Here is a 69,101-nt window from a genome sequence, read left to right on the forward strand (position 1 = left end):
CATTTTGGCTATATAAAACCTGAAATAGGCCCTAAAAAGTATTATGTAGTAGAACTAACTACAATGTAAAGTAAACATTCTTGACATATGAGCATATTGTTACTCATAAAAAAAAGGAAAATATAAATATGCACAACAACTCTACACAGCAGATGCTATACCACTTTCATGCTCAAACTGATCTCAAACCTCCTCAGTTTTCCTAAGGTAAAAATATAGTATAAAACCCATACAGCCATACGTTGAAATAGTGTAATATGTAATGTAATTAATTGCTGATAAACCAGTGGTTTCATACGTTCAGACCATAGCTGGCCTCGCGCTAAATAACTAAAACCTTATCTACGTTTTCCAGAGTAAAGCTAAGGTGCTTGTCAGTCAGTATTGATCTATAAGCCGGAAAAAAAGTTCTTCCTCAACAGATGTGACAGGGGTGAGTTTTACTTTCGTCTCATGTTAGACATGAATACTGCAATCAAGGGACGAGGATTTTCCGTTACTTATGTATGCTGTTGTATAGTAATTCAGCCGTTTTCGCTCATGCTTTTCCTCCCACTTCACTCGGCGCTTCATTAACTTTCTTTTTCACTTCCTTCAGTAAGGATATGCTCTCGTTGGTCGGTCTCCCGAGCCTTCTAATTCGGAAATGGTCCTCGCTACAAATGTGTAGTGGGCTCTAATATATGCCATGTCCCGCTGGATTGAAGAATTTTGGAGCACGTGCTTTGCAAAAGTTACAGAGGCGACATCGTACATTAGATTTCCAGTTACCTTCTGCGGTCCTGGCAGGTGCTTATTGTAGCCCACTGCCGCTAACCACCTGCTCCAGCGATTAACATGTTTATGTGGCTGGGAAAGAAAATTCTTTACTATAGAGATAATTAATTTACGTTAGGGAATTCTAGCCATACTTGCTCTGCTATACGGTTGGTGCCATGTACATGCAGTATGAAAGGGTAGAAAATTTGAAGCAACTGAAACGCTACAATCATATATGCAGCGGCATCTGGAAGACAGAAGCACCTCGTTTCTATCCAGGCCTTTTGGATTCAGCACATTCAAAGTGTGCAATTGTTTGCTAGTTACTCTTTGGGAGCTGTTTTGAACAAATCAGCTAAGTCCTAGAAGTGGCATCTGGGTCCGACGTGCCAGCAATCAGATTTACAGTGTACCGGACAAGACTGTCAGTATTTTGATCAACATAAATCCATGTGCAAGATTCCGTAATATTCTCTCGGGTTCTACGCAGTGCGTCAGTGGAAACTGAATCCACGTAATTTTTACGCAACTTTGCCTTTGCCGGAACCGACTGATTGCAGTACTTTTCAAGAAAACCTTTGAAATTAGGATTTTTTAGATTTCGAAAAGGGATGTTTGATGCCACAATAGCATGACACAAGTCACCGCTGAAATGGTTCTTTCTGATGGATTCTTCAGATTTCTTTGTTAAAAGCGATTGCTTTGATTTTGATTTTCGTTCAACATTTACCTTATGTAATGCTCCACCTCTATGATGACACCAAGGGGATTTTTCACAACGCACGTTACCAAGGGGTGAGGGGGTGAGAGCGTACTTTGTGCCCTCCCGAAAAAAATCAAAAGAAACAAAAATTCGTTAATTGTTGTTGATTTATATAAACAACACACTTTTTAAAGAGTTGTTGATTTGTAAGAATGATCTAGAGACTCAAATCACGTTTTATCACGTTCTTTGCAATATCAACACACTTTCAATAATGTATACCACTGACTTCATGACCGCCAAAAAAAAAATTGGAAAAATGCAAACTTCGTTCATTGTTATTGACTTTTATTTTCAACATACTTTTTAAGAAATACTGGTGTGTAAATACGGCCCTGAACCACGAACCACTGAATAACACACTTAGCGGGGAAAGTGAAAACTGTTACAGAGACTTAAATTTGTGGGTAGTGTTTAACTGGAAATTTTTAAAGGTACATGAAGTCTGGCAGAAGAATTCATTAGAACCAACAAACATTTTTCAGAATTTTAAAATAAAAAATTAACTGACTAAATTACAGCTTTTTCGAAAGGCGGGCATGAAGTACTGCCTCCCCCCCTTGGTATTGCGAGGGGTAAGTGGGACTTTTTGTGACTCAGAGCCTACTACAAGAAAGAAACAGGAGAGTGTATACAGGTGCATATAAAAAGTATTTGGTGTTGTTAGAGTACACTGGTACTTATTTTTAGAAAAATAATAAAGGTCAAACAGGAAACATAGAATAAAGTTTGACAATTTTAGTTTTCCATCCATCCTGCCACTGAACAGAGTTTCGTTACAACTCAAAACTTTGAGCAAATTAATACCCGGTGCATGATTTTAAGAACATGAATGCTTTTACCTATAGGTTTGCCATTTTCACACTGCTTACTTTCCCTTTGTACAAAGACTGAGCTCAGTAACCAACGTGTTCTTGTGTCTCTTAGCATGATATTAAGCAATATTTACATAATAATATGCTTCAGGAATGCTCTGGTGGTGAAAGATGTAACGACTTTGAGTAGAGGGAAAACATGTGTTCTGAGACAATTTTTTAGTGCAGGTTGCAAACATTCAGGGAAAAACTTGATTGATTTATGACCCCTCCCCTTGCCCTTAACAAATTGCTCTGTTAATTTATGTATGACCACCTGGGGATAATACGTCCTTCTGATAAAGCCCCCTCAACCCTCCCCCCTCCCCTACCCCTGCCGCTCTGGGAAACACTTCGTTGATACAAGTACACTTTTGATATCAAATTAATTGACTAATTAATTAAATTGATATATTAATTACTCCCTTCCCCTACTGAGAAATCTCCAGCCCTCCCCTCTGACCCATCATCCCCCTATCCTCCGCCACCTCTCTGAAAACCTTCAACCTTCCCCCCTCCCCCTCGCCAATATAGGCACAGTTTCAGGCCCCCTCCCTCTCCATTAGTTTGAGTGACTAATTAATTAAATCAATAAATTAATTAACCTCTCCCCCTCTGGCAAATTCCCTCGGCCCCTCCCTTTCCACACCTGGCTATTGACGACTACATGCTGGGGAGGAAGGATCTCATAGCAAGAAATTCAATTACAAAGCAGAGGATATGCTGTTTATTTATAAAATTCAATTTGGAGGAGTTGTATTTCTGTTGCTCATTATTCTCTGCCATATTGGAAGATGCATGTCTTGTAAAATAAATAAAAAAGACGTAATTGAATAGATCGCTTTTTTTTCAATCACACAAAGGATATCATCAACATAACTCACCATAAGTAATTACACTGTTAAATGTCTTTCGCACTGACTGCAAAGCATTGTGCGCCTATATGCCAACCGATTCGCTGGACTGCACCATGCACTGATGTCCGAGAGATGGCACTATGCTCTCTCAGGCCCGTTCACCATGTGATCCTGGACACGAATTTTGAGCCTCGTTATAAAACTCTGACTGATGGCTTGGCTGTTCGCTTACGTGAAATTCCGAAAGAATGAGCCTGAATAGTGCGCCTTGGCGGCAGTTGATTCATTTTTATTCTATTACTCTAATGGCCCGCCCAATGGTGTAGATATTTCCTGACATCTTCGATGCAGTGTGTGTGTGTGTGTGTGTGTGTGTGTGTGTGTGTGTGTGTGTGTGTGTGTGTATGCTTACATCCCACCCTTAAATAGTGCAAGTTGCTGTCCTCTCCGGAGTTGACCTAAATTGGGCGTCTGTTTGGTTTAACCTTCCGTCTGTTAGCCACCTCTTTGAGTTGTTCTGGATGTCTGTAACGTCTCTCTTGCGATGTCGTTCAATGTGGCCACGTGGCGTTGCCGGCCTTGATTTCTGTATACTGCATTTTGCGCCCCTGTTAGCTCAGTGCTTCCATATTGACTCTGGTTTCAAAAAGGCTCTGTTCTATTTTGTACTGGACTTGTATTCCCTTCCCTTATGTATTTATTAAAACTCTTTCTGGACAAGTGGTATGGAACCGACCGTTAACACATGTCTTAGTGAGTGGTAGTTTGGCAGCGTGAGGGCCTCGCCTTGCGGAAGACGACGCGGGCCTGATGGGGTGGAAGGACGCTCGGAGCTGCGACAAGCGACGGACGACAGTTCTGCAAACGGCTCACTGAATCAACAGTTACGTAAAGCAGTTTATACGCATTTCCAAAGCGGCACATTTTGGGGGTGTGTCTCAAATAGTTGTCTTTTCTCCTAGAATGGTTGATGGCTTAAGAATTTTACGGAAAGTAATTGTAAGATTTTATTATGGTAACGCACAGAGACTTTAACATTTTCAAAGCAAAATACAGGAATTTGGGGAAGGTGGGTTGAAAGCTCATTTTGGGGGTGTGTCTTAATTTTTTTTAATGGTTAACACTTCTCTTAAGAATTGGACCATTGCAAATCTTCCTAAAGCACTCGAGTAGGTCTGTAGTTTGCGCTATGTGTATCTTTTATTTATTGATGACGTAATGAAGTAGGTCAGCAAATCGAGTTTTGTATCTTCTTCAAGTATGTGTAAATTCCTAAGAGACCAAACTGCTGAGCCCATCGGCCCCTAGACATACACACTACTTAGACTAACTTAGGCTAAGGACAACACACACACACGCACACACAGCCATGCCCGAGAGAGGACTCGAATCTCCGGCCGGCCGCGCAATCCGTGACATGGCGCGTCAAACGGAGCGGCCACTCAGGGGCATGCTTTTGTTTCTTGTTGTGAAAGTACTTTCTTTCAATGCTGCTCGTTGCGTCAATTTATATATGACTCCTGTGTGCATGTCGTATTCTTACAAGGACTTCAGTTCACTATTTGTCCTCTCTCTCCTTTTTTGCTCTGCGTTTAACATGGCTCCTGGATGTTCGACGGCACTGCCTATTTTTGTTATGAAGGAGCTTGCCATTGAAGGGGTCGAAGTCCTTGGTAATGATAGAGAAATAGAGTATACCTTTTTTCTGCGCCAGACCTTGATTCTATTTGTGCACCGTCCAGTTCCGGACGGCTTTGGAACGTTCCCGATTTTATGAAAAAGGATTGCGTTTTGTGTTGTGGAAAACTCCGCGGCATATTTCGCTACGTGCTGATTTTAACTATGTTGCGTCTTCTGGATCAGTTTCCCTGTCCTCAATTCTGTCGGAAATTGCAAGATTTAGTACATTCCTTGAAACTGCAAAACTATTAGATCTGTGAATATTTTACTCGTCAAATTTACTTATTTTACTGCTATTTCTAACTGTAGCCTTGACTGATTTTATTCATCTGATTGACTGCGTGATTAGTCGATGTTATCCCCACCAGTATGTTGTCGGTGCATAGGGACAGTGCAGCTAAATAAGGGACGATCACATAAAATATGGGACTTCTGGTCACCCTACCCCGGTCAGTCCGACGAAGAATCAGCAACGCTGGTGCCCTGTCCCTGGACTATAGTGAAGACTTCTGGATCCACCCATGTGCAACAGTGGCAGGTTGTGGTGTTACACTCAAAGACTGGTAATTACGGCGAGGTAGCCGTCTCAACCAATAACGGCTGCCGTTGCTCAGTAGCGTGTGCCAGGCGTCGCTTTACTGTAAACAGCAATCAATTGCGAAGGTCATGTACGTCATCGATCCGTCTGACCGCCTGCCTTACGAGCTACAATGCTGGGGTACGTATGGAGCGAAGTGGTGGCTCATGTTTACCTGACGACACACCGCATAGGTCTTGCTGTTACGGAGGTATCAGCGGATCTCGCTGTGCCGTGCTAGGTTAAAGAGATTTTTCTAGTGTGCGACGTGATCCTGTCCTGCGGCTTTGCCGCACTAAATTTCTCTGAGGTCCGCTGTCTGACCATCCAGAAGCGCTGGTGTTGTGTTTTCCCCCGACCCGCTCTCGGTGCAGAAATGTTATTCTTCGCTCCTGCCTCCTGTCGACTCCACCGTAATGCTAGCGAGATGGCTTCGCTCTGGGACTTTAAAAATCCTAACCGTTTACTGCCTTGTTGCTGTACAACAGCAGGTGAGGTTGACCAGCTATCTGGCCAGTGCTGTCCGAGTTAAATGCGCCGGTACAGCTGTTTGAATGTACGATTCCTACCGATGTGCGCGTAACGCACAGAATAAACTTTTTACTATTATGGTACTTGACTGTACTCGAGACTTGTTGGCTCCTGCTCCATGTGAAATAAAATCCAGTGAGATTCCAGTAAACGCGGAAGAATACATGGTGTAATCTTTACATCAGTTTCATTCTTGTGAATAACACAGTATACCATCTCCGACTGTGGCTCTTGCGGAAGAATGGATTGTCATTTCTTCCGAAATTCAGATACCAGAATGAAAGTGTCCCCAGCGGAGTTCAGTTCGTTATAAAGAGGGATACACACTATCCCAAATTAAAATCCAATAATAATTCTGGAGATATTCCTCATCAGAAAATATCGCAGGCGGTAGCTGGCATGGCGGCCTTGTACACGGGCGTGCGGGACTGCAGCGGCAACTAAAGCTGTAATATGTCACGATAAGCATTAAAGAGTAGTTCTAAGACTGTAGTTTGGCCCTGAGAGGTCTTTTTTATTCGTAAAAGTGAATGTAATCTTGCGTGCCGCGTGGCGAGTTTCGTAGGCGGAGCGTCAGGCCACGGTGGTGTCAGCGTGGAGTGCAGGGGGCTGTGGTGACGTCAGAAGCGGACGGTGCTCACAGCGTGGAGTGCAGTGGGCTGTGGTGACGTCGGACACAGACAGCACTGAAAGCGTGGAGTGCAGCAGGCTGTGGTGACGTCGGACATGGACGGTGCTGACAGCGTGGAGTGCTGCGGGCTGTGGTGACGTCGGACGCGGACGGTGAACACAGCGTGCAGAGCAGCGGGCTGTGGTGACGTCGGACACGCACGACGCTGACAGCGTGGAGTGCAATGGGCTGTGATGACATCGGACACAGACGGCACTGAAAGCGTGGAGTGCAGCAGGCTGTGATGACGTCGGACACGGACGGTGCTGCCAGCGTGGAGTGCAGCGGGCTGTGGTGACGTCGGACGCGGACGGTGCCGGCAGTGTGGAGTCCAGCGGGCTGTGGTGACGTCTAACGCAGACGGTGCTGACAGCGTGGGGTGCAGCGGGCTGTGGTGACGTCGGACACGGACGCTGCTGACAGCGTGGAGTCCAGGAGGCTGTGGTGACGTCGGACACGGATGGTGCTGACAGCGTGGAGTGCAGCGGGGTGTGGTGACATCGGACGCGGACGGTGCACACAGCGTGGATTGCAGCGGGCTGTGGTGACGTCGGACACGGACGGTGCTGACAGCGTGGAGTCCAGGCGGCTGTGGTGACGTCGGAAGCGGACGGTGATGACAGAGTGGAGTGCAGCGGGCTGTGTTGACGACGGACACGGACGGCGCTGACAGCGTGCAGTGCAGTGGCCTTTGGTGACGTCGGACGCGGACGGTGCTGACAGTATAAAGTCCAGTGGGCTGTGGTGACGTCGGACAAGAACGGTGCTGACAGCGTCGAGTCCAGCAGGCTGTCGTGACGTCGGACGCGGACGGTGCTGACAGCGTGGAGTCCAGCAGGCCGTGGTAATGTCAGACCCGGACGGTGCTGACTGCGTGGAGTGCAGCGGGCTGTGGTGATGTTGGACACGGATGGTGCTCACAGCATGGAGTCCAGCGGGCTGTGGTGATGTTGGACGCGGACGGTGCTCACAGCTTGGAGTGCAGCGGCATGTGCTGACGTCGGACGCGGACGGTGCTGACAGTGTGGAGTCCAGTGGGCTGTGGTGTGTCGGACGCAGACGGTGCTGACAGCGTGGTGTGCAGCGGGCTGCGGTGACGTCGGACGCGGATGGTGCTGACAGCGTTGTGTGCAGCGGGCTGCGGTGACGTCGGACGCGGATGGTGCTGACAGCGTTGTGTGCAGCGGGCTGTGGTGTCGTCGGACGCGGACGGTGCTCACAGCATGGAGTGCAGCGTGCTGTTGTGACGTCGGACGCGGACAGTGCTGACAGCGTGGAGTCTAACAGGCTGTGGTGACGACGGACGCGGGCGGTGCTCACAGCGTGTAGTGCAGCGGGCTGTGGTGACGTCGGACGCGGACAGTGCACACAGCATGGAGTGCAGCGGGCTGTGGTGACGTCGGTCACGGACGGCGCTGACAGCGCGAAGTGCAGCGGCCTGAGGTGACGTCGGACGCGGACGGTGCTGACAGTGTGGAGTCCAGTGGGCTGTGGGGACGTCGGACGCGGACGGTGCTGACAGCGTGGAGTGCAGCGGGCTGTGGTGACGTCGGACACAGACGCAATGACAGGGTGGAGTACAGCAAGCTGTGGAGACGTCGGACACGGTCGGTGCTGACAGCGTGGAGTCCAGTGGGCAGTGGTGACGTCGGACGCGGACGGTGCTCACAGCATGGAGTGCAGCGTGCTGTTGTGACGTCGGACGCGGACAGTGCTGACAGCGTGGAGTCCAACAGGCTGTGGTGACGACGGACACGGACGACGCTGACACTGTGGAGTGCAGCAGGCTGTGGTGACGTCGGACACGGACGGAGCTGACAGAGTGGAGTCCAGCGGGCTGTGGTGACGTCGGACGTTGACGGTGCACACAGCGTGGAGAGAAGCGCGCTGTGGTGACGTCGGTCACCGATGGCGATCACAGCGTGGAATGCAAGGGGCTGTGGTGACGTCGGACGAGTGCGGTGCTGACAGTGTGGAGTCCTGTGGGATGTGAAGACGTTGTACGCGGACGGTGCTGACAGCCTGGAGTGCAGCGGGCTACGGTGACGTCGGACACAGGCGGCACTGACAGGGTGGAGTCCAGCAAGCTGCGGTGACGTCGGACACTTACGGTGCTGACAGCATGGAGTCCAGCGGGCTGTGGTGACGTCGGACGCGGACGGTGCTGACAGCGTTGTGTGCAGCGGGTTGTGGTGTCGTCGGACGCGGACGGTGCACACAGCGTTGAGTGCAGCAGGCTGTGGTGACGTCAAAGAGGTACGGCGCTGACAGCGTGGAGTGCAGCGGGGTGTGATGACGTCGGACGCGGACGTTGCTGACAGTGTCGAGTCCAGCAGGCTGTGGTGCTGTCAGACGCGGACAGTGCTAACAGCGTGGAGTGCAGCGGGCTGTGGTGACGTCGGACGCGGACGGTGCACACAGTGTGGAGTGCAGTGGGCTGTGGTGACGTCGGTCACGGACGGTGCTCACAGCGTGGAGTGCTTCTTGCTGTGGTGACGTCGGACGCGGACGGTGCTGACGGCGTGGAGTGCAGCGGGCTGTGGTGACGTCAGACGCGGACGATGCTCACAGCGAGGATTGCAGCAGGCGGAGGTGACGCCGGACACAGCTGGCACTGGCAGCGTGGAGTGTAGCAGGCTGTGGTGACGTCGGACACGGATGGTGCTGACAGCGTGGAGTGCAGCGGGCTGTGGTGGCGTCGGACATGGACGGTGCTGACAGCGTGTAGTGCGGCGGGCTGTGGTGACGTCGGACGCGGGCGGTGCTCACAGCGTGGAGTGCAGCAGGCTGTGGTGAAGTTGGACGCGGACGGTGATGGCAGCATGGAGTGCAGCTGGCTGTGGTGACATCGGACGCGGACGGTGCTGACAGTGTGGAGTCCTGTGGGCTGTGAAGACATCGGACGCGGACGGTGCTGACAGCGTGGAATCCAGCGGGCTGTGGTGACGTCGGACGCGGACGGTGCTGACAGCGTGGAGTGCAGCGGGCTGTGGTGAAGTCAGACCCGGGCGGTGCTGACAGCGTAGAGTCCAGCGGGCTGTGGTGACGTCGGACGCAGACGGTGCTGACAGCGTGTAGTGCAGTGGGCTGTGGTGATGTGAGACCTGTACGGTGCTGACAGCGTGGAGTGTAGCGGGCTGTGGTGACATCGGACACAGATGGTGCTCACAGCATGGAGTCCAACGGGCTGTTGTGACGTTGGACGCGGACGGTGCTCACAGCGTGGAGTGCAGCGGGCTGTGGTGACGTCAAACGAGGACGGTGCTGACAGACTGGAGTCCAGCGGGCTGTGGTGACGTCGGATACGGACGGAGCTGACAGCGTGGGGTGCAGCGGGCTGTGGTGACGTTGGACACTGATGGTGCTCACAGCGTGGAGTGCTGCTGGCCGTGGTGACGTCGGACGCGGACGGTCCTGACAGCGTGGAGTGCAGCGGTCTGTATTGACGTCGGACGTGGACGGTGCTGACAGCGTGGAGTGCAACGGGCTGTGGTGAAATCGGACACGGACTGTGCTGACAGCGTGGATTGCAGCGGGCTGTGGTGACGTCGGACACGGACGGTGCTGACAGCGTGGAGTCCAGGCGGCTGTGGTGACGTCGGAAGCGGACGGTGATGACAGAGTGGAGTGCAGCGGGCTGTGGTGACGTCGGACACGGACGGTGCTCACAGCGTGGAGTGCTGCAGGCTGTGGTGATGTCGGACGGGGTCGGTGCTGACAGCATGGAGTGCAGCGGGGTGTGGTGTCGTCGGACATGAACGATTCTCACAGCGTTGACTGCTGCATTCAGTGGTGACGTCGGACACGGACGGTGCTGACAGCGTGGAATCGAGCCGGCTGTGGTGACGTCAGACACAGATGGTGCTGACAGCGTGGAGTGCACCAGGCTGTGGCGACGTCGGACGCGGGCGGTGCTCACAGCGTGGAGCGCAGTGGGCTGTGGTGATGTCGGACGCGGACGGTCCTGACAGCGTGGAGTGCAGCGGTCTGTGTTGACGTCGGACGTGGACGGTGCTGACAGCGTGGAGTGCAACGGGCTGTGGTGAAATCGGACACGGACTGTGCTGACAGCGTGGATTGCAGCGGGCTGTGGTGACGTCGGACGCGGACGGTGCTAACAGCGTGGAGTGCAACGGGCTGTGGTGACGTCGGACACAGACGCAATGACAAGGTGGAGTACAGCAAGCTGTGGAGACGTCGGACACGGTCGGTGCTGACAGCGTGGAGTCCAGCGGGCAGTGGTGACGTCGGACGCGGACGGTGCTCACAGCGTGGCGTGCAGCGTGCTGTTGTGACGTCGGACGCGGACAGTGCTGACAGCGTGGAGTCCAACAGTCTGTGGTGACGACGGACACGGACGACGCTGACACTGTGGAGTGCAGCAGGCTGTGGTGACGTCGGACACGGACGGAGCTGACAGAGTGGAGTCCAGCGGGCTGTGGTGACGTCGGACTTTGACGGTGCACACAGCGTGGAGAGAAGCGCGCTGTGGTGACGTCGGTCACCGATGGCGCTCACAGCGTGGAGTGCAGCGGGCTGTGGTGACGTCAGACACAGACGGTGCTGACAGCGTGGAGTGCACCAGGCTGTGGCGACGTCGGACGCGGGCGGTGCTCACAGCGTGGAGCGCAGTGGGCTGTGGTGGTGTCGGACGCGGACGGTCCTGACAGCGTGGAGTGCAGCGGTCTGTGTTGACGTCGGACGTGGACGGTGCTGACAGCGTTGTGTGCAGCGGGTTGTGGTGTCGTCGGACGCGGACGGTGCACGCAGTGTTGAGTGCAGCAGGCTGTGGTGACGTCAAAGTGGTACGGCGCTGACAGCGTGGAGTGCAGCGGGGTGTGGTGACGTCGGACGCGGACGGTGCTGACAGTGTCGAGTCCAGCAGGCTGTGGTGCTGCCGGACGCGGACAATGCTAACAGCGTGGAGTGCAGCGGGCTGTGGTGACGTCGGACGCGGACGCTGCACACAGTGTGGAGTGCAGTGGGCTGTGGTGACGTCGGTCACGGACGGTGCTCACAGCGTGGAGTGCTTCTTGCTGTGGTGACGTCGGACGCGGACGGTGCTGACAGCGTGGAGTGCAGCGGTCTGTGTTGACGTCGGACATGGACGATGCTCACAGTGTGGACTGCAGCAGGTAGTGGTGACGTCAGACGCGGACGGTGCAGACGGCGTGGAGTGCAGCGGGCTGTGGTGACGTCAGACGCGGACGATGCTCACAGCGAGGATTGCAGCAGGCGGGGCTGACGCCGGACACAGCCGGCACTGACAGCATGGAGTGTAGCAGGCTGTGATGACGTCGGACACGGATGGTGCTGACAGCTTGGAGTGCAGCGGGCTGTGGTGGCGTCGGACACGGACGGTGCTCACAGCGTGGAGTGCTTCTTGCTGTGGTGACGTCGGATGTGGACGGTGCTGACAGCGTGGAGTGAAACGGGCTGTGGTGACATCGGACTCGGATGGTGCTCACAGAATGGAGTCCAACGGGCTGTTGTGACGTTGGACACGTACGGTGCTCACAGCGTGTAGTGCGGCGGGATGTGGTGACGTCGGACGTGGACGGTGCTGACAGCGTGGAGTGCAACGGGCTGTGGTGACGCCGGACACGGACTGTGCTGACAGCGTGGATTGCAGCGGGCTGTGGTGACGTCGGACATGGACGGTGCTGACAGCGTGGAGTCCAGGCGGCTGTGGTGACGTCGGAAGCGGACGGTGATGACAGAGTGGAGTGCAGCGGGCTGTGGGAACCTCGGACACGGACGGTGCTCACAGCGTGGAGTGCTGCAGGCTGTGGTGATGTCGGACGGAGTCGGTGCTGACAGCATGGAGTGCAGCGGGGTGTGGTGACGTCGGACATGAACGATGCTCACAGCGTGGACTGCTGCATTCAGTGGTGACGTCGGACACGGACGGTGCTGACAGCGTGGAGTCGAGCCGGCTGTGGTGACGTCAGACACGGACGGTGCTGACAGCGTGGAGTGCACCAGGCTGTGGCGACGTTGTACGCGGGCAATGCTCACAGCGTGGAGTGCAGTGGGCTGTTGTGACGTCAGACGTGGACGGTGCTGACAGCGTGAAGTGCAGCGTGCTGTGGTGACGTCGGACATGGACGGTGCTGACAGCGTGGAGTCCAGCGGGATTTGGTGACGTCGGACGCGCACGGTGCTGACTGCGTGGAGTGCAGCGGGCTGTGGTGATGTCAGACCCGGAAGGTGCTGACAGCGAGGAGTCCAGCAGGCTGTGGTTACGTCGGACACGGACTGTGCTGACAGCGTGGAGTGCTGCGGGCTGTGGTGACGTTAGACGCGGACGGTGCACACAGCGAGGAGAGCAGCGGGCTGTGGTGACGTCGGACACGGACGGCGCTGACAGCGTGGAGTGCAGTGGGCTGTAGTGACGTCGGACACAGACGGCACTGAAAGCGTGGAGTGCAGCAGGCTGTGGTGACGTCGGACACGGACGCTGCTGACAGCGTGGAGTCCAGCAGGCTGTGGTGACTTCGGACACGGACGGTGCTGACAGCGTGGAATGCAGCGGGCTGTGGTGACGTCGGACGCGAACGGTGCACACATCGTAAACAGCAGCGGGCTGTGGTGACGTCGGACATAGACGGCACTGATAGAGTGGAGTACAGCAAGCTGTGGAGACGTCGGACACGGTCGGTGCTGACAGCTTGGAGTCCAGCGGGCAGTGGTGACGTCGGACGCGGACGGTGCTCACCGCGTGGAGCGCATCGTGCTGTTGTGACGTCGGTCACCGATGGCGCTCACAGCGTGGATTGCAGCGGGCTGTGGTGACGTCGGACATGGACGGTGCTGACAGCGTGGAGTCCAGGCGGCTGTGGTGACGTCGGAAGCGGACGGTGATGACAGAGTGGAGTGCAGCGGGCTGTGGGAACCTCGGACACGGACGGTGCTCACAGCGTGGAGTGCTGCAGGCTGTGGTGATGTCGGACGGAGTCAGTGCTGACAGCATGGAGTGCAGCGGGGTGTGGTGACGTCGGACATGAACGATGCTCACAGCGTGGACTGCTGCATTCAGTGGTGACGTCGGACACGGACGGTGCTGACAGCGTGGAATCGAGCCGGCTGTGGTGACGTCAGACACGGACGGTGCTGACAGCGTGGAGTGCACCAGGCTGTGGCGACGTTGTACGCGGGCAATGCTCACAGCGTGGAGTGCAGTGGGCTGTTGTGACGTCAGACGTGGACGGTGCTGACAGCGTGAAGTGCAGCGTGCTGTGGTGACGTCGGACATGGACGGTGCTGACAGCGTGGAGTCCAGCGGGATTTGGTGACGTCGGACGCGCACGGTGCTGACTGCGTGGAGTGCAGCGGGCTGTGGTGATGTCAGACCCGGAAGGTGCTGACAGCGAGGAGTCCAGCAGGCTGTGGTTACGTCGGACACGGACTGTGCTGACAGCGTGGAGTGCTGCGGGCTGTGGTGACGTTAGACGCGGACGGTGCACACAGCGAGGAGAGCAGCGGGCTGTGGTGACGTCGGACACGGACGGCGCTGACAGCGTGGAGTGCAGTGGGCTGTAGTGACGTCGGACACAGACGGCACTGAAAGCGTGGAGTGCAGCAGGCTGTGGTGACGTCGGACACGGACGCTGCTGACAGCGTGGAGTCCAGCAGGCTGTGGTGACTTCGGACACGGACGGTGCTGACAGCGTGGAATGCAGCGGGCTGTGGTGACGTCGGACGCGAACGGTGCACACATCGTAAACAGCAGCGGGCTGTGGTGACGTCGGACATAGACGGCACTGATAGAGTGGAGTACAGCAAGCTGTGGAGGCGTCGGACACGGTCGGTGCTGACAGCTTGGAGTCCAGCGGGCAGTGGTGACGTCGGACGCGGACGGTGCTCACCGCGTGGAGCGCATCGTGCTGTTGTGACGTCGGTCACCGATGGCGCTCACAGCGTGGAGTGCAGCGGGCTGTGGTAACGTCGGACGCGGACGGTGCTCACCGCGTGGAGCGCAGCGTGCTGTTGTGACGTCGGTCACCGATGGCGCTCACAGCTTGGAGTGCAGCGGGCTGTGGTAACGTCGGACGAGGGCGGTGCTGACAGTGTGGAGTCCTGTGGGCTGTGAAGACGTCGGACGCGGACAGTGCTGACAGCGTGGAGTGCAGCGGGCTGTGGTGACTTCAGACACAGGCGGCACTGACAGGGTGGAGTCCAGCAAGCTGCGGTGAAGTCGGACACGGACGGTGCTGACAGCATGGAGTCCAGCGGGCTGTGGTGAAATCGGACACGGACTGTGCTGAGAGCGTGGATTGCAGCGGGCTGTGGTGACGTCGGACATGGACGATGCTTACAGTGTGGACTGCTGCAGGCAGTGGTGACGTCATACGCGGACTGTGCTGACGGCGTGGAGTGCAGCGGGCTGTGGTGACGTCAGACGCGGACGGTGCTCACAGCGAGGATTGCAGCGGGCGGGGATGACGCCGGACACAGCCGGCACTGACAGCGTGGAGTGTAGCAGGCTGTGGTGACGTCGGTCACGGATGGTGCTGACAGCGTGGAGTGCAGCGTGCTGTGGTGGCGTCGGACACGGACGGTGCTGACAGCGTGTAGTGCGGCGGGCTGTGGTGACGTCGGACGCGGGCGGTGCTCACAGCGTGGAGTGCAGCGTGCTGTGGTGAAGTTGGACGCGGACGGTGATGGCAGCATGGAGTGCAGCTGGCTGTGGTGACGTCGGACGCGGATGGTGCTGACAGTGTGGAGTCCTGTGGGCTGTGAAGACATCGGACGCGGACGGTGCTGACAGCGTGGTGTCCAGCGGGCTGTGGTGACGTCGGACGCGGATGGTGCTGACAGCGTGGAGTGCAGCGGGCTGTGGTGAAGTCAGACCCGGGCGGTGCTGACAACGTAGATTCCAGCGGGCTGTGGTGACGTCGGATGCAGACGGTGCTGACAGCGTGTAGTGCAGCAGGCTGTGGTGATGTGAGACCTGTACGGTGCTGACAGCGTGGAGTGCAGCGGGTTGTGGTGACATCGGACACGGATGGTGCTCACAGCATGGAGTCCAACGGGCTGTTGTGTGTTGGACGCGGACGGTGCTCACAGCGTGGAGTGCTGCGGGCTGTGGTGACGTCAAACGAGGATGGTGCTGACAGCCTGGAGTCCAGCGGCCTGTGGTGACGTCGGATACGGACGGCGCTGACAGCGTGGAGTGCAGCGGTCTGTGGTGACAACGGACGTGGACGGTGCTGACAGCGTGGAGTACAGTGTGCTGTGTTGACGTCGGAAGCGGACGTTGGTGACAGATTGGAGTCCAGCGGGCTGTGGTGACGTCGAAAGCGAACGGTGCTGACAGCGTATGGTGCAGCGGGCTGTGGTGACGTCGGACACGGACGCTGCTGACAGCGTGGAGTCCAGCAGGCTGTGGTGACTTCGGACACGGACGGTGCTGACAGCGTGGAGTGCAGCGGGCTGTGGTGACGTCGGACACGGACGGCGCTGACAGCGTGGAGTGCAGTGGCCTTTGGTGACGGCGGACGCGGACGGTGCTGACAGTATAAAGTCCAGTGGGCTGTGGTGACGTCGGAAACGAACGGTGCTGACAGCGTCGAGTCCAGCAGGCTGTCGTGACGTCGGACGCGGACGGTGCTGACAGCGTGGAGTCCAGCGGGCTGTGGTGATGTCAGACCCGGACAGTGCTGACTGCGTGGAGCGCAGCGGGCTGTGGTGATGTTGGACTCGGATGGTGCTCACAGCTTGGAGTCCAACGGGCTGTGGTGATGTTGGACGCGGACGGTGCCCACAGAGTTGAGTGCAGCGGCATGTGCTGACGTCGGACGTGGACGGTGCTGACAGTGTGGAGTCCGGTGGGCTGTGGTGTGTTGGACGCGGACGGTGCTGGCAGCGTGGAGTGCAGCGAGCTGTGGTGACATCAGACACAGACGGCACTGACAGGGTGGAGTGCAGCCGGCTGTGATGACGTCGGACACGGACGGTGCTGACAGAAAGGAGTCCAGCGGGCTGTGGTGACGTCGGACTAGGACGGTGCTCACAACATGGAGTGCAGCGGCATGTGCTGACTTCGGACGCGGACGGTGCCGACAGTGTGGAGTCCAGTGGGCGGTGGTGTGTCGGACGCGGTCGGTGATGACAGCGTGGAGTGCAGCGGTCTGTGGTGACGTCGGACGCAGACGGCACTGACAGGGTGGAGTACAGAAAGCCGTGGAGACGTCGGACACGGTCGGTGCTGACAGCGTGGAATGCAGCGGGCTGCGGTGACGTCGGACGCGGATGGTGCTGACAGCGTTGTGTGCAGCGGGCTGTGGTGTGGTCGGACGCGGACGGAGCACTCAGCATGGAGTGCAGCGGGCTGTGGTGACGTTGGTCACGGACGGCACTGACAGCGCGGAGTGCAGCGGGCTGAGGTGACGTCGGACGCGGACGGTGCTGACAGTGTGGAGTCCAGTGGGCTGCGGTGACGTCAGACACAGGCGGCACTGACAGGGTGGAGTCCAGCAAGCTGTAGTGACGTCGGACACGGACGGGGCTGACAGCGTGGAGTCCAGCGGGCTGCGGTGACGTCAGACGCGGATGGTGCTGACAGCGTTGTGTGCAGCGGGCTGTGGTGTCGTCGGACGCGCACGGTGCACACAGCGTGGAGTGCAGCGGGCTGTGGTGGCGCCGGACGCAAACAGTGCACACAGCAAGGGGTGCAGCGGGCTGTGGTGACGTCGGACGCAGACGGCACTGACAGGGTGGAGTACAGAAAGCTGTGGAGACGTCGGACACGTTCGGTGCTGACAGCGTGGAGTGCAGCGGGCTGTGGTGACGTCTGACACAGGCGGCACTGACAGGGTGGAGTCCAGCAAGCTGCGGTGACGTCGGACACGGACGGTGCTGACAGCGTGGAGTCCAGCGGGCAGTGGTGACGTCGGACGCGGACGGTTCTCACAGCGTGGAGTGCAGCGTGCTGTGGTGACGACGGACGCGGACGGTGCAGACAGCGTGGAGTCAAACGGGCTGTGGTGACGACGGACACGGACGACGCTGCCACCGTGGAGTGCAGCAGGCTGTGGTGACGTCGGACACAGGCGGCACTGACAGGGTGGAGTCTAGCAAGCTGCGGTGACGTCGGACGCGGACGGTGCTGACAGTGTTGAGTCCTGTAGTCTGTGAAGACGTCGGACGCGGACGGTGCTCACAGCGTGGTGTGCGGCGGGCTGTGGTGACGTCGGACACCGACGGCGCTGACAGGGTGGAGTCCAGCAAGCTGCGGTGACGTCGGACACGGATGGTGCTGACGGCGTGGAGTCCAGCGGGCTGTGGTGACGTCGGACGCGGACGGTGCACAGAGTGTGGAGTGCAGTGGGCTGTGGTGACGTCGGTCACGGACGGTGCTCACAGCGTGGAGTGCTTCCTGCTGTGGTGACGTCGGACGCGGACGGTGCTGACAGCGTGGAGTACAGCGGTCTGTGTTGACGTCGGACATGACGATGCTCACACTGTGGACTGCAGGGGGCAGTGGTGACGTCAGACGCGGACGGTGCTGACGGCGTGAAGTGCAGCGGGCTGTGGTGACGTCAGACGCGGACGATGCTCACAGCGAGGATTGCAGCAGGCGGGGGTGACGCCGGACACAGCCGGCACTGACAGCGTGGAGTGTAGCAGGCTGTGGTGACGTCGGATACGGATGGTGCTGACAGCGTGGAATGCAGCGGGCTGTGGTGGCGTCGGACACAGACGGTGCTGACAACGTGTAGTGCGGCGGGCTGTGGTGACGTCGGACGCGGGCGGTGCTCACAGCGTGGAGTGCAGCGGGCTGTGGTGAAGTTGGACGCGGACGGTGATGGCAGCATGGAGTGCAGCTGGCTGTGGTGACATCGGACGCGGACGGTGCTGACAGTGTGGAGTCCTGTGGGCTGTGAAGACATCGGACGCGGACGGTGCTGACAGCGTGGAGTCCAGCGGGCTGTGGTGACGTCGGACGCGGACGGTGCTGACAGCGTGGAGTGCAGCGGGCTGTGGTGAAGTCAGACCCGGGCGGTGCTGACAGCGTTGAGTCCAGCGGGCTGTGGTGACGTCAGACGCAGACGGTGCTGACAGCGTGTAGTGCAGCGGGCTGTGGTGATGTGAGACCTGTACGGTGCTGACAGCGTGGAGTGCAGCGGGCTGTGGTGACATCGGACACGGATGGTGACACAGCATGGAGTCCAACGGGCTGTTGTGACGTTGGACTCGTACGGTGCTCACAGCGTGGAGTGCAGCGGGCTGTGGTGACGTCAAACGAGGACGGTGCTGACAGCCTGGAGTCCAGCGGGCTGTGGTGACGTCGGATACGGACGGCGCTGACAGCGTGGAGTGCAGCGGTCTGTGGTGACGTCGGACGTGGACGGTGCTGACAGCGTGGACTGCTGCATCAGTGGTGACGTCGGACACGGACGGTGCTGACAGCGTGGAATCGAGCCGGCTGTGGTGACGTCAGACACGGACGGTGCTGACAGCGTGGAGTGCACCAGGCTGTGGCGACGTCGGACGCGGGCGGTGCTCACAGCGTGGAGTGCAGTGGGCTGTGGTGACGACGGACGTGGACGGTGCTGACAGCGTGGAGTGCAGCGTGCTGTGGTGACGTCGGACATGGACGGTGCTGACAGCGTGGAGTCCAGCGGGATTTGGTGACGTCGGACGCGCACGGTGCTGACTGCGTGGAGTGCAGCGGGCTGTGGTGATGTCAGACCCGGATTGTGCTTACAGCGAGGAGTCCAGCAGGCTGCGGTTACGTCGGACACGGACTGTGCTGACAAAGTGGAGTGCTGCGGGCTGTGGTGACGTCGGACGCGGACGGTGCACACAGCGTGGAGAGCAGCGGGCTGTGGTGACGTCGGACACGGACGGCGCTGACAGCGTGGAGTGCAGTGGGCTGTAGTTACGTCGGACACAGACGGCACTGAAAGCGTGGAGTGCAGCAGGCTGTGGTGACGTTGGACGCATGCGGTGCCGACAGTGTGGAGTCCAGCGGGCTGTGGTGACGTCTATCGCAGACGGTGCTGACATCATGGGGTGCAGCGGGCTGTGGTGACGTCGGACACGGACGCTGCTGACAGCGTGGAGTCCAGCAGGCTGTGGTGACTTTGGACACAGACGGTGCTGACAGCGTGGAATGCAGCGGGCTGTGGTGATGTCAGACCCGGACGGTGCTGACTGCGTGGAGCACAGCGGGCTGTGGTGACGTCGGACACAGACGGCACTGATAGAGTGGAGTACAGCAAGCTGTGGAGACGTCGGACACGGTCGGTGCTGACAGTGTGGAGTCCAGCGGGCAGTGGTGACGTCGGACGAGGGCGGTGCTGACAATGTGGAGTCCTGTGGGCTGTGAAGACGTCGGACGCGGACAGTGCTGACAGTGTGGAGTGCAGCGGGCTGTGGTGACGTCGGACATGGACGATGCTACAAAGTGTGGACTGCTGCAGGCAGTGGTGACGTCATACGCGGACGGTGCTGACGGCGTGGAGTGCAGCGGGCTGTGGTGACGTCAGACGCGGACGGTGCTCACAGCGAGGATTGCAGCGGGCGGGGATGACGCCGGACACAGCCGGCACTGACAGCGTGGAGCGTAGCAGGCTGTGGTGACGTCGGACACGGATGGTGCTGACAGCGTGGAGTGCACCGTGCTGTGGTGGCGTCGGACACGGACGGTGCTGACAGCGTGTAGTGCGGCGGGCTGTGGTGACGTCGGACGCGGGCGATGCTCACAGCGTGGAGTGCAGCGTGCTGTGGTGAAGTTGGACGCGGACGGTGATGGCAGCATGGAGTGCAGCTGGCTGTGGTGACGTCGGACGCGGACGGTGCTGACAGTGTGGAGTCCTGTGGGCTGTGAAGACATCGGACGCCGACGGTGCTGACAGCGTGGTGTCCAGCGGGCTGTGGTGACGTCGGACGCGGACGGTGCTGACGGCGTGGAGTCCAGTGGGCTGTGGTGACGTCGGACACGGACGGTGCTGACAGCGTGGAGTCCAGCGGGCTGTGGTGACGTCGGATACGGACGGCGCTGACAGCGTGGAGTGCAGCGGTCTGTGGTGACGTCGGACGTGGACGGTGCTGACAGCGTGGAGTCCAGTGGGCTGTGTTGACGTCGGATGCGGACGTTGGTGACAGATTGGAGTCCAGCGGGCTGTGGTGACGTCGGACGCGGACGGTGCACACAGCGTAAAGAGCAGCGGGCTGTGGTGACGTCGGATACGGACGGCGCTGACAGCGTGGAGTGCAGCGGGCTGTGGTGACGTCGGACACGGACGCTGCTGACAGCGTGGAGTCCAGCAGGCTGTGGTGACTTCGGACATGGACGGTGCTGACAGCGTGGAGTGAAGCGGGCTGTGGTGACGTCGGACGCGGACGGTGCACACAGCGTAAAGAGCAGCGGGCTGTGGTGACGTCGGACACGGACGGCGCTGACAGCGTGGAGTGCAGTGGGCTTTGGTGACGGCGGACGCAGACGGTGCTGACAGTATAAAGTCCAGTGGGCTGTGGTGACGTCGGAAACGAACGGTGCTGACAGTGTCGAGTCCAGCAGGCTGTCGTGACGTCGGACGCGGACGGTGCTGACAGCGTGGAGTCCAGCGGGCTGTGGTGATGTCAGACCCGGACAGTGCTGACTGCGTGGAGCGCAGCGGGCTGTGGTGATGTTGGACACGGATGGTGCTCACAGCATGGAGTCCAGGGGGCTGTGGTGATGTTGGACGCGGACGGTGCTCACAGAGTTGAGTGCAGCGGCATGTGCTGACGTCGGACGCGGATGGTGCTGACAGTGTGGAGTCCGGTGGGCTGTGGTGTGTTGGACGCGGACGGTGCTGGCAGCGTGGAGTGCAGCGAGCTGTGGTGACGTCAGACACAGACGGCACTGACAGGGTGGAGTGCAGCCGGCTGTGGTGACGTCGGACACGGACGGTGCTGACAGAAAGGAGTCCAGCGGGCTGTGGTGACGTCGGACTAGGACGGTGCTCACAGCATGGAGTGCAGCGGCATGTGCTGACTTCGGACGCGGACGGTGCTGACAGTGTGGAGTCCAGTGGGCGGTGGTGTGTTGGACGCGGTCAGTGATGACAGCGTGGAGTGCAGCGGTCTGTGGTGACGTCGGACGCAGACGGCACTGACAGGGTGGAGTACAGAGAGCTGTGGAGATGTCGGACACGGTCGGTGCTGACAGCGTGGAGTGCAGCGGGCTGCGGTGACGTCGGACGCGGATGGTGCTGACAGCGTTGTGTGCAGCGGGCTGTGGTGTGGTCGGACGCGGACAGAGCACTCAGCATGGAGTGCAGCGGGCTGTGGTGACGTTGGTCACGGACGGCGCTGACAGCGCGGAGTGCAGCGGGCTGAGGTGACGTCGGACGCGGACGGTGCTGACAGTGTGGAGTCCAGTGGGCTGTGGTGACGTCGGACGCGGACGGTGCTGACAGCGTGGAATGCAGCGGTCTGTGGTAACGTCGGACGCAGACGGCACTGACAGGGTGGAGTACAGAAAGCTCTGGAGACGTCGGACACGGTCGGTGCTGACAGCGTGGAGTGCAGCGGGCTGTGGTGACGTCGGACACAGGCGGCACTGACTGGGTGGAGTCCAGCAAGCTGCGGTGACGTCGGACACGGACGGTGCTGACAGGGTGGAGTCCAGCAAGCTGCGGTGACGTCGGACGCGGACGGTGCTCACAGCGTGGAGTGCAGCGTTCTGTGGTGACGCCGGACGCGGACGGTGCAGACAGCGTGGAGTCCAACGGGCTGTGGTGACGACGGACACGGACGACGCTGCCACCGTGGAGTGCAGCAGGCTGTGGTGACGTCGGACACAGGCGGCACTGAGAGGGTGGAGTCTAGCAAGCTGCGGTGACGTCGGACACGGACGGAGCTGACAGAGTGGAGTCCAGCGGGCTGTGGTGACGTCGGACGTGGACGGTGCACACAGCGTGGAGAGCAGCGCGCTGAGGTGACGTCTGTCACCGACGGTGCTCACAGCGTGGAATGCAGCGGGCTGTGGTGATGTCGGACGCGGACGGTGATGGCAGCATGGAGTGCAGCTGGCTGTGGTGACGTCGGACGCGGACGGTGCTGACAGTGTGGAGTCCTGTGGTCTGTGAAGACGTCGGACGCGGACGGTGCTCACAGCGTGGAGTGCGGCGGGCTGTGGTGACGTCGGACACCGACGGCGCTGACAGGGTGGAGTCCAGCAAGCTGCGGTGACGTCGGACACGGACGGTGCTGACAGCGTGGAGTCCAGCGGGCTGTGGTGACGTCGGACGCGGGCGGTGCTCACTGTGTGGAGTGCAGCGGACTGTGGTGAAGTCAGACCCGGGCGTGCTGACAGCGTAGAGTCCAGCGGCGTGTGGTGACGTCGGACGCAGACGGTGCTGACAGCGTGTGGTGCAGCGGGCTGTGGTGGCATCGGACACGGATGTTGCTCACAGCATGGAGTCCAACGGGCTGTTGTGACGTTGGACGCGGACGGTGCTCACAGCGTGGAGTGCAGCGGTCTGTGGTGACGTCGGACGTGGACGGTGCTGACAGCGTGGAGTCCAGTGGGCTGTGTTGACGTCGGACGTGGACGGTACTGACAGCGTGGAGTGCAACGGGCTGTGGTGACATCGGACGCGGACCGTGCTGACAGCGTGGATTGCAGCGGGCTGTGGTGACATCGGACACGGACGGTCCTGACAGCGTGGAGTCCAGGCGGCTGTGGTGACGTCGGAAACGGATGGTGCTGACAGAGTGGAGTGCAGCGGGCTGTGGTGACGTCAGACACGGACGGTGCACACAGTGTGGAGTGCAGTGGGCTGTAGTGCAGTCAGACCCGGGCGTAGAGACCAGCGGGCTGTGGTGACGTCAAACGAGGACGGTGCTGACAGCCTGGAGTCCAGCGGGCTGTGGTGACGTCGGATACGGAAGGCGCTGACAACGTAGAGTGCAGCGGTCTGTGGTGACGTCGGACGTGGACGGTGCTGGCAGCGTGGAGTCCAGTGGGCTGTGTTGACGTCGGAAGCGGACGTTGGTGACAGATTGGAGTCCAGCGGGCTGTGGTGGCGTCGGAAGCGGACGGTGCTGACAGCATGGGGTGCAGCGGGCTGTGGTGACGTCGGACACAGTCGGCGCTGACAGGGTCGAGTCCGGCAAGCTGCGGTGACGCCGGACACGGACGGTGCTGACAGCGTGTAGTGCGCCGGGCTGTGGTCACGTCGAACGCGGGCGGTGCTCACAGCGTGGAGTGCAGCGGGCTGTAGTGCAGTCAGACCCGGGCGGTGCTGACAGCGTAGAGACCAGCGGGCTGTGGTGACGTCAAACGAGGACGGTGCTGACAGCCTGGAGTCCAGCGGGCTGTGGTGACGTCGGATACGGAAGGCGCTGACTACGTAGAGTGCAGCGGTCTGTGGTGACGTCGGACGTGGTCGGTGCTGGCAGCGTGGAGTCCAGTGGGCTGTGTTGACGTCGGTAGCGGACGTTGGTGACAGATTGGAGTCCAGCGGGCTGTGGTGGCGTCGGAAGCGGACGGTGCTGACAGCATGGGGTGCAGCGGGCTGTGGTGACGTTGGACACTGACAATGCTCACAGCGTGGAGTGCTGCTGGCTGTGGTGACGTCGGGCACGGACGGTGCTGACAGCATCGAGTGCAGCGGGCAGTGGTGCTGTCGGACACTAACGGTGCAAAAATTGTTTAGTCCAGCGGGCTGTGGTGAAGTCGTACACTGACGGTGCTCACAGCGTGGAGTGCTGCAGGCTATGGTGACGTCGGACGCGGACGGTGCTGACAGCGAGGAGTCCACCGGGCTGTGGTGACGTCGGACGCAGGCGGTGCTGACAGCGTGGTGTGCAGCGGGCTGTGGTGATGTGAGAACCGTACGGTGCTGACAGCGTGGAGTGCAGCGGGCTGTTATGATGTCGGACGCGGACGGTGCACACAGTGTGGAGTGCAGTGGGCTGTGGTGACGTCGGTCACGGACGGTGCTCACAGCGTGGAGTGCTGCTGGCTGTGGTGACGTCGGACGCGGACGGTGCTGACAGTGTGGAGTCCTGAGGGCTGTGAAGACGTCGGACGCGGACGGTGCTGACAGCGTGGAGTGCAGCGGGCTGTGGTGACGTCGGACACAAACGGCGCTGACGGAGTGGAGTCCAGCAAGCTGCGGTGACGTCGGACACGGACGGTGCTGACAGCGTGTAGTGCGGCGGGCTGTGGTGACGTCGGACGCGGGCGGTGCTCACAGCGTGGAGTGCAGCGGTCTGTGTTGACGTCGGACATGGACGGTGCTGACAGCGTGGAGAGCAACGGGCTGTGGTGACATCGGACGCGGACTGTGCTGACAGCGTGGATTGCAGCGGGCTGTGGTGACGTCGGACACGGACGGTGCTGACAGCGTGGAGTCCACGGGGCTGTGTTGACGTCGGAAGCGGACGGTGATGACAGAGTGGAGTGCAGCGGGCTGTGATGATGTCGGACACGACGGTGCTCACAGCGTGGAGTGCTGCAGGCTGTGGTGATGTCAACGGGGACGGTGCTGACACCGTGGAGTGCAGCGGGCTGTGGTGACGTCGGACATGGACGATGCTCACAGTGTGGACTGCTGCAGGCAGTGGTGACGTCAGACGCGGACGGTGCTGACGGCGTGGAGTGCAGCGGGCTGTGGTGAAGTCAGACCCGTGCGGTGCTGACAGCGTAGAGTCCAGCGGGCTGTGGTGACGTCGGACGCAGACGGTGCTGACAGCGTGGAGTCCAGCGGGCTGTGGTGACGTCGGAGGCGGACGGTGCTGACAGCGTGGAGTGCAGCCGGCTGTGGTGAAGTCAGACCCGTGCGGTGCTGACAGCGTAGAGTCCAGCGGGCTGTGGTGACGTCGGACGCAGACGGTGCTGACTGCGTGGAGTGCAGCGGGCTGTGGTGATGTCAGACCCGGAAGGTGCTGACAGCGAGGAGTCCAGCAGGCTGTGGTTACGTCGGACACGGACTGTGCTGACAGCGTGGAGTCCAGCAGGCTGTGGTGACTTCGGACACGGACGGTGCTGACAGCGTGGAATGCAGCGGGCTGTGGTGACGTCGGACGCGAACGGTGCACACATCGTAAACAGCAGCGGGCTGTGGTGACGTCGGACATGGACGGTGCTGACAGCGTGGAGTCCAGCGGGATTTGGTGACGTCGGACGCGCACGGTGCTGACTGCGTGGAGTGCAGCGGGCTGTGGTGATGTCAGACCCGGAAGGTGCTGACAGCGAGGAGTCCAGCAGGCTGTGGTTACGTCGGACACGGACTGTGCTGACAGCGTGGAGTGCTGCGGGCTGTGGTGACGTTAGACGCGGACGGTGCACACAGCGAGGAGAGCAGCGGGCTGTGGTGACGTCGGACACGGACGGCGCTGACAGCGTGGAGTGCAGTGGGCTGTAGTGACGTCGGACACAGACGGCACTGAAAGCGTGGAGTGCAGCAGGCTGTGGTGACGTCGGACACGGACGCTGCTGACAGCGTGGAGTCCAGCAGGCTGTGGTGACTTCGGACACGGACGGTGCCGACAGCGTGGAATGCAGCGGGCTGTGGTGACGTCGGACGCGAACGGTGCACACATCGTAAACAGCAGCGGGCTGTGGTGACGTCGGACATAGACGGCACTGATAGAGTGGAGTACAGCAAGCTGTGGAGACGTCGGACACGGTCGGTGCTGACAGCTTGGAGTCCAGCGGGCAGTGGTGACGTCGGACGCGGACGGTGCTCACCGCGTGGAGCGCATCGTGCTGTTGTGACGTCGGTCACCGATGGCGCTCACAGCGTGGATTGCAGCGGGCTGTGGTGACGTCGGACATGGACGGTGCTGACAGCGTGGAGTCCAGGCGGCTGTGGTGACGTCGGAAGCGGACGGTGATGACAGAGTGGAGTGCAGCGGGCTGTGGGAACCTCGGACACGGACGGTGCTCACAGCGTGGAGTGCTGCAGGCTGTGGTGATGTCGGACGGAGTCAGTGCTGACAGCATGGAGTGCAGCGGGGTGTGGTGACGTCGGACATGAACGATGCTCACAGCGTGGACTGCTGCATTCAGTGGTGACGTCGGACACGGACGGTGCTGACAGCGTGGAATCGAGCCGGCTGTGGTGACGTCAGACACGGACGGTGCTGACAGCGTGGAGTGCACCAGGCTGTGGCGACGTTGTACGCGGGCAATGCTCACAGCGTGGAGTGCAGTGGGCTGTTGTGACGTCAGACGTGGACGGTGCTGACAGCGTGAAGTGCAGCGTGCTGTGGTGACGTCGGACATGGACGGTGCTGACAGCGTGGAGTCCAGCGGGATTTGGTGACGTCGGACGCGCACGGTGCTGACTGCGTGGAGTGCAGCGGGCTGTGGTGATGTCAGACCCGGAAGGTGCTGACAGCGAGGAGTCCAGCAGGCTGTGGTTACGTCGGACACGGACTGTGCTGACAGCGTGGAGTGCTGCGGGCTGTGGTGACGTTAGACGCGGACGGTGCACACAGCGAGGAGAGCAGCGGGCTGTGGTGACGTCGGACACGGACGGCGCTGACAGCGTGGAGTGCAGTGGGCTGTAGTGACGTCGGACACAGACGGCACTGAAAGCGTGGAGTGCAGCAGGCTGTGGTGACGTCGGACACGGACGCTGCTGACAGCGTGGAGTCCAGCAGGCTGTGGTGACTTCGGACACGGACGGTGCTGACAGCGTGGAATGCAGCGGGCTGTGGTGACGTCGGACGCGAACGGTGCACACATCGTAAACAGCAGCGGGCTGTGGTGACGTCGGACATAGACGGCACTGATAGAGTGGAGTACAGCAAGCTGTGGAGGCGTCGGACACGGTCGGTGCTGACAGCTTGGAGTCCAGCGGGCAGTGGTGACGTCGGACGCGGACGGTGCTCACCGCGTGGAGCGCATCGTGCTGTTGTGACGTCGGTCACCGATGGCGCTCACAGCGTGGAGTGCAGCGGGCTGTGGTAACGTCGGACGCGGACGGTGCTCACCGCGTGGAGCGCAGCGTGCTGTTGTGACGTCGGTCACCGATGGCGCTCACAGCTTGGAGTGCAGCGGGCTGTGGTAACGTCGGACGAGGGCGGTGCTGACAGTGTGGAGTCCTGTGGGCTGTGAAGACGTCGGACGCGGACAGTGCTGACAGCGTGGAGTGCAGCGGGCTGTGGTGACTTCAGACACAGGCGGCACTGACAGGGTGGAGTCCAGCAAGCTGCGGTGAAGTCGGACACGGACGGTGCTGACAGCATGGAGTCCAGCGGGCTGTGGTGAAATCGGACACGGACTGTGCTGAGAGCGTGGATTGCAGCGGGCTGTGGTGACGTCGGACATGGACGATGCTTACAGTGTGGACTGCTGCAGGCAGTGGTGACGTCATACGCGGACTGTGCTGACGGCGTGGAGTGCAGCGGGCTGTGGTGACGTCAGACGCGGACGGTGCTCACAGCGAGGATTGCAGCGGGCGGGGATGACGCCGGACACAGCCGGCACTGACAGCGTGGAGTGTAGCAGGCTGTGGTGACGTCGGTCACGGATGGTGCTGACAGCGTGGAGTGCAGCGTGCTGTGGTGGCGTCGGACACGGACGGTGCTGACAGCGTGTAGTGCGGCGGGCTGTGGTGACGTCGGACGCGGGCGGTGCTCACAGCGTGGAGTGCAGCGTGCTGTGGTGAAGTTGGACGCGGACGGTGATGGCAGCATGGAGTGCAGCTGGCTGTGGTGACGTCGGACGCGGATGGTGCTGACAGTGTGGAGTCCTGTGGGCTGTGAAGACATCGGACGCGGACGGTGCTGACAGCGTGGTGTCCAGCGGGCTGTGGTGACGTCGGACGCGGATGGTGCTGACAGCGTGGAGTGCAGCGGGCTGTGGTGAAGTCAGACCCGGGCGGTGCTGACAACGTAGATTCCAGCGGGCTGTGGTGACGTCGGATGCAGACGGTGCTGACAGCGTGTAGTGCAGCAGGCTGTGGTGATGTGAGACCTGTACGGTGCTGACAGCGTGGAGTGCAGCGGGTTGTGGTGACATCGGACACGGATGGTGCTCACAGCATGGAGTCCAACGGGCTGTTGTGTGTTGGACGCGGACGGTGCTCACAGCGTGGAGTGCTGCGGGCTGTGGTGACGTCAAACGAGGATGGTGCTGACAGCCTGGAGTCCAGCGGCCTGTGGTGACGTCGGATACGGACGGCGCTGACAGCGTGGAGTGCAGCGGTCTGTGGTGACAACGGACGTGGACGGTGCTGACAGCGTGGAGTACAGTGTGCTGTGTTGACGTCGGAAGCGGACGTTGGTGACAGATTGGAGTCCAGCGGGCTGTGGTGACGTCGAAAGCGAACGGTGCTGACAGCGTATGGTGCAGCGGGCTGTGGTGACGTCGGACACGGACGCTGCTGACAGCGTGGAGTCCAGCAGGCTGTGGTGACTTCGGACACGGACGGTGCTGACAGCGTGGAGTGCAGCGGGCTGTGGTGACGTCGGACACGGACGGCGCTGACAGCGTGGAGTGCAGTGGCCTTTGGTGACGGCGGACGCGGACGGTGCTGACAGTATAAAGTCCAGTGGGCTGTGGTGACGTCGGAAACGAACGGTGCTGACAGCGTCGAGTCCAGCAGGCTGTCGTGACGTCGGACGCGGACGGTGCTGACAGCGTGGAGTCCAGCGGGCTGTGGTGATGTCAGACCCGGACAGTGCTGACTGCGTGGAGCGCAGCGGGCTGTGGTGATGTTGGACTCGGATGGTGCTCACAGCTTGGAGTCCAACGGGCTGTGGTGATGTTGGACGCGGACGGTGCCCACAGAGTTGAGTGCAGCGGCATGTGCTGACGTCGGACGTGGACGGTGCTGACAGTGTGGAGTCCGGTGGGCTGTGGTGTGTTGGACGCGGACGGTGCTGGCAGCGTGGAGTGCAGCGAGCTGTGGTGACATCAGACACAGACGGCACTGACAGGGTGGAGTGCAGCCGGCTGTGATGACGTCGGACACGGACGGTGCTGACAGAAAGGAGTCCAGCGGGCTGTGGTGACGTCGGACTAGGACGGTGCTCACAACATGGAGTGCAGCGGCATGTGCTGACTTCGGACGCGGACGGTGCCGACAGTGTGGAGTCCAGTGGGCGGTGGTGTGTCGGACGCGGTCGGTGATGACAGCGTGGAGTGCAGCGGTCTGTGGTGACGTCGGACGCAGACGGCACTGACAGGGTGGAGTACAGAAAGCCGTGGAGACGTCGGACACGGTCGGTGCTGACAGCGTGGAATGCAGCGGGCTGCGGTGACGTCGGACGCGGATGGTGCTGACAGCGTTGTGTGCAGCGGGCTGTGGTGTCGTCGGACGCGCACGGTGCACACAGCGTGGAGTGCAGCGGGCTGTGGTGGCGCCGGACGCAAACAGTGCACACAGCAAGGGGTGCAGCGGGCTGTGGTGACGTCGGACGCAGACGGCACTGACAGGGTGGAGTACAGAAAGCTGTGGAGACGTCGGACACGTTCGGTGCTGACAGCGTGGAGTGCAGCGGGCTGTGGTGACGTCAGACACAGGCGGCACTGACAGGGTGGAGTCCAGCAAGCTGCGGTGACGTCGGACACGGACGGTGCTGACAGCGTGGAGTCCAGCGGGCAGTGGTGACGTCGGACGCGGACGGTTCTCACAGCGTGGAGTGCAGCGTGCTGTGGTGACGACGGACGCGGACGGTGCAGACAGCGTGGAGTCAAACGGGCTGTGGTGACGACGGACACGGACGACGCTGCCACCGTGGAGTGCAGCAGGCTGTGGTGACGTCGGACACAGGCGGCACTGACAGGGTGGAGTCTAGCAAGCTGCGGTGACGTCGGACGCGGACGGTGCTGACAGTGTTGAGTCCTGTAGTCTGTGAAGACGTCGGACGCGGACGGTGCTCACAGCGTGGAGTGCGGCGGGCTGTGGTGACGTCGGACACCGACGGCGCTGACAGGGTGGAGTCCAGCAAGCTGCGGTGACGTCGGACACGGATGGTGCTGACGGCGTGGAGTCCAGCGGGCTGTGGTGACGTCGGACGCGGACGGTGCACAGAGTGTGGAGTGCAGTGGGCTGTGGTGACGTCGGTCACGGACGGTGCTCACAGCGTGGAGTGCTTCCTGCTGTGGTGACGTCGGACGCGGACGGTGCTGACAGCGTGGAGTACAGCGGTCTGTGTTGACGTCGGACATGACGATGCTCACACTGTGGACTGCAGGGGGCAGTGGTGACGTCAGACGCGGACGGTGCTGACGGCGTGAAGTGCAGCGGGCTGTGGTGACGTCAGACGCGGACGATGCTCACAGCGAGGATTGCAGCAGGCGGGGGTGACGCCGGACACAGCCGGCACTGACAGCGTGGAGTGTAGCAGGCTGTGGTGACGTCGGATACGGATGGTGCTGACAGCGTGGAATGCAGCGGGCTGTGGTGGCGTCGGACACAGACGGTGCTGACAACGTGTAGTGCGGCGGGCTGTGGTGACGTCGGACGCGGGCGGTGCTCACAGCGTGGAGTGCAGCGGGCTGTGGTGAAGTTGGACGCGGACGGTGATGGCAGCATGGAGTGCAGCTGGCTGTGGTGACATCGGACGCGGACGGTGCTGACAGTGTGGAGTCCTGTGGGCTGTGAAGACATCGGACGCGGACGGTGCTGACAGCGTGGAGTCCAGCGGGCTGTGGTGACGTCGGACGCGGACGGTGCTGACAGCGTGGAGTGCAGCGGGCTGTGGTGAAGTCAGACCCGGGCGGTGCTGACAGCGTTGAGTCCAGCGGGCTGTGGTGACGTCAGACGCAGACGGTGCTGACAGCGTGTAGTGCAGCGGGCTGTGGTGATGTGAGACCTGTACGGTGCTGACAGCGTGGAGTGCAGCGGGCTGTGGTGACATCGGACACGGATGGTGACACAGCATGGAGTCCAACGGGCTGTTGTGACGTTGGACTCGTACGGTGCTCACAGCGTGGAGTGCAGCGGGCTGTGGTGACGTCAAACGAGGACGGTGCTGACAGCCTGGAGTCCAGCGGGCTGTGGTGACGTCGGATACGGACGGCGCTGACAGCGTGGAGTGCAGCGGTCTGTGGTGACGTCGGACGTGGACGGTGCTGACAGCGTGGACTGCTGCATCAGTGGTGACGTCGGACACGGACGGTGCTGACAGCGTGGAATCGAGCCGGCTGTGGTGACGTCAGACACGGACGGTGCTGACAGCGTGGAGTGCACCAGGCTGTGGCGACGTCGGACGCGGGCGGTGCTCACAGCGTGGAGTGCAGTGGGCTGTGGTGACGACGGACGTGGACGGTGCTGACAGCGTGGAGTGCAGCGTGCTGTGGTGACGTCGGACATGGACGGTGCTGACAGCGTGGAGTCCAGCGGGATTTGGTGACGTCGGACGCGCACGGTGCTGACTGCGTGGAGTGCAGCGGGCTGTGGTGATGTCAGACCCGGATTGTGCTTACAGCGAGGAGTCCAGCAGGCTGCGGTTACGTCGGACACGGACTGTGCTGACAAAGTGGAGTGCTGCGGGCTGTGGTGACGTCGGACGCGGACGGTGCACACAGCGTGGAGAGCAGCGGGCTGTGGTGACGTCGGACACGGACGGCGCTGACAGCGTGGAGTGCAGTGGGCTGTAGTTACGTCGGACACAGACGGCACTGAAAGCGTGGAGTGCAGCAGGCTGTGGTGACGTTGGACGCATGCGGTGCCGACAGTGTGGAGTCCAGCGGGCTGTGGTGACGTCTATCGCAGACGGTGCTGACATCATGGGGTGCAGCGGGCTGTGGTGACGTCGGACACGGACGCTGCTGACAGCGTGGAGTCCAGCAGGCTGTGGTGACTTTGGACACAGACGGTGCTGACAGCGTGGAATGCAGCGGGCTGTGGTGATGTCAGACCCGGACGGTGCTGACTGCGTGGAGCACAGCGGGCTGTGGTGACGTCGGACACAGACGGCACTGATAGAGTGGAGTACAGCAAGCTGTGGAGACGTCGGACACGGTCGGTGCTGACAGTGTGGAGTCCAGCGGGCAGTGGTGACGTCGGACGAGGGCGGTGCTGACAATGTGGAGTCCTGTGGGCTGTGAAGACGTCGGACGCGGACAGTGCTGACAGTGTGGAGTGCAGCGGGCTGTGGTGACGTCGGACATGGACGATGCTACAAAGTGTGGACTGCTGCAGGCAGTGGTGACGTCATACGCGGACGGTGCTGACGGCGTGGAGTGCAGCGGGCTGTGGTGACGTCAGACGCGGACGGTGCTCACAGCGAGGATTGCAGCGGGCGGGGATGACGCCGGACACAGCCGGCACTGACAGCGTGGAGCGTAGCAGGCTGTGGTGACGTCGGACACGGATGGTGCTGACAGCGTGGAGTGCACCGTGCTGTGGTGGCGTCGGACACGGACGGTGCTGACAGCGTGTAGTGCGGCGGGCTGTGGTGACGTCGGACGCGGGCGATGCTCACAGCGTGGAGTGCAGCGTGCTGTGGTGAAGTTGGACGCGGACGGTGATGGCAGCATGGAGTGCAGCTGGCTGTGGTGACGTCGGACGCGGACGGTGCTGACAGTGTGGAGTCCTGTGGGCTGTGAAGACATCGGACGCCGACGGTGCTGACAGCGTGGTGTCCAGCGGGCTGTGGTGACGTCGGACGCGGACGGTGCTGACGGCGTGGAGTCCAGTGGGCTGTGGTGACGTCGGACACGGACGGTGCTGACAGCGTGGAGTCCAGCGGGCTGTGGTGACGTCGGATACGGACGGCGCTGACAGCGTGGAGTGCAGCGGTCTGTGGTGACGTCGGACGTGGACGGTGCTGACAGCGTGGAGTCCAGTGGGCTGTGTTGACGTCGGATGCGGACGTTGGTGACAGATTGGAGTCCAGCGGGCTGTGGTGACGTCGGACGCGGACGGTGCACACAGCGTAAAGAGCAGCGGGCTGTGGTGACGTCGGATACGGACGGCGCTGACAGCGTGGAGTGCAGCGGGCTGTGGTGACGTCGGACACGGACGCTGCTGACAGCGTGGAGTCCAGCAGGCTGTGGTGACTTCGGACATGGACGGTGCTGACAGCGTGGAGTGAAGCGGGCTGTGGTGACGTCGGACGCGGACGGTGCACACAGCGTAAAGAGCAGCGGGCTGTGGTGACGTCGGACACGGACGGCGCTGACAGCGTGGAGTGCAGTGGGCTTTGGTGACGGCGGACGCAGACGGTGCTGACAGTATAAAGTCCAGTGGGCTGTGGTGACGTCGGAAACGAACGGTGCTGACAGTGTCGAGTCCAGCAGGCTGTCGTGACGTCGGACGCGGACGGTGCTGACAGCGTGGAGTCCAGCGGGCTGTGGTGATGTCAGACCCGGACAGTGCTGACTGCGTGGAGCGCAGCGGGCTGTGGTGATGTTGGACACGGATGGTGCTCACAGCATGGAGTCCAGGGGGCTGTGGTGATGTTGGACGCGGACGGTGCTCACAGAGTTGAGTGCAGCGGCATGTGCTGACGTCGGACGCGGATGGTGCTGACAGTGTGGAGTCCGGTGGGCTGTGGTGTGTTGGACGCGGACGGTGCTGGCAGCGTGGAGTGCAGCGAGCTGTGGTGACGTCAGACACAGACGGCACTGACAGGGTGGAGTGCAGCCGGCTGTGGTGACGTCGGACACGGACGGTGCTGACAGAAAGGAGTCCAGCGGGCTGTGGTGACGTCGGACTAGGACGGTGCTCACAGCATGGAGTGCAGCGGCATGTGCTGACTTCGGACGCGGACGGTGCTGACAGTGTGGAGTCCAGTGGGCGGTGGTGTGTTGGACGCGGTCAGTGATGACAGCGTGGAGTGCAGCGGTCTGTGGTGACGTCGGACGCAGACGGCACTGACAGGGTGGAGTACAGAGAGCTGTGGAGATGTCGGACACGGTCGGTGCTGACAGCGTGGAGTGCAGCGGGCTGCGGTGACGTCGGACGCGGATGGTGCTGACAGCGTTGTGTGCAGCGGGCTGTGGTGTGGTCGGACGCGGACAGAGCACTCAGCATGGAGTGCAGCGGGCTGTGGTGACGTTGGTCACGGACGGCGCTGACAGCGCGGAGTGCAGCGGGCTGAGGTGACGTCGGACGCGGACGGTGCTGACAGTGTGGAGTCCAGTGGGCTGTGGTGACGTCGGACGCGGACGGTGCTGACAGCGTGGAATGCAGCGGTCTGTGGTAACGTCGGACGCAGACGGCACTGACAGGGTGGAGTACAGAAAGCTCTGGAGACGTCGGACACGGTCGGTGCTGACAGCGTGGAGTGCAGCGGGCTGTGGTGACGTCGGACACAGGCGGCACTGACTGGGTGGAGTCCAGCAAGCTGCGGTGACGTCGGACACGGACGGTGCTGACAGGGTGGAGTCCAGCAAGCTGCGGTGACGTCGGACGCGGACGGTGCTCACAGCGTGGAGTGCAGCGTTCTGTGGTGACGCCGGACGCGGACGGTGCAGACAGCGTGGAGTCCAACGGGCTGTGGTGACGACGGACACGGACGACGCTGCCACCGTGGAGTGCAGCAGGCTGTGGTGACGTCGGACACAGGCGGCACTGAGAGGGTGGAGTCTAGCAAGCTGCGGTGACGTCGGACACGGACGGAGCTGACAGAGTGGAGTCCAGCGGGCTGTGGTGACGTCGGACGTGGACGGTGCACACAGCGTGGAGAGCAGCGCGCTGAGGTGACGTCTGTCACCGACGGTGCTCACAGCGTGGAATGCAGCGGGCTGTGGTGATGTCGGACGCGGACGGTGATGGCAGCATGGAGTGCAGCTGGCTGTGGTGACGTCGGACGCGGACGGTGCTGACAGTGTGGAGTCCTGTGGTCTGTGAAGACGTCGGACGCGGACGGTGCTCACAGCGTGGAGTGCGGCGGGCTGTGGTGACGTCGGACACCGACGGCGCTGACAGGGTGGAGTCCAGCAAGCTGCGGTGACGTCGGACACGGACGGTGCTGACAGCGTGGAGTCCAGCGGGCTGTGGTGACGTCGGACGCGGGCGGTGCTCACTGTGTGGAGTGCAGCGGACTGTGGTGAAGTCAGACCCGGGCGTGCTGACAGCGTAGAGTCCAGCGGCGTGTGGTGACGTCGGACGCAGACGGTGCTGACAGCGTGTGGTGCAGCGGGCTGTGGTGGCATCGGACACGGATGTTGCTCACAGCATGGAGTCCAACGGGCTGTTGTGACGTTGGACGCGGACGGTGCTCACAGCGTGGAGTGCAGCGGTCTGTGGTGACGTCGGACGTGGACGGTGCTGACAGCGTGGAGTCCAGTGGGCTGTGTTGACGTCGGACGTGGACGGTACTGACAGCGTGGAGTGCAACGGGCTGTGGTGACATCGGACGCGGACCGTGCTGACAGCGTGGATTGCAGCGGGCTGTGGTGACATCGGACACGGACGGTCCTGACAGCGTGGAGTCCAGGCGGCTGTGGTGACGTCGGAAACGGATGGTGCTGACAGAGTGGAGTGCAGCGGGCTGTGGTGACGTCAGACACGGACGGTGCACACAGTGTGGAGTGCAGTGGGCTGTAGTGCAGTCAGACCCGGGCGTAGAGACCAGCGGGCTGTGGTGACGTCAAACGAGGACGGTGCTGACAGCCTGGAGTCCAGCGGGCTGTGGTGACGTCGGATACGGAAGGCGCTGACAACGTAGAGTGCAGCGGTCTGTGGTGACGTCGGACGTGGACGGTGCTGGCAGCGTGGAGTCCAGTGGGCTGTGTTGACGTCGGAAGCGGACGTTGGTGACAGATTGGAGTCCAGCGGGCTGTGGTGGCGTCGGAAGCGGACGGTGCTGACAGCATGGGGTGCAGCGGGCTGTGGTGACGTCGGACACAGTCGGCGCTGACAGGGTCGAGTCCGGCAAGCTGCGGTGACGCCGGACACGGACGGTGCTGACAGCGTGTAGTGCGCCGGGCTGTGGTCACGTCGAACGCGGGCGGTGCTCACAGCGTGGAGTGCAGCGGGCTGTAGTGCAGTCAGACCCGGGCGGTGCTGACAGCGTAGAGACCAGCGGGCTGTGGTGACGTCAAACGAGGACGGTGCTGACAGCCTGGAGTCCAGCGGGCTGTGGTGACGTCGGATACGGAAGGCGCTGACTACGTAGAGTGCAGCGGTCTGTGGTGACGTCGGACGTGGTCGGTGCTGGCAGCGTGGAGTCCAGTGGGCTGTGTTGACGTCGGTAGCGGACGTTGGTGACAGATTGGAGTCCAGCGGGCTGTGGTGGCGTCGGAAGCGGACGGTGCTGACAGCATGGGGTGCAGCGGGCTGTGGTGACGTTGGACACTGACAATGCTCACAGCGTGGAGTGCTGCTGGCTGTGGTGACGTCGGGCACGGACGGTGCTGACAGCATCGAGTGCAGCGGGCAGTGGTGCTGTCGGACACTAACGGTGCAAAAATTGTTTAGTCCAGCGGGCTGTGGTGAAGTCGTACACTGACGGTGCTCACAGCGTGGAGTGCTGCAGGCTATGGTGACGTCGGACGCGGACGGTGCTGACAGCGACGAGTCCACCGGGCTGTGGTGACGTCGGACGCAGGCGGTGCTGACAGCGTGGTGTGCAGCGGGCTGTGGTGATGTGAGAACCGTACGGTGCTGACAGCGTGGAGTGCAGCGGGCTGTTATGATGTCGGACGCGGACGGTGCACACAGTGTGGAGTGCAGTGGGCTGTGGTGACGTCGGTCACGGACGGTGCTCACAGCGTGGAGTGCTGCTGGCTGTGGTGACGTCGGACGCGGACGGTGCTGACAGTGTGGAGTCCTGAGGGCTGTGAAGACGTCGGACGCGGACGGTGCTGACAGCGTGGAGTGCAGCGGGCTGTGGTGACGTCGGACACAAACGGCGCTGACGGAGTGGAGTCCAGCAAGCTGCGGTGACGTCGGACACGGACGGTGCTGACAGCGTGTAGTGCGGCGGGCTGTGGTGACGTCGGACGCGGGCGGTGCTCACAGCGTGGAGTGCAGCGGTCTGTGTTGACGTCGGACATGGACGGTGCTGACAGCGTGGAGAGCAACGGGCTGTGGTGACATCGGACGCGGACTGTGCTGACAGCGTGGATTGCAGCGGGCTGTGGTGACGTCGGACACGGACGGTGCTGACAGCGTGGAGTCCACGGGGCTGTGTTGACGTCGGAAGCGGACGGTGATGACAGAGTGGAGTGCAGCGGGCTGTGATGATGTCGGACACGACGGTGCTCACAGCGTGGAGTGCTGCAGGCTGTGGTGATGTCAACGGGGACGGTGCTGACACCGTGGAGTGCAGCGGGCTGTGGTGACGTCGGACATGGACGATGCTCACAGTGTGGACTGCTGCAGGCAGTGGTGACGTCAGACGCGGACGGTGCTGACGGCGTGGAGTGCAGCGGGCTGTGGTGAAGTCAGACCCGTGCGGTGCTGACAGCGTAGAGTCCAGCGGGCTGTGGTGACGTCGGACGCAGACGGTGCTGACAGCGTGGAGTCCAGCGGGCTGTGGTGACGTCGGAGGCGGACGGTGCTGACAGCGTGGAGTGCAGCCGGCTGTGGTGAAGTCAGACCCGTGCGGTGCTGACAGCGTAGAGTCCAGCGGGCTGTGGTGACGTCGGACGCAGACGGTGCTGACAGCGTGTAGTGCAGAGGGGCTGTGGTGATGTGAGACCTGTACGGTGCTGACAGCGTGGAGTGCAGCGGGCTGTGGTGACATCGGACACGGATGGTGCTCACAGCATGGAGTCCAACGGGCTGTTGTGACGTTGGACGCGGACGGTGCTCATAGCGTGGAGTACAGCGGGCTGTGGTGACGTTAAACGAGGACGGTGCTGACAGCGTGGAGTCCAGTGGGTTGTGTTGACGTCGGACGTTGGTGACAGATTGGAGTCCAGCGGGCTGTGGTGACGTCGGAAGCGGACGGTGCTGACAGCGTGGGGTGCAGCGGGCTGTGGTGACGTTGGACACTGACGGTGCTCACAGCGTGGAGTGCTGCTGACTGTGGTGACGTCGGACGCGGACGGTCCTGACAGCGTGGAGTGCAGCGGTCTGTGTTGACGTCGGACGTGGACGGTGCTGACAGCGTGGAGTGCAACGGGCTGTGGTGAAATCGAACACGGACTTTGCTGGCAGCGTGGATTGCAGCGGGCTGTGGTGACGCCGTACACGGACGGTGCTGACAGCGTGGAGTCCAGGCGGCTGTGGTGACGTCGGAAGCGGACGGTGATGACAGAGTGGAGTGCAGCGGGCTGTGGTGACGTCAGACACGGACGGTGCTCACAGCGTGGAGTGCTGCAGGCTGTGGTGATGTCGGACGGGGTCGGTGCTGACAGCATGGAGTGCAGCGGGGTGTGGTTACGTCGGACATGAACGATGCTCACAGCGTGGACTGCTGCATTCAGTGGTGACGTTGGACACGGACGGTGCTGACAGCGTGGAATCGAGCCGGCTGTGGTGACGTCAGACACGGACGGTGCTGACAGCGTGGAGTGCACCAGGCTGTGGCGACGTCGGACGCGGGCGGTGCTCACAGCGTGGAGTGCAGTGGGCTGTGGTGACGTCGGACGTGGACGGTGCTGACAGCGTGGAGTGCAGCGGGCTGTTGTGATGTCGGACATAAACGGTGCTGACAGCGTGGAGTCCAGCGGGATTTGGTGACGTCGGACGCTCAAGCTGCTGACAGCGTGGAGTGCTGCGGGCTGTGGTGATGTCAGACCCGGATTGTGCTGACAGCGAGGAGTCCAGCAGGCTGTGGTGACGTCGGACACGGACTGTGCTGACAGCGTGGAGTGCTGCGGGCTGTGGTGACGTCGGACGCGGACGGTGCACACAGCGTGGAGAGCAGCGGGCTGTGGTGACGTCGGACACGGACGGCGCTGACAGCGTGGAGTGCAGTGGGCTGTAGTGACGTCGGACACAGACAGCACTGAAAGCGTGGAGTTCAGCAGGCTGTGGTGACGTCGGACACGGACGAAGCTGGCAGCGTGGAGTGCAGCGGGCTGTGGTGACGTTGGACGCGGGCTGTGCCGACAGTGTGGAGTCCAGCGGGCTGTGGTGACGTCTATCGCAGAAGGTGCTGACATCGTGGGGTGCAGCGGGCTGTGGTGACGTCGGACACGGACGCTGCTGACAGCGTGGAGTCCAGCAGGCTGTGGTGACTTCGGACATGGACGGTGCTGACAGAGTGGAATGCAGCGGGCTGTGGTGACGTCGGACGCGGACGGTGCACACATCGTAAAGAGCAGCGGGCTGTGGAGACGTCGGACACGAGCGGTGCTGACAGCGGCGAGTCCAGCAGGCTGTCGTGACGTCGGACGCGGACGGTGCTGACAGCGTGGAGCCCAGCGGGCTGTGGTGATGTTAGACCCGGACGGTGCTGACTGCGTGGAGCACAGCGGGCTGTGGTGACGTCGGACACAGACGGCACTGATACGGTGGAGTACAGCAAGCTGTGGAGACGTCGGACACGGTCGGTGCTGACAGCGTGGAGTCCAGCGGGCAGTGGTGACGTCGGACGCGGACGGTGCTCACAGCGTGGAGTGCAGCGTGCTGTTGTGACGTCGGACGCGGACAGTGCTGACAGCGTGGAGTCCAACGGGCTGTGGTGACGACGGACACGGAAGACGCTGACACCGTGGAGTGCAGCAGGCTGTGGTGACGTCGGACACGGACGGAGCTGACAGAGTGGAGTCCAGCGGGCTGTGGTGACGTCGGACGTTGACGGTGCACACAGCGTGGAGAGAAGCGCGCTGTGGTGACATCGGTCACCGATGGCGCTCACAGTGTGGAGTACAGCGGGCTGTGGTAACGTCGGACGAGGGCGGTGCTGACAGTGTGGAGTCCTGTGGGCTCTGAAGGCGTCGGACGCGGACTGTGCTGACAGCGTGGAGTGCACGGGCTGTGGTGACGTCGGACACAGGCGGCACTGACAGGGTGGAGTCCAGCAAGCTGCGGTGCCTTCGGACTCGGACGGTGCTGACAGCATGGAGTCCAGCGGGCTGTGGTGAAATCGGACACGGACTGTGCTGACAGCGTGGATTGCAGCGGGCTGTGGTGACGTCGGACACGGACGGTGCTGACGGCGTGGAGTCCAGGGGGCTGTGGTGACGTGGGAGGCGGACGGTGATGACAGAGTGGGGTGCAGCGGGCTGTGGTGACGTCGGACACGCACGGTTCTCACAGTGTGGAGTGCTGCAGGCTGTGGTGATGTCGACGGGGCGGTGCTGACAGCGTGGAGTGCAGCGGGCTGTGGTGACGTCGGACATGGACGATGTTCACAGTGTGGACTGCTGCAGGCAGTGGTTACGTCATACGCGGACGGTGCTCACAGCGAGGATTGCAGCGGGTGGGGGTGACGCCGGACACAGCCGGCACTGACAGCGTGGAGTGTAGCGGGCTGTGGTGACGTCGGACATGGATGGTGCTGACAGCGTGGAGTGCAGCGGGCTGTGGTGGCGTCGGACACGGACGGTGCTGACAGCGTGTAGTGCGGCGGGCTGTGGTGACGTCGGACGCGGGCGGTGCTCACAGCGTGGAGTGCAGCCGGCTGTGGTGAAGTTGGACGCGGACGGTGATGGCAGCATGGAGTGCAGCTGGCTGTGGTGACGTCGGACGCGGACGGTGCTGACAGTGTGGAGTCCTGTGGGCTGTGAAGACATCGGACGCGGACGGTGCTGACAGCGTGGTGTCCAGCGGGCTGTGGTGACGTCGGACGCGGACGGTGCTGACAGCGTGGTGTGCAGCGGGCTGTGGTGAAGTCAGACCCGGGCGGTGGTGACAGCGTAGATTTCAGCGGGCTGTGGTGACGTCGGACGTAGACGGTGCTGACAGCGTGTAGTGCAGCGGGCTGTGGTGATGTGAGACCTGTACGACGCTGACAGCGTGGAGTGCAGCGGGCTGTGGTGACATGGGACACGGATGGTGCTCACAGCATGGAGTCCAACGGGCTGTTGTGGCGATGGACGCGGACGGTGCTCACAGCGTGGAGTGCAGCGGGCTGTGGTGACGTCAAACGAGGATGGTGCTGACAGCCTGGAGTCCAGCGGGCTGTGGTGACGTCGGACACGGACATTGCTGACAGCGTGGAGTCCAGCAGGCTGTGGTGACTTCGGAAACGGACGGTGCTGACAGCGTGGAGTGCAGCGGGCTGTTGTGACGTCGGACGCGGACGGTGCACACAGCGTAAAGAGCAGCGGGCTGTGGTGACGTCGGACACGGACGGCGCTGGCAGCGTGGATTGCAGTGGGCGTTGGTGACGGCGGACGCGGACGGTGCTGACAGTATAAAGTCCAGTGGGCTGTGGTGACGTCGGACACGAACGGTGCTGACAGCGTTGAGTCCAGCAGGCTGTCGTGACGTCGGACGCGGACGGTGCTGACAGCGTGGAGTCCAGCGGGCTGTGGTGATGTCAGACCCGGACGGTGCTGACTGCGTGGAGCGCAGCGGGCTCTGGTGATGTTGGACACGGATGGTGCTCACAGCATGGAGTCCAGCGGGTTGTGGTGATGTTGGACGCGGACGGTGCTCACAGAGTGGAGTGCAGCGGCATGTGCTGACGTCGGACGCGGACGGTGCTGACAGTGTGGAGTCCGGTGGGCTGTGGTGTGTTGGACGCGGACGGTGCTGGCAGCGTGGAGTGCAGAAAGCTGTGGTGATGTCAGACACAGACGGCACTGACAGGGTGGAGTGCAGCCGGCTGTGGTGACGTCGGACACGGACGGTGCTGGCAGAAAGGAGTCCAGCGGGCTGTGGTGACGTCGGACTAGGACGGTGCTCACAGCATGGAGTGCAGCGGCATGTGCTGACTTCGGACGCGGACGGTGCTGACAGTGTGGAGTTCAGTGGGCGGTGGTGTGTCGGACGCGGTCGGTGATGACAGCGTGGAGTGCAGCGGGCTGCGGTGACGTCGAACGCGGATGGTGCTGACAGCGTTGTGTGCAGCGGGCTGTGGTGTGGTCGGACGCGGACGGTGCACTCAGCATGGAGTGCAGCGGGCTGTGGTGACGTTGGTCACGGACGGCGCTGACAACGCGGTGTGCAGCGGGCTGAGGTGACGTCGGACGCGGACGGTGCTGACATTGTGGAGTCCAGTGGGCTGTGGTGACGTCGGACACGGACGGTGCTGACAGTGTGGAGGACAGCGGGCTGTGGTGCCGTCGGACGTGGACAGTGCTAACACCGTGGAGTGCAGCGGGCTGTGGTGACGTCGGACACAGACGGCACTGACAGCGTGGAGTACAGCAAGCTGTAGTGACGTCGGACACGGACGGGGCTGACAGCGTGGAGTCCAGCGGGCTGCGGTGACGTCGGACGCGGATGGTGCTGACAGCATTGTGTGCAGCGGGCTGTGGTGTCGTCGGACGCGGACGGTGCACACAGCGTAGAGTGCAGCGGGCTGTGGTGGCGCCGGACGCAAACAGTGCACACAGCATGGGGTGCAGCGGGCTGTGGTGACGTCTGCCACGGACGGCGCTGACAGCGCGAAGTGCAGCGTGCTGAGGTAACGTCGGACGCGGACAGTGCTGACAGTGTGGAGTCCAGTGGGCTGTGGTGACGTCGGACGCGGACGGTGCTGACATCGTGGAGTCCAGCGGGCAGTGGTGACGTCGGACGTGGACGGTGCTCACAGCGTGGAGTGCAGCGTGCTGTGGTGACGCCGGACGCGGACGGTGCAGACAGCGTGGAGTCCAACGGGCTGTGGTGACGACGGACACGGACGACGCTGCCACCGTGGAGTGCAGCAGGCTGTGGTGACGTCGGACACAGGCGGCACTGACAGGGTGGTGTCCAGCAAGCTGCGGTGACGTCGGACACGGACGGAGCTGACAGAGTGGAGTCCAGCAGGCTGTGGTCACGTCGGACGTGGACGGTGCACACAGCGTGGAGAGCAGCGCGCTGTGGTGACGTCTGTTACCGACGGCGCTCACAGCGTGGAGTGCAGCGGGCTGTGGTGACTTCGTACGCGGACGGTGATTGCAGCATGGAGTGCGGCTGGCTGTGGTGACGTCGGACGCAAACGGTGCTGACAGTGTGGAGTCCTGTGGTCTGTGAAGACGTCGGACGCGGGCGGTGCTGACAGCGTGGAGTGCGGCGGGCTGTGGTGACGTCGGACACCGACGGCGCTGACTGGGTGGAGTCCAGCAAGCTGCAGTGACGTCGGACACGGACGGTGCTGACAGCGTGGAGTCCAGCTGGTTGTGGTGACGTCGGACGCGGGCGGTGCTCACTGCGTGGAGTGCAGCGGGCTGTGGTGAAGTCAGACCCGGGCGGTGCTGACAGCGTAGAGTCCGGCGGCGTCTGGTGACGTCGGACGCAGACGGTGCTGACAGCGTGTAGTGCAGCGGGCTGTGGTGACATGGGACACGGATGTTGCTCACAGCATGGAGTCCGACGGGCTGTTGTGACGTTGGACGCGGACGGTGCTCACAGTGTAAAGTGCAGCGGATTGTGGTGACGTCAAACGAGGACGGTGCTGACAGCCTGGAGTCCAACGGGCTGTGGTGACGTCGGATACGGACGGCGCTGACAGCGTGGAGTTCAGCGGTCTGTGGTGACGTCGGATGTGGACGGAGCTGACAGCGTGGAGTCCAGTGGGCTGTGGTGACGTCGGAAGCTGACGGTGCTGACAGCGTGGGGTGCAGCAGGCTGTGGTGACGTTGGACACTGACGGTGCTCACAGCGTGGAGTGCAGCGGGCTGTGGTGACGTCGGACGCAGGCGGTGCTGACAGCGTGGTGTGCAGCGGGCTGTGGTGATGTGAGAACCGTACGGTGCTGAGAGCATGGAGTGCAGCGGGCTGCTATGATGGTGCACACAGTGTGGAGTGCAGTGGGCTGTGGTGGCGTCGGTCACAGACGGCACTGACAGGGTGGAGTCCGGCAAGCTGCGGTGACGTCGGACACGGACGGTGCTGACAGCGTGTAGTGCGGCGGGCTGTGGTGACGTCGGACGCGGGCGGTGCTCACAGCGTGGAGTGCAGCGGGCTGTGAAGACGTCGGAAGCGGACGTTGGTGACAGATTGGAGTCCAGCGGACTGTGGTGGCGTCGGAAGCGGACGGTGCTGACAGCATGGGGTGCAGCGGGCTGTGGTGACGTTGGACACTGACGATGCTCACAGCGTGGAGTGCTGCTGGCTGTGGTGACGTTGGACGCGGACGGTCCTGACAGCGTGGAGTGCAGCGGTCTGTGTTGACGTCGGACGTGGACGATGCTGACAGCGTGGAGTGCAACTTGCTGTGAGACATCGGACGCGGACTGTGCTGACAGCGTGGATTGCAGCGGGCTGTGGTGACGTCGGACACGGACGGTGCTGACAGCGGGGAGTCAAGGGGGCTGTATTGACGTCGGAAGCGGACGGTGATGACAGAGTGGAGTGCAGCAGGCTGTGGTGACGTCGGACACGGACGGTGCTCACAGGGTGGAGTCCAGCGGGCTGGGGTTACGTCGTTTGAGGACGGTGCTGGCAGCGTGGAGTGCAGCGGGCTGTGGTGAAGTCGGACACGGACTGTGCTGATAGCGTGGAGTCCAGCTGGCTGTGGTGACGTCGGACACGGATGGTGCTGACAGCGTGGAGTGCAGCGGGGTGTGTGGTTTCGACGGACGCGGACGGTGCACACAGCTTGGACTGCAGCGGGCTCTAGTGACGTCAAAGAGGTATGGCCCTTTCAGCGTGGAGTGCAGCGGGCTGCGGTTACGGCGGACACAGACGGTGCTGACAGTGTGGAGTCCAGCGGGCAGTGGTGACGTCGGCCACTCATGCTGCTGACAGCGTGGAGTTCAGCGGGCTGTTGTGATGTTAGACCAGGGCGGTGCTGAAAGCGTGGATTCCAGTGGATTGTGGTGACGTCGGACAAGGACAGTGCTGACTGTGTGTAGTAAAGCAAGCTGTGGTGATGTCGGACGCAGATGGTGCTGACAGCGTGGAGTGCAGCGTGCTGTGGTGACGTCGGACATGGACGGTGCTGACAGCGTGGAGCCCAGCGGGCTTTGGTGACGTCGGACGCGCACGGTGGTGACTGCGTGGAGTGCAGCGGGCTGTGGTGATGTCAGACCCGGACTGTGCTGACAGCATGGAGTCCAGCGGGCTGTGGTGACGTCGGACACGGACGGTGCTGGCAGCGTGTAGTGTGGCGGGCTGTGGTGACGTCAGTCGCGGGCGGTGCTCACAGCGTGGAATGCAGCGGGCTGTGGTGAAGTCGGACGCGGACGGTGCTGGCAGCATGGAGTGCAGCTGGTTGTGGTGACGTCGGACACGGACGGTGCTGCGAGCGTGGAGTCCAGCGGGCTGTGGTGACGTCGGACACGGGCGGTGCTGACAGCGTGGAGTGCAGCGGGCTGTGGTGATGTGAGAACCTTACGGTGCAGACAGCGTGGAGTGCAGCGGGCTGTGGTGACGTCGGACACGGACGGTGCTCACAGCATGGAGTCCTGCCGGTTGTGGTGACGTCGGAATCGGTCGGTGTTGACAGCATGGAGTGCAGCGGGATGTGGTGACGTCGAACACTGACAGTGCTCACAGCGTGGAGTGCTGCAGGCTGTGGTGACGTCGGACGCGGACGGTGATGACAGCGTGGAGTGCAGCAGTCTGTGGTGACGTCGGACGTGGACGGTGCTTACAGCGTGGAGTGCATCGGGCTGTGGTGACGTCGGACACAGACGGAGCACACATCGTGGAGTGTTTCAGGCTGTGGTGACGTCGGATGCGAACGTTGCTGACAGCGTGGAGTGCATCGGGCTGTGGTGACGTCGGACACGGACGATGCTCACCCCATGGAGTGCTGCAGGCTGTGGTTACGTCCGGCGTTGACGGTGGTGACAGCGTGGAGTGCAGCGGGCTGTGGTGACGTCGGACGCGGACGGTGCTCACAGCATGGTGAGTAGCGGGCTGTGATGACGTCGGAACAGACAGCACTGACAGCGTGGAGTGCAGCGAGCTGTGGTGACGTCGGACGCGGACGGTGCTGACAGCGTGGAGTGCAGCGGGCTGTGGTGACGACGGGCATGGACGGTGCTGACAGCATCGAGTGCAGCGGGCTGTGGTGCTGTCGGACGCTAACGGTGCTGAAATTGTGGAGTCCAGCGGGCTGTGGTGAAGTCGGACACTGACGGTGCTCACAGCGTGGAGTGCTGCCGGCTATGGTGACGTCGGACGCGGACGGTGCTGACAGCGAGGAGTCCAGCGGGCTGTGGTGACGTCGGACGCAGGCGATGCTGACAGCGTGGTGTGCAGCGGGCTGTGGTGATGTGAGAACCGTACGGTGCTGACAGCGTGGAGTGCAGCGGGCTGTTATGATGTCGGACGCGGATGGTGCACACAGTGTGGAGTGCAGTGGGCTGTGGTGACGTCGGTCACGGACGGTGCTCACAGCGTGGAGTGCTGCTGGCTGTGGTGACGTCGGACGCGGACGGTGCTGACAGTGTGGGGTCCTGAGGGCTGTGAAGACGTCGGACGCTTACGGTGCTGACAGCGTGGAGTGCAGCGGGCTGTGATGACGTCGGACACAAACGGCGCTGACACGGTGGAGTCCAGCAAGCTGCGGTGACGTCGGACACAGACGGTGCTGACAGCGTGCAGTGCGGCGCGCTGTGGTGACGTCGGACGCGGACGGTGCTGGCAGCATGGAGTGCAGCTGGCTGTGGTGACGTCGGACGCTGACGGTGGTGACAGCGTGGAGTGCAGCGGGCTGTAGTGAAGTCAGACCCGGGCGGTGCTGACAGCGTAGAGACCAGCGGGCTGTGGTGACGTCGGACGCAGACGGTGCTGACAGCAAGTAGTGCAGCGGGCTGTGGTGATGTGAGACCTGTACGGTGCTGACTGCCTGGAGTCCAGCGGGCTGTGGTGACGTCGGATACGGAAGGCGCTGGCAGCGTGCAGTGCAGCGGTCCGTGGTGACGTTGGACACTGACGGTGCTCACAGCGTGTAGTGCTGCTGGCTGTGGTGACGTCGGACGCGGACGGTCCTGACAGCGTGGATTGCAGCGGTCTGTGTTGACGTCGGACATGCACGATGCTGACAGCGTGGAGTGCAACGGGCTGTGAGACATCGGACGCGGACTGTGCTGACAGCGTGGATTGCAGCGGGCTGTGGTGACGTCGGACACGGACGGTGCTGACATCGTGGAGTCCAGGGGGCTGTGGAGACGTCGAAAGCGGACGGTGATGACAGAGTGGATTGCAGCAGGCTGTGGTGACGTCGGACACGGACGGTGCTCACAGTGTGGAGTCCAGCGGGCTAGGGTTACGTCGTTTGAGGACGGTGCTGACAGCGTGGAGTGCAGCGGGCTGTGGTGACGTCGGACACGGACTGTGCTGACAACGTGGAGTGCAGCGGGCTGTGGTGTCGACGGACGCGGACGGTGCACACAGCTTGGACTGCAGCAGGCTCTGGTGACGTCAAAGAGGTACGGCCCTGACAGCGTGGAGTGCAGCGGGCTGTGGTTACGGCGGACGCGGACGGTGCTGACAGTGTGGAGTCCAGCGGGCTGTGGTGACGTCGGACGCAAGTGGTGCTAACAGCGCGGAGTGCAGCGGGCTGTGGTGACGACGGACCCAGACGGCACTGACAGCGTGGAGTACAGCAAGCTGTGGTGACGTCGGACACGGACGGTGCTGACAGCGTGGAGTCCAGCCGGCTGTGGTGACGTCAGACCCGGACGGTGCTGACAGCGTGGTGTGCTGCAGGCTGTGGTGACGTCGGACGCGGGCGGTGCTCACAGCGTGGAGTGCAGTGGGCTGTGGTGACGTCGGACGTGGACGGTGCCGACAGTGTGGAGTGCAGCGGGCTGTGGTGATGTCGGACATGGACGATGCTGACAGCGTGGAGTCCAGCGGGCTGTGGTGACGTCGGACACGGACGGTGCTAACAGTGTGGAGTCCAGCGGGCTGTGGGGACGTCGGACGCGGACGGTGGTGACAGCGTGAAGTGCAGCGGGCTGTGGTGACGTCGGGCACAGACGGCACTGAAAGCGTAGAGTACAGCAAGCTGTGGTGACGTCGGCCACGGACGGAGCTGACAGCGTGGAGTCCAGCGGGCAGTGGTGACGTCGGCCACTCATGCTGCTAACAGCGTGGAGTGCAGCGGGCTGTGGTGACGTCGGACACGGACGGTGCTCACAGCATGGAGTCCTGCGGGCTGTGTTGACGTCGGAATCAGTCGGTGTTGTCAGCATGGAGTGCAGCGGGATGTGATGACGTCGAACACTGACAGTGCTCACAGCGTGGAGTGCTGCAGGCTGTGGTGACGCCGGACGCGGACGGTGATGACAGTGTGGAGTGCAGCGGTCTATGGTGACGTCGGACGTGGACGGTGCTTACAGCGTGGGGTGCAGCGGGCTGTGGTGACGTCGGACACAGACGGAGCACACATCGTGGATTGTTTCAGGCTGTGGTGACGTCGGACGCGAACATTGCTGACAGCGTGGGGTGCTTCGGGCTGTGGTGACGTCGTACACGGACGGTGCTCACCCCGTGGAGTGCTGCAGGCTGTGGTGACGTCAGGCGTTGACGGTGGTGACAGCGTGGAGTGCAGCGGGCTGTGGTGACGTCGGACGCGGACGGTGCTCACAGCGTGGTGTGCAGCGGGCTGTGGTGACGTTGGACACAGACAGCACTGACAGCGTGGAGTGCAGCGAGCTGTGGTGACGTCGGTCGCGGACGGTGCTGACGGTGTAGAGTGCAGCGGGCTGTGGTGACGTCGACGTGGACGGTGCTCACAGCGAGGAGTGCAGCGGGCTGTGGTGACGTCGGACACAGCCGGCACTTACAGCGTTGAGTGCAGTAGGCTGTGGTGACGTCGGACACGGATGGTGCTGACAGCGTGGAGTGCATCAGATTGTGATGACGTCGGACGCAAACGGTGCTGACAATGTGGAAGCAAGCGGGCTGTGTTCACGTCGGTTGTGGACGGTGCTGACAGCGTGGAGTGCAGCGGGCTGTGGTGACGTCGGACGTGGACTGCAGCGGCCTGTGGTGATGTCGGACATGGACGGTGATGACAGCGAGGAGTCCAGCGGGCTGTGGTGAAGTCGGACACGGCCGGTGCTAACAGTGTGGTGTATAGCGGGCTGTGGTGACGTCGGACCCGGACGGTGCTGACAGCGTGAAATGCAGCGGGCTGTGGTGACGTCGGACGTGGACGGTGCTGACAGTGTGGAGTGGAGCGGGCTGTGGTGATGTCGGACATGGATGGTCCTGACAGCGTGGAGTGCAGCGGGCTGTGGTGACGTCGGACACAGACGGTGCTAACAGTGTGGAGTCCAGCGGGCTGTGGCGTCGTCGGACGCAGACGGCACTGAAAGCACATAGTACAGCAAGCTGTGGTGACGTCGGACACGGACGGTGCTGACTGCGTGTAGTACAGCGACCTGTGGTGACGTCGGACGCGGACGGTGCACACAGCGTGGAATGCAGCGGGCTGCGGTGACGTTGGACACGGACGTCGCTGACTGCGTGGAGTGCAGCGAGCTCTGGTGACGTCGGACGCAGACGGTGCTAACAGTGTGGAGTCCAGCGGGCTGTGGTGACGTCGGACACAGACGGCACTGAAAGCACATAGTACAGCATGCTGTGGTGACGTCGGACACGGACGGTGCTGACTGCGTGTAGTACAGCGAGCTGTGGTGACGTCGGACGCGGACGGTGTACACAGCGTGGAATGCAGCGGTCTGCGGTGACGTCAGACACGGACGTCGCTGACAGCGTGGAGTGCAGCAGGCTCAGGTGACGTCGGAGACGGACGTTGCTGACGGCGTGGTGCCCAGAGGGCTGTGGTGACGTCCGACGCGTACGGTGCTGACAGCTTTGAGTGCAACTGGCTGTGATGACGTCAGTTGCGGACGCTGCTGAAAGCGTGGTGTCCCGCTGGCTTTGGTGACGTCGGACACGGACGGTGCTGACGGCGTTGAGTCCAGCGGGTTGTGGTGACGTCGGACGCGGACGGTGCTCACAGCGTGGAGTGCAGCGGTCTGTGGTGACGTCGGACGCATACGGTGCTCACAGCGTAGAGTGCAGCGGGCTGTGGTGACGTCGCACACGGATGGTGCTGACGGCGCGGAATCCAGCAGGCTGTGGGGAAGTTGGACGCGAATGGTGCTGACAGCTTGGAGTGCAGCGGGCTGTGGTGACGTCAGACCTGGACGGTGCTGACAGCGTGGTGTGCAGGGGGCTGTGGTGACGTCGGGCACGGACGGTGCTGACGGCGTGGAGTCCAGCGGGCTGTGGTGACGTCTTACGCGGATGGTGCTCAGAGCGTGGAGTGCAGCGGGCTGTGGTGATGTCGGACGTGGATGGTGCTGGCAGTGTTGAGTCCAGCGGGCTGTGGTGACGTCTGACACGGACGGCGCTATAAGTGTTGGGTGCAGCAAGCTGTGGTGACGTCGGACACGGACGGTGCTGACAGCGTTGAGTCCACGGGGCTGTGGTGACGTTGGACACGGACGGTGCTGACAGCGTGGAGTGCAGCGGGCTGTGGTGACTTTGGACACGGACGGTGCTGACAGCGTGGAGTCCAGCGGGCTGTATTGACGTCGGTTGCAGACGGTGCTGACAGCGTGGAGTGCAGCGGGCTGTGGTGACGTCAGCCGCAGACGTTGCTCACAGCATGGTGTGCAGCGGGCTGTGGTGACGTTGGACACGGACGGCGCTTACAGCGAGGAGTGGAGCAGGCTGTGGTGACGTCGGACACGGATGGTGCTGACAGCGTGGAGTCCAGCGTTCTGTGGTGACGTCGGACCCGGACGGTGCTGACAGCGTGGAGGGCAGCGGCCTGTGGTGATGTCTGACTCTGACGGCGCTGACAGCAAGGAGTGCAGCAGGCTGTGGTGACGTAGGAGACGGACGGTGCTGACAGCGTGGTGTGCAGCGGGCAGTGGTAATTTCGGACGCGGATGGTGGTGACAGCGCGATGTCCAGCGGGCTCTGCTGACGTCGGACGCGGACGGTCCTGACAGCACGGAGTCCAATGGGCTGTGCTGACGTCTTCCACAGACGGTGTTCACAGCGTGGAGTGCAGCGGGCTGTGGGGACGTCAGACCTTAATGGTGCTGACAGCATGGAGTGCAGGGGGCTGTGGTGACGTCGGACACTGACGGTGCTCACAGCGTGGTGTCCAGCGTGCTGTGGTGACGTCTTACGCGGATGGTGCTCACAGCGTGGAGTGCAGCAGGCTGTGGTGACGTCGGACATGGACGGTGCTGTCAGCGTGGAGTCCAGTGTTCTGTGGTGACGTCGGACACGGACAGTGCTGACAGCGTGTAGTGCAGCGGGTTGTGGTGACATTGGACACGGATGGTGCTGACAGCGTGGAGTCCAGCGGGCTGTGGTGACGTCGGCCGCGTACGTTGCTCACAGCATGGAGTGCAGCGGGCTGTGGTGACGTTGGACACGGACGGCGCTTACAGCGTGGAGTGCAGCAGGCTGTGGTGACATCGGACTCGGATGGTGCTGACAGAGTGGAGTCCAGCGGGCTGTGGTGATGTCGGACCCGGACTGTGCTGACAGCGTGGAGTGCAGCGGGCTGTGGTGATGTCGGACGCGGACGGTGCTGACAGCGTGGATTCCAGCGGGCTGTGATGGCGTCGGACGTGGACGGTGCTGACAGCGTGGTGTGCAGCATGCTGTGGTGGTGTCGGACGCTGATGGTGCTGACAACACAGAGTCCAGCGAGCTGTGCTGACGTCTTCCGCAGACGGTGTTCACAGCGTGGAGTGCAGAGGGCTGTGGGGACGTCTGTTGCAGACGGTGCAGACGGCATGGAGTGCAGCGGGCTGTGGTGATGTCGGACGCAGATTGTGCTGACAGCACGGAGTGCAGTGGGCTGTGTTGATGTCAGATGCGGACGGTGCTGACAGCGTGGAGCGCAGCGGGCTGTGGTGACTTCGGTTGCAGACCGTGCTGACAGCGTGGAGTGCAGCGGGCTGTGGTGACGTCGGACGCGGATGGTGCTGACAGTGCGGATTGAAGCGTGCTGTGTGACGTCGGTCACGGTCAGTGCCGACAGGGTGGAGTGCGGCTGCAGACTGCGAGAGCCACAGCTGTTCATCGCGTCAGGAGTCCCAGACAGCAGCGGCCGACTTGACAGACGCCGTCTACGGAAAGCTGGCTGCAGGTATCGTCAACTGGCCTGTGGCTCCTGTTTCCTGTTGTTACCGAGTAACAGCGCGTGAAGGTGCAGGACAAACTACACAGCGTACTGCGCTTCATGAAACTGGTTGCACTCAGTTTAGAAGCGAACTACATGCGCAATAGATCCATAATTTGGGAATCGACTGCTGTACGGCAAATTTCGTCAGCTGCGTGCTCTGTTTGCCTCACTTTTTTGAAGCATTTGGTAAGTGTGCATTGGCTTTTGACTAAGTTAAGCTCCACGTCCGCGAGTATACGCGGACACTGGAGCATACAATCTGTAGACAAGAAAAAGATAATTGAAAAACATTACAGCTTAAGGACATTAGGTGTGATGAGCCCAAGAAGTTCAGACCCCTGCTGCCAGTGCACCATGTCTCAACATATTTAACTGACCAGGAATTCTTAGAAGCGCTCCTCGAAAAAAACCTGAGTGAACACATTACTAAAGATGGGTTCGATAGTGAGGTTAAAATAAAATTTAAAACAGGACCAAAGGGCAAAAGGACAGTAAACAATATTTTAAAAGTGTCGCCAAGAATACGGTTACCGCTGCTTCAGAATGAAAGGGTTTTCATTCAGTTTGAATCTTTGTTTATCAGTGACTTTGTTGCTGTACAAAAATGTTTTAACTGTTGGCTTACTATTCGGTCACCGATCGAAGCATTGCGAGAAGGACCCAGTATGTGGGAGACGTGCAAAACAGTGACACAAAGTGTCAGCATGCAGGCAGGAGAATCCTGTAAGCTGTATACCTATCAAACCCACAAATAAAACATGCGATAAGGCAGGGGGTGGGACTGTCCTACATATAAACAGCCCTACGAAAGACAAATAGAGTGCACCGCGTATGATGTTCTGGACAACGTCCAATAATAAGGAGTGCTACCGTAACTGTCAGAAAGCACTCCCCTAACACAAGCAGGGACAGACGTAACTAGTAACATAAACAGGCAAAGGTACAAATCGCCGTCAACTAGAATGAGAGGCTGGCGGCGAGCCATTGCCTTGCAGCAAAACATGGGGTTCCTGCAATCCCCATATGCCAATACTAGTAATGATGTCGAACCTCAGTTCTGGGAGAGAATACAATTTAGGTACTTAAGCATTACCGACTATATAGGAGATATGAGCATGCAGGGTGCAATTGAATATGAAGTTGCCAGGCACCTGAAACATCACATGTTTGACAGGGCCTCTTCCAGGCTGGCCCCCTTTTGCGAGTTGACGAACTGGAAGACAAAATACACACAATATAGTTCAGAGAAATGTATCGACGTCCTTGGACCTCCTTAGGATAAAGATGTCACGGAGTTCATAAGAAATCCAACACCATAAGCAAACACAGACAAAGACAATCGTACACTACCCGCACAGCAAGTAGAGTGCAATACAACCAAATGTAGACCCTATATTACACCAGTTCGTTTTGCCTATAGGGTTAGTACACACAGTCAATACGAAAAATAAAGCAGTGAGGTAGTTGAACAGGAAGACACATCCTTCACCTACCGAACACAGGACCCAACCACCCCAGAAATGGACATACAAGAGTCACCATTCAGAAAATAAGTCGCTGGAAGGCATCAAAAAGAACAAGTCACTATCAGGGAAAATGCTCAGCAAAAACACATCAAATTCCACACTACCAGAAACCATAAAGGAAGAAGAACACGCAGCACTGCAACATTACTCGAAACTGGAGCAACAAACAAACAGTCAAGAACACCAGCCAGACACAACCAAGGACCCCAGCTGAATACCGTTTATCACATAAACTACGAAAGCTTAGAAGCTAACCTACAGCTTAGCAGACTAGAAAACATGGATATATTTCAAACAGCTCTTCGCTACGTAATACGAAACAAGCGTGAAAATGGGGATAAAATCTGCTTCCCAACAACAGAACGAACTGATAGGCTGATCCTAAGAGTTGAAAATCGAACACCAAACAACTCTGTAGACTTTTAGGGGAGGCATGTGCACGAAGGGGAGATGGCCTATACCTATGGAAAGCATAGAAGGACTTCGTGAGAGAACATGTACGGGTGTTTCTGAATTTTAAAGAAACCACACCTAAGTGATTTTCCTTGATTAGACATCCCTTATGAACGTAATGCAACTAAACTGCCAGGGAAGTACCCTAGTAAACATGTAACTAGGTAGGCTCCTGGAAGAAACAAAAGCAGACATTGCCCGGGTTCAGGAACCCTTTCTGCGAGGCAGGAAGATTTCAGGACTCCCCTTGCATTAAACACAATAGTAGGTGCACTGAACCCGAAAACGACGATAATAGTAGTTCATAAAAACCTCTAGTAACACAGATCACCCACTTTTGCTCTGAACACATCGCCACAGCAGGATGTATGACTCATGTCGTCCATTTACGCTCAGTACTCGTATGATATAGAACCTTTATTAGACAAAATAAAAGACATTGCACGGAACTCAGAAAGAAAAAGGCTGCTCATTCTAACCGATATCAACGCGAAATCCCCCTTATGGAACTCATAACTGATAACGGAGGATAAACATTGGTTGGCGTGGTAAATGAATGCAACGTCTTTACACTGAGTAGGCAGGGTCAGCCGCCTACCTACCGCGGAGACTCTGGTGGTGTAAGTAACGTAGACCTTTCTCTAGGTAACGCAAAATCTCTTCCACTAGTGAGCACATGGAGGGTATGGGATAGAGCCACACACAGCGACCACAACGCAATCACCATAAGCACAGATATGTCATTACACATAACATGGGCCACGAACAACAGTATTTACTCACAGGAATAGGTGACTGGAAAAAAGTTAGAGGTATTGTTGAGGCGTCGTCACTACACACAGTTCAAAGCAGTATAGATTGCAAAACGCATATACTGACAGAGGACCAACAAAGAGCAAAGGAAGCAGGTATACCACGGGAAAAAAACTGTATGGGGACAGAAACAATCGTGGTCGACAGAACTGGCAAGATTAAGGAAGGATTCACGGGACAAAAGAAAGTATTACCAACAAGCAAAAACAGCTCCTGAAAGACAGATTAGACTTGACCTGTATTGTGACGCTAAAAGAAATACCAGAAACAACTAAAGACAATAAGGCTAGACTACAGGACCAATTTCGTCAAAACCCAGCAACAGAATGACATTTGGGGACAACCTTTCAAGATAGAAACAGAACGAGTTAAGACACCGACAGTTCTGTCAACACTAAAACAAGCTGACGGCACCATGATCAGAGGATGGAGAAGCACAGCAGAATATTTTCTGAACAGGCTACTCCCACATGTCGATCCCACACAAGACGAGTGACACCACGCTGTCCTAAGAGAGAGCATGAGGCAAGCAGGCTTAAAAAACCGAAAAGCAACTGGCCCAGACAGTATACTTTCAGATACATTAAAACAAAGGGTAACACAAATCACACCTTTTCTTACTAACGAGGCACTACTAACAGGCAGAATTCCAAACTTTTGGAAAAGTACTAATGTAGTAATAATCAGGAAATCACAAAACAAAGAGCAAAAGACTCCAAAACGTACCGACCAATCTGCCTCTTAAACACTCTCTCCAAGGAACCGAGAAGGCTGCTGTCTGACCTCATACAACCGCACAGACATCTCCTTGGGTAAACGCCCCATCAATTCGGCTTCAAGGAAGCTAGATCAATAGAAGACGCCGTCAACCAAGAACTGAGAGTTACAAATAGCATCAGTGACAAATACGTGGCCGCCATAAAAATCGACATAGCCAGGGCTCTGAGAACCTGTGGTGGCCGACCCTCTTCGCCAGGTTAAGGGAAATGAGGCTATCAGCTTCCCTCCTCAATAGCCTCCTCGACTACTGCAGAGGCAGAGTGGCATAGTGGAGGGCTGGTACACACAAGGTTGTCAAGAGAATAACGAAGGGATGTCCACAGGGTTCGATTTGTGGACCAATATTCTAGGATATTGAAATTGTACCCTTGTTGAACATGCCGGGTGGTGACAATAGGGTAAGAGGTGTGGTGGCACACGGAGATGACCTGCTCATAGTGGTGTCAGCCAAGTTGAGAGCAGCAATAGAGACAACAGGCACGCAACTGGTTTAGAAAATTAACACTTGGTGCAAAGATTATAAATTAAAAGTCGCTCCCATAAAAAATGTATATTTATTGCTCAGAGCGACATTACAGAGGAATCCAATTCTAAAATTAGGCAATACAAGCATCAAGAGGAAGCAAGCCACACATTATGTACGGCTGCCAATTGGCTAAAAACAGACTTTCAACTATCATATCAAAGTTACAATTGACAAAGCCCCCAAAATCATCCACAAACTAGCAAGACTCGACACAACTCAGTACACATCACCTATTAAGCCGGTAAGGACCTACAACATTGTGATATTTGATTCCATCGCACACTTTGCCGCAAGTGTGTTGGCTCACAGACTGAACATAGACAAACGAGACAATTGCAAGATAAGAGTAGTAGGGCAACAAGGAGTCACCCCACTCTGCATTGTTGACAAATTTGCTCAAGATGGCGGGTCCAAGATGGCGGAGATAGATATGGCAACATCGCGATGATGGCACTGCGGGAAGTTCAAATTTTGGCGGGAAAACTGGTCGGTTGGGCTATCTCTCCAAACATATGGGGAGAGACAGACACTGTGTTACAGACGTGTGAGGGCTTCCCAGCGAAACTTCTGCAGCGTAGTCGGAACAGCAGGCACGCCAACTGTGCGAAACTCACAATAAACCTTTTCCTTTGACAGCAGGAGCCCACTGCTGACTGAGTTTCTGGAACACGACGTCACAATTAATGCCCATGGAAATGAAGATGTTTTGCAAAAATTGAAGCATTCGATCAAGTCCAAAAGCCCAGGAATCTTGACGCACGGCGCAATTCTGTTGCAGAATAATGGCTGACCACAGGTCGTCAATGTTGTTTCGATTACCCTTCAGAAGTGTCACAGGTAGCCCCTACTCATCCTTGGGTGGGCGATTGTGAAACAACCACCCTCAGGCCTACTCTGGCACCCTGTGATTACCACCTCTTCAGTAAACTGCTAAACAGTGGGTCAAAGGCGCTGGTCCTGTCTTCAGTCGTGCGGTTATACAGGCCTTAGTTCCACAGTGGTATAAGGCGACTGAAACGGACGGAGATTACGTCACAAAATTACATTTTGTCTGCCAAGAGTATGTCAAGATATGTAAAAGCTTTGGAGGTAAGGAAGTAAAATGCATGACAAAAAAAAAAAAATACATTATGCAATCCTTTTCGGAGTGATCCTCGTAAAAATACGGCCACCCAAGGCTGCACGGCAAATCAAACATGAGATATTTACACAACCATTTTGTACGAGAGGGTAGCCGATGGGCAGTTCGTAGAAGCGCACTCACTGCATAATTATTTCTACGTATGCGCCTAATATAACAAGCGAATCCGCAGGGAGGCGTGTGCGGTCGGCCGGCTTGTCTGACGCTCGCGGGTCTGCGTGCCGATAAATCCCGCTCTCTCATCGGCAGTCGCCATCCGTCGCTAAGCGAACGTCATTTCGCCGCCTGATTTCCGTTAAATGCGATCAGCCATCAATAACAGTTACCTGCAGCGAACGCAAGCTGGCGGCGACACGGAATGACACCAGCACTGGATGTGTAACTCGTCATGTTTCCTGTCTTGTATATACATAACCGCTGAACTACGTACCAAACACGGTGACGAAAATGGGAAGTCTAGCTCCTTGAAGCAACAGTCGACATGAATCACACTTTGTGGAGATGTTCGTCACATAACGGCCATTGAATGATTAAACTAAGACTCCGTTTGGAGGTGATGTCCGTCATCAGCAATGGTATTATGTGTGGCCATACCAGGTAGAAGAAGACTGAGAAGTGTTGTTAGGCTGTTTCTTTAATAGATCTGTCGTATTTTCCATGTGTTTTGCTAATACAGCGCAATTTTTTGTTCGTCTTCCGCACAACATTTGCTACTTGATCGTTCCATGTTAAGTTGTTCGTAACTATAATCCTAGGTATTTAGTTGCAGCGACAGTTCCTAGATTTGTGTGGTTTATGAAGCAACCGAAATCAGGAAATTCTCTTCAGCTACAAGTGCTATTTACATTCGTGATTTGTAGGATAGAAATGTGAAAGAAGTAACATAATTATACAGGTAATTTGTTTGTTTGTGATATTACATTCGAGTATTTCTCATTTACAAACAAACTGGAAATGCGTAACCTTGTGGCATATACCCTGGTCTAATTCCAGCCCCACCCCAACCTGCACGATATCAGCTATCGTTGTGTAGTCATAACCCATCACAAGCACAGTTCTTGCAATGCCTTACTGAAACATTTACTTCTTCAACCCACACTCCCAATCCAGCTGTGCGCCTCTGACAGGAATACAACTTGTACATTATCTTTTCCTACGGTTCATTCCCTTTCCATCGGAATTTCTTAGCCCGAGCTTGTCGTTGATCTCCAGTCGAGCTACAGCAGCTTCAGTGTCAGTAACATCATCAGCATTACGCCTCTAAATTACCATCAGCATCACATTCATACATCGTCACACCAACGTATCTCTTTCCAGTTCATCAAATGCGCACTCTTTATGATCCTTTTTCTTTAAGATTGTTGTAGTCATTACCTATACGAATGTAGAACACATACATCAGTGCAGCCAGCTCGCCCGAAATTGGAACGAAATTGTGAAAATGGGAAAACGGGTATTTGTGATTTTTAATTGTTGTCATTGAGAATACTCAAACATAAAATGCAAATAAATTTCTGCGGTAAGTGATAGTTAGCATAACCGTATTAAACATTTACATAAAGGCAATTCACATCAAGCCACCGGCAACGATCTGAGGTGAACTTGGTATGGACTGCCTGCTTCGTATTTCGTTCACTGGGCTTCTTTGTCTAAGAATCATGATGTACTTACAAACTGGCAGAGTATCAGTTTGACACATAGTCAACAGCAACTCTGCAGGCATTCAGTGGCGGCTTGCGTGTAGGCACTGTGGAAATGTAGCACCTGCTATTTTCTTCCACTTTATATAATCAATAGTGTTTAATACAACGAATTCTTTATTTACATTTGTACAATGTACACAGACAGCAAAACTTGCAACAGCAAGAAGGAGTTGTCAGATGTAAACGAAAGCTGGTAGGCGTGTTGGTGCATCTGGAAGATTGTGTCCGCTCTGATGTCGCGGCGGTCGCAGAAGAGAGTCGCTGGTAGCTCCACTGTGAGGATGCAAATCAGTTTTACTTTAAATACACGTCGTAACGGCGGTGAGCGATAATTATCTCTCAGACTGGACGTGGTGAGCTCATGTTGGTCACGAATGCCTTTTAGGCGACAAAGGCACTGAGTGTGAACTAGGTCCTGTAATAAGGCCACGAGAAGCAGGATGTTCCTCCTACAGTGCTGCACGAGGGCTGCGGCCACTGAAAACGACTGCTGGCGCAACGAGACCGGACTCCGGCCGACCGCGTGGCAGTACCCAGAGGGGAGACCGGCGTTCCCGGCGTATCGTTCTGGAGCGTCGAACTGCGTCTGCAGCAGCAGTCTGAGCAGCAGTTGGCTCCACAGCGACGCAGCCAGCTGTAACGAGTCAGTTACGTCGAGGGCAGCTCCGAGCCGGACGCCCTGCAGCGCCCTTCCCGCTGACCACAAACCACCGCCATTCGCGGCTCCAGTGGTGCCGAGCGAGAGCTCACTGGAGGGCAGCTGGAGGTCTGTTGTGATTCCTGACGAAAGCTGGTTCTGTCTCGGAACCACTGTCGGCCAATTGTTGGTTAGAGGAAAGCCAGTTGACGGCCTGTAGCCAACCTGTTTGCATGCTGGACACACCTGACCTACACCTGGAGCTGTGGTCTGGGGTGCGGTTTCGTGTGACAGCAGGAGCACTCTTGTGGTTACCCCGTGCGCCCTGACTGCAAATTCATGTGTCAGTATTGTGACAACGAGTCGTTGTTGTACTGCCATTCCTGTACAGCACTCCATTGGTGGTTTCCAGCAGGATAACGCTAGCCCACAACCCAACATGCTCTACAGAGTCTCGACGCGTTGCTTTGACCTTCTCGATCACCAGATCTGTCTCCAATCCGGCACACGTGGCACATCATCGGGCGACGACTCCAGCGTCTTCCACAAACAGTATTAACCGCTCCTGTACTGACCGACCGACAGCAACAGGCGTGGGACTCCAACCCACAAACTGATGGCCGGCACGTGTACAACACAGCGCATGCGCGTTTGCACGCTTGCATTCCACATTGTGGTGGTTACACCGTTTATTAGTGTACCAACATTTCAAAATTACATTAACCTGTGGTCTTGCAATGTGGATCACTTAAATGTCTACCCTAGACAAAAACATTCCCGAAATTTCATTTCTTTACATTAATTACTTTTTGGTGTTGCGATATTTTCTCCTTCAGAGTGTAATCATTATGCTTAATGTCAGAAGACATCCATCAATTTTTGAAAAAGATACAAAAAACTTTGCGTGGAATTCCGCTTCACACTTCCAGCAGCGTGGTTTTCGGTTGTTGAGCGCATGCGCGCACAGGAAGCTGTCAGAGTGGGTGCCCCGGGGGAGAGGGAGAGACAACACTGTCGCTTCTGCAGTGCCGAATCTGGCGAGGTGACTGCTGCTGGGAGACGGGCAGTCTTATTTTTTAACCCAGCTGTGTTGTGCTTAAAAACGGTGTTTCATTTTACTGAATGTGATCAATTGTAGAATGAGATTATAACTCTGTTTCCAGCTGTTCTTTCCGATTACTTTTCTTTCAATTCTTTTGTGAGAAAGAAAACTTGAACCGTGGCCCTCTATCCCCAAGAAATAATGTCTGTGACTATAAACCATAGGGTTCACGAAAATTTGTAACCTTTAAAAAGTCATTCATCAGTAACAGATTCAGATCAAACCTCTGCAGAGGTAACAGTAATTTAAAATACCTGAATGATGTTAATTTCAAGTTTTGGTTATTCTAATGAAATTATACCTCATGCTGAAATAATTTGCAACCAAATGCACTCTCAATAAATTAGTGTATTTAAAGGTAAAGCACATATAACAAATTTCATAAGTGTTTTTTTAGGATTTGCCGACTGCCTTTCCGCAGTGGTAACGTCGGTTCCTGCCACATCACCGAAGTTAAGCGCTGTCGGGCTGGGCTAGCACTCGGATGGGTGACCATCCGGTCTGCCTGACGCTGTTGGCAGGCTGGGTGCACTCAGCCCTGAGGAGCTACTTGAATTAGAAGTAGCGGCTCCGGTCTCGCAAAGTGACATACGTCCGGGAGAGCGGTGTGCTGACCCAGTGCCCCTCCATATTCGTAACCAATGACGCCTGTGAGCTGAGGATGACACGGCGACTGGTCGGTACGGTTGGACCTTCATGGCCTGCTTGGGCAGATTTTAGTTTAGTTTCATTTTAGGATTAAGAAAGTCGAAGTTGTGTGAGAATCCTTCAAATACACCCATGCCAAAAGCAAGGGAAGTGTGTGATAATGGACAAATACTCTTCCACTGAGCACACAGTAGCTGCTAAATTGTTCAACAAGGAATGCTTCATTCAAGAATGAACAACGTATAGAAGACGTAGCACTGACCACTGAACTTATCTCTAGAATGACAAAGAAAAGCTTGAAATTGATCAAAAAGTGTTCTATTGTGGGTCTGATATTCACAAATATTACAGATGTTGTTTGTGAAATTACGAAACTTATAGAAAGTGTTGTTAACAGTCCCGTGACTACATGAGAGGCAGAATGTTGATTTTCAAAGCTGAAAAAATAGTAAGTTTACGAAAAATCACCATGAATTCGAAAAGACTAAATACGCTTAAAGCTCTTTCAGTTGTTCTCAGCTGTCATCATCCAGATAATAAGGAACAAATTTTTCATATTTTCGCACAAATTAAAAAAAAAGAAGAAACATTTAAATGCTTAGATCAGACTAGAACTGTAACAATTAAGGTTCAAGTGAGTAAAAATGTTTGATTCTGTTCTTTTAGGATTCTATCAAGTTTCTGAAAATTCTGTTTTATACACGTTCGTTTCTTTTTACATCATATCTAAACTGAGGCTAAAAATTTTCTGGGTCAGGTCCCTCACTATTTTTAGCTGCGAGCTGACATTGCAAATATAGTTCAGTAAACCTCCTCTGCCGTTCTCATGTCAGGTGTCCGATCTTGTCCCTAAATACCCTGAACACTGGGCACTGTCACGGATCGGGCGTATCTGGTCCAGCGGTACGGTGTCACTGTATCGCCTACTGCACCAGCAAAGCGATAAAAATAACAGTAAATGGTGTCAGGTTTACTTTAGTGGTTACTTTAGCTGGCATAGAACTGAGCGTCAGCGCTGGTCGTTCGGTTATTCATTCCTTGGCGTCAGACTTCTGAAAGCAAATCAACAGCGGTTATGGGCTGCGAGCAGATCACGTGAAGGAAAAGCGAGTCTAGACGAGCCATTTATAGTAAAATCTTAGTCGACCAAAACCTCTGCAAACTACCGAAAAATTTGAAATAATAAGGAGAAAAGGAATATGTACCGGACGGAGATTCGAGGCGAGGGTGTGCTGGGCCGCCGCGGTTAGCAGGGAGAGGTGAACGCTGACATGGAGTTGTCATCCCACCCACTGACTCACCTGGCTAAGCAAAGCTACGATGCCAAAAATATTGCATTCGAGTGGCTGTTTCTTTCCATTGCGTACGCATTTTTGTGCTATGGCGACTAAACGGGAGCATGTTGTGATTACTTTCGCTGACCAGCTAGCTACTACCCATGAAGTTGAGAAAGGAATTTTACTGGAAACGTTGCAGCTAACTACAGAGTTGGTGCTTCTGTGGATTCAGAATGGGTGAAGTCGTGATCTAAATTTGTAGAGTAATCTGTGGGAAATCTAATGGGAAAAACAGTGAACACTTCCGAGAAAAAGAGATGCCTTTTCCGTCTTGAAACTGCAAAAAGAAGCTAAAATATTGGTTGTTGCTAGGCGAAGAAAGAAAAGATTTTTCTTCAAGCAGTGGGTGGTTAATCGGGTTTAGAAACATATGGCATTCCGCAATAGAATGTGTGTGGACTAAAGTTATTTGCAGACCCGGACGCGATATGTTTTCAAAACAGAATTTGGAGATTACACCCAAGACTACACTAAACGTCGATTTTATATTTTACAATTGCCTGAAACGGAAGTTATTTTCAAGATGTTGTCTCCAAAACCTTTGAGCTCCCTCAAATGAAACGTCTGCTTCAGGACACAAAATGAAAAAATAAACGCTTCCGGCACACGTAGACTGCCCCTAATGTGTTTCGGGAAGGTATTCTTGATCAACGGTATTTTTGGATAACTTATGAACTCATTGCCAGATGGTTTAGTGATCAGTTCGTAGCGAAAGTTGATAAGTTGTAACGAAAAAGGTCTGCTTAACAAAGACATCGCATGATTTCTCAATGCGCCTACATGTCATTGCGAGTTAAAATGTTGCGATATTGTGCATTTTCTTCCCCCAAGTGTTACGTCTGTATCTGTCCCTGGCTCAAGGCATAACAGCATTTAAATGGCGCCACCTGGGGCTGTTTGTGAGAACGATCCTGCATATTAGTGACATGCAAAACAACAATGAGAATGATGCGATGAGGGAAGTAAATATGAAATACATAATTTATTGGTGAATGCAGGCCTGATAATGTCAAAGCAGAAATTCTTCATAGGTGCTGTAGAAAGTTGTATGATTGGCATGAAGAAAATTATTCGTAAAATTTTGAGAACTTGACAGATATTGTAAGGAGAATTCGTGGTTAAGGAGACATGGATACTTGCGATGTAGATGAGTGGGTAGTGACGGACGATTCACAAGAAATAACGGACCAAGAAATTGTGAAAACGGTGTTCCAGTGAAACAACTGACGCGATCGAAAAGGCGAAGTAGATAATGTGAAAGACAGATTGACAGCGGCGATGGTTTTCGACTACTGCTGGTAGGTCTGTATTAATAATTTATCTTTCAAAAACCTACTTGCTATAGTATAACACAGAAATCACGGTATATGTTTTGTTTTTAGTGCAGGTTTCTCCAAGATTTGTTGAACAATGCATTGTGTCAACGCCAGCTGTTGTCCTTCTAATGAAACGATGGCGGGACATTGCTGCTCGAAAACGTGGCAGAGACCCAAGAAACAAGCAAAAATTACCGACTGTTTTGAATGATTGATTCGCATGCAACAAACTACTGTATTACGTACAGCGTATTGTATACGAATGTAATGTAATCCTAAAAAGGTAATTCTTACTTTCATAAAGATCATAAGTATAGCCTACAAAGAGATTTTTGAATTCGTTTCACCTTCAAAGCTTTTTAAATGTACTTACTGTAATTGCAATACAAAGTACTGCAGTACATCTTAGAGGTTCATGGGCTAACCAAAGAAACTGTTACCCAAAACGTCTTCCCCTCCTTTGATTCGGTTGTACTGTATAATACCAATCGACAAACACGGGGCACGGTAAACCGGCCCCAGTTTCAAGCATCCTATTAAACGGTTTCCACGGCCAACAAAAATTTGATTTTCAATGTTTCATACAATTATTGACGGAAATTAAAAATTTTGAATGTTGTCACAATTTGTCGTCATGACGTATAATCTTACGTTGCAGGTCAAACACAGTAAGACAAGTACACTCATACTCATAAATTAAGGATAATTGCACAACGTGGCACAGCAAAATACTGGTGCTAATAGCATAGGCACAAAGGCAACACACACGACACAGATTGGTAAGTCCACAATATTGGTGATAAGTTGAGAAAACCGTCCCGGAACACATGTGCTACAAGGCACCACTGTTTCCTGCGCATGTACCCCCACGTCAGTACGGGATATGATCACCATGCACACGTACACAGGCCGCACAACGGGGTGGCATACTCTGGATCAGGTGATCGTGCAGCTGCTGGGTTATAGCCTCCCATTCTCGCACCAGTGCCTCTCGGAGCTCCTCAAGTGTCGTAAGGGTTTGAAGACGTGCAGAAATACATCGACCAGGAGTATCCCAGACGTGCTCGATGGGGTTTAGGTCTGGAGAATAGGCAGGCCACTCCATTTGTCTGGTACCTTTTGTTTCGAGGTACTCCTCCACGATGGCAGTTGGGTGGGCCCGCGCGTTATTATCCATCAGGAGGAACGTGGGACGCACTGCACCTCTGAAAAGGCAGGCATACTGGTGCAAAATGACATCCAGATACACCTGACTTGCTACAGTTCCTCTGTCAAAGACATGCTGGGGTGTACGTGCACCAATCATAATCCCACCCCACACCATCAAACCACGACCTCCATACAGGTCCCTTTCAAGGACATTAAGGGGTTGGTATCTGGTTCCTGGTTCACGCCAGATGAAAACCGGGCGAGAATCACTTTTCAGACTATACCTGGACTCGTCCATGAACATAACCTGGGACCACTGTTCCAGTGACCATGTCACTGTGTTCTTGACACCAGGCTTTACGGGCTCTCATGTGACCAGGAATCAGTGGAATGCACCTTGTAGGTCTCCAGGTGTCTGTTCAGTCGTCTGTAGCCTGTGTGTCTGGAGACAGCTGTTCAAGTGCCTGCAGTAAGGTCCCTAACAAGGCTACCTGCAGTACTCGGTCGCCGTCTGCGGGCACTCGTGGTGAGATATCGGTTTTCTTGTGGTGTTCTACACTGTGGACATCCCGTACTGTAGCGCCTGGAAACGTTTCATGTCTGCTGGAATCGTTGGCATAATCTTGAGATCACACTTTGTGGCACACGGAGGACTCGTGCTATGACCCGCTTTGTTTGACCAGCCTTGAGTCGTCCTAGTATTTTAACCCACATAACGTCATCAATATGTGTTCTTTGAGCCATTTTCAACACACAGTCACCATGAGCATGTCTGAAAACTTCTGTACAAATACTCACTGCACCGTACTCTGGCATGCACCAGCACACCTCAGCGTATGTGGACTGCTCCCAGTGCCACTGTGCGACTGTGCGACGACCTGTAGGGAAGCAGTCCACCCATGTCATGTAGAATTCATATGATTTCCATTGTGTGCCAGCCAAGTCCGCTGTAACTAACTATGGTGTCAAAAATGCTGTGCAAAACCTTAAAAGTAAAGTAAATAATCTGAAAAGTTAATAGCATGTCAGAAGTGATGCTAAAATGATAATGTGTTAAGTTTCAGTTTAGTAACTTTAACAGATTTCGAAATTTGGATGTTTTACGTAAAAAACATCAGTGCAACAGGAAGGAGCTAGAAACTTCAAAATTTATATTGGGATTCCTTTTTTATTGTAATTTAACGGAAACACCATGCTGGATCTCACAAAATAACATTTTGGTTGAAATTCATGATTTTCTGTTTTAGTGTCCTAAAAGTACGGAAGCAAGATAGATTAAGTGATTAGACAAGGCTAGGATGTTTCGATTTATGTTGAATGTAGATACGCTATAATAACGAAGATGTGAGAAGTTTCCAAAAGGTAGCTATAAAATTATAGCTGTATATATGTCTTTCCAAAGGGCAAGTTCAGAGCTCACCTATTGCATGCAGTGCAACTAAAATAATTATCTCGCCAAAAGTATTTCACCTAGCCTCATCAGAATTTTATTATAGATACTTACCTGTGTGCTGATTGCACAATTAAATTGAGAGCTCCATTGGCCTTCAGCGAATGAGGCAATTAATTATTTAGTAACTTGAAGTGGTGCTCTACTAGCCCCAGCGGCTAGTCAGGAAGGCAAATTTTGTCGGCTACGCCTCCGGCGGTCCGCACCGTGGCTGTATAAATAAGAGCGGTGCGAGCTAGAGTCAGGCCCCAGTTCTCTTCTAGATTCGTACCAACGGGCACTCCATGTTGGAAGCCACGTCGCGTCTGTGCTGTTGCAAGGAACAGCCCTCTCGGTATGCACATAACAATGAGTTCGCATTGTGGTAAGGTGTTAATTGTGGAACGACTTCAGTTACTTATTCTCAGTTTGTGTATGTTGTATAGACCTTCTATCATTACTAGCGTGGCGTTTGATGACTATTAACATCAAATTTTGGTGAGCATTCACTTTGGACATTTACATTGATAACGATTATTGAACAGTTTCATTGTCTAGGAATAATAGGACCCACGCAATAGACTCTGAACAGCTCTGATACTATAAGAGCCGACAGTAGCATTGGTTGGGTAAACCTTTGTCTGGAACTTAATGCTTTATCGATTTCAGAGTATAGTAAAAATTATTATAGTAAACTGCATTTTCAATGAATCTCAGCCATAATCCTATATCCTCTGCGTAATGAACTTCAATAATCAAATAACTCTATTTCTCCATCAGAGTGGGAACAGTGAACTTTAATTATAGGCATCACGTTTTTGCTAATCACTTTCTGGTTGCCAACATTGTAGTTAGAGAGCCTGTGTTGTGAACGGCAACAACAGAAAAATTTCCAGCCAACACCCCTCAGACTGCAGGTCAAATTCACCACATGGTCAATTTGCGAGGTGATTTAAAATTGCAAACTGCCCACCAGACTGTTGTTTCACCATGTAGCAGCATTATCCCTAATTTATGAACATGAGTGTATTCGTCTTGGGATGGCATAACAGATCGCGAGCAAATACCAATAATAGATTCATTCAGTATATGAGCATGAACGCACTTGGCACGTTCCAATACAATTACCACAGCACTTCAAACATTTGCGGAATTAATTTTGGCTGAGCCCACCACAAACAACGGCAGGAGAAAAATTTATCACTCATTGCATTTTTGCTGTTCGTGTTGTAAGACTGACGCATCAGGCATGACGTTTTAGTTCATTACGTATTTACTACAAACTCTATTTGCAGACAGTATCCACATATACGACTGAATGTAGCTCCACAATTATATCACTTTGCGGCGCACAGCTCAGGAGAAATCACGTGAGAAACACTGAGATGCGAGGAAAACTGGTTTATCCTTCAAATGGAGCGCAAATTACCCAGACTATACTCTTGCAGTGTCTGATAATGAGAGCACTCAGCGACACCCAACCATCTTTAAACATAATTCCAAACATTTTCTAAACTTTCTCTCGCTCATATGCTTAAAGCCTAATAATGAGCACATCAACTAACTTGTAAAGTAATTAAAAACGTTGATGCTGTTTTATACATGGGAGTTCTACACTTATAAAAATCTGTATTTTACTGATATACAGTAAAACTAACGAAACCATTGTTTTTGTGAGCAGCGATCCCGAGACTGCTTTGACATTACACTGTAACCTAGTCTACGTTCTGCAGTTCATTTCTTATCTACTTCAACATTAATTTGAACCAATTTACTGTACTCAATTCGCGGTGTTGGTCTACTATTTCTAACCTTCATCTCTAT

The 69,101-nt window shown here is 57.5% G+C and overlaps 5 protein-coding genes across 5 annotated transcripts; all 5 read right to left on the minus strand.

Annotated features, from left to right (window-relative positions):
• Window positions 1–6,594: 6,594 nt before the first annotated feature.
• On the minus strand, window positions 6,595–11,796 carry LOC124620323 (mucin-5AC-like). The gene is made up of 8 exons (XM_047146997.1): window positions 11,710–11,796; window positions 11,210–11,585; window positions 10,960–11,104; window positions 9,796–10,728; window positions 9,261–9,678; window positions 8,273–9,036; window positions 7,663–8,156; window positions 6,595–7,580 (listed from the first exon to the last, which is right to left on the minus strand). Exons 1-8 carry the CDS (start codon window positions 11,794–11,796, stop codon window positions 6,595–6,597), a joined length of 4,203 nt encoding a protein of 1,400 aa, XP_047002953.1.
• Window positions 11,797–19,704: 7,908 nt separating this feature from the next.
• Window positions 19,705–23,081, minus strand: LOC124620324 (mucin-6-like). Its single transcript, XM_047146998.1, has 5 exons — window positions 22,153–23,081; window positions 21,654–21,920; window positions 21,355–21,598; window positions 20,205–21,272; window positions 19,705–20,115 (listed from the first exon to the last, which is right to left on the minus strand). The coding sequence occupies exons 1-5, from the start codon at window positions 23,079–23,081 to the stop codon at window positions 19,705–19,707; spliced, it is 2,919 nt and encodes a 972-aa protein (XP_047002954.1).
• A 349-nt stretch (window positions 23,082–23,430) lies between these two features.
• LOC124620326 (mucin-6-like) lies at window positions 23,431–28,667 on the minus strand. The gene is made up of 5 exons (XM_047146999.1): window positions 28,288–28,667; window positions 27,638–27,814; window positions 26,425–27,105; window positions 24,640–25,955; window positions 23,431–24,557 (listed from the first exon to the last, which is right to left on the minus strand). Exons 1-5 carry the CDS (start codon window positions 28,665–28,667, stop codon window positions 23,431–23,433), a joined length of 3,681 nt encoding a protein of 1,226 aa, XP_047002955.1.
• A 3,715-nt stretch (window positions 28,668–32,382) lies between these two features.
• Window positions 32,383–35,759, minus strand: LOC124620327 (mucin-6-like). The gene is made up of 5 exons (XM_047147000.1): window positions 34,831–35,759; window positions 34,332–34,598; window positions 34,033–34,276; window positions 32,883–33,950; window positions 32,383–32,793 (listed from the first exon to the last, which is right to left on the minus strand). The coding sequence occupies exons 1-5, from the start codon at window positions 35,757–35,759 to the stop codon at window positions 32,383–32,385; spliced, it is 2,919 nt and encodes a 972-aa protein (XP_047002956.1).
• Window positions 35,760–49,336: 13,577 nt separating this feature from the next.
• Window positions 49,337–51,627, minus strand: LOC124620328 (proteoglycan 4-like). The gene is made up of 3 exons (XM_047147001.1): window positions 51,223–51,627; window positions 50,323–51,140; window positions 49,337–50,240 (listed from the first exon to the last, which is right to left on the minus strand). Exons 1-3 carry the CDS (start codon window positions 51,625–51,627, stop codon window positions 49,337–49,339), a joined length of 2,127 nt encoding a protein of 708 aa, XP_047002957.1.
• Between the last annotated feature and the right edge of the window lie 17,474 nt (window positions 51,628–69,101).

Source organism: Schistocerca americana, chromosome 6 (assembly GCF_021461395.2).
Source record: "Schistocerca americana isolate TAMUIC-IGC-003095 chromosome 6, iqSchAmer2.1, whole genome shotgun sequence".
In the NCBI taxonomy this organism is placed as follows: Eukaryota; Metazoa; Arthropoda; class Insecta; order Orthoptera; family Acrididae; genus Schistocerca; species Schistocerca americana.

What these genes read in the sequence shown, in the direction of transcription:
- LOC124620328 (XM_047147001.1), bottom strand. Translation starts at nt 51,627, where the DNA reads ATGCTGTCAGCACCATTAAGGTCTGACGTCCCCACAGCCCGCTGCACT. An exon ending in AGCCTGCTCCACTCCTCGCT is followed by an intron (nt 51,141 to 51,222) that starts GTAAGCGCCGTC and finishes ACGTCACCACAG; the next exon opens with CCCGCTGCACTCCACGCTGT. An exon ending in AGCCCTCTGGGCACCACGCC is followed by an intron (nt 50,241 to 50,322) that starts GTCAGCAACGTC and finishes ACGTCACCGCAG; the next exon opens with ACCGCTGCATTCCACGCTGT.
- LOC124620326 (XM_047146999.1), bottom strand. Translation starts at nt 28,667, where the DNA reads ATGTCACCACAACCCGCTGCACTCCACGCTGTCAGCACCGTACAGGTC. An exon ending in AGCACGCTGCACTCCACGCT is followed by an intron (nt 27,815 to 28,287) that starts GTGAGCACCGCC and finishes CTGTGTCTGAAG; the next exon opens with TCACCACAGCCCGCTGCACT. An exon ending in AGCACGCTGCGCTCCACGCG is followed by an intron (nt 27,106 to 27,637) that starts GTGAGCACCGTC and finishes ACGTCACCACAG; the next exon opens with CCCGCAGCACTCCACGCTGT.
- LOC124620323 (XM_047146997.1), bottom strand. Translation starts at nt 11,796, where the DNA reads ATGTCCGACGTCAACACAGACCGCTGCACTCCACGCTGTCAGCACCGT. An exon ending in AGCAAGAAGCACTCCACGCT is followed by an intron (nt 11,586 to 11,709) that starts GTGAGCACCGTC and finishes CGCGTCCGGCAG; the next exon opens with CACCACAGCCTGCTGGACTC. An exon ending in AGCCCGCTGCACTCCACGCT is followed by an intron (nt 11,105 to 11,209) that starts GTGAGCGCCATC and finishes CCACTCTGTCAG; the next exon opens with CTCCGTCCGTGTCCGACGTC.
- LOC124620327 (XM_047147000.1), bottom strand. Translation starts at nt 35,759, where the DNA reads ATGCCACCACAGCCCGCTGCACCACACGCTGTCAGCACCGTCTGCGTC. An exon ending in AGCTTTCTGTACTCCACCCT is followed by an intron (nt 34,599 to 34,830) that starts GTCAGTGCCGTC and finishes ACCACACCACAG; the next exon opens with CCCGCTGCACACAACGCTGT. An exon ending in AGCCCCCTGGACTCCATGCT is followed by an intron (nt 33,951 to 34,032) that starts GTGAGCACCATC and finishes ACATCACCACAG; the next exon opens with CCCGCTGGACTCCACGCTGT.
- LOC124620324 (XM_047146998.1), bottom strand. Translation starts at nt 23,081, where the DNA reads ATGCCACCACAGCCCGCTGCACCACACGCTGTCAGCACCGTCTGCGTC. An exon ending in ATGCCGCTGCACTCCATGCT is followed by an intron (nt 21,599 to 21,653) that starts GTGAGCACCGTC and finishes CCTTTCTGTCAG; the next exon opens with CACCGTCCGTGTCCGACGTC. An exon ending in CGCCCGCTGCAATCCTCGCT is followed by an intron (nt 20,116 to 20,204) that starts GTGAGCACCGTC and finishes CACTGCCTGCAG; the next exon opens with CAGTCCACACTTTGTAGCAT.